This window comes from Scyliorhinus canicula, chromosome 2 (assembly GCF_902713615.1).
Source record: "Scyliorhinus canicula chromosome 2, sScyCan1.1, whole genome shotgun sequence".
NCBI lineage: Eukaryota > Metazoa > Chordata > Chondrichthyes > Carcharhiniformes > Scyliorhinidae > Scyliorhinus > Scyliorhinus canicula.
In genome coordinates, this window is record NC_052147.1 from 166,761,892 (window position 1) to 166,833,980 (window position 72,089).

At 47.3% G+C, this 72,089-nt stretch overlaps 3 protein-coding genes across 3 annotated transcripts; all 3 read left to right on the plus strand.

Annotated features, from left to right (window-relative positions):
* Positions 1-8,262: 8,262 nt before the first annotated feature.
* On the plus strand, positions 8,263-9,914 carry LOC119961565 (gamma-crystallin S-1-like). The gene is made up of 3 exons (XM_038788896.1): positions 8,263-8,345; positions 8,440-8,682; positions 9,564-9,914. The coding sequence occupies exons 1-3, from the start codon at positions 8,337-8,339 to the stop codon at positions 9,837-9,839; spliced, it is 528 nt and encodes a 175-aa protein (XP_038644824.1). The 5' UTR covers positions 8,263-8,336; the 3' UTR covers positions 9,840-9,914.
* A 14,514-nt stretch (positions 9,915-24,428) lies between these two features.
* Positions 24,429-25,640, plus strand: LOC119961478 (gamma-crystallin S-1-like). The gene is made up of 3 exons (XM_038788845.1): positions 24,429-24,468; positions 24,563-24,805; positions 25,290-25,640. Exons 1-3 carry the CDS (start codon positions 24,460-24,462, stop codon positions 25,563-25,565), a joined length of 528 nt encoding a protein of 175 aa, XP_038644773.1. The 5' UTR covers positions 24,429-24,459; the 3' UTR covers positions 25,566-25,640.
* A 25,132-nt stretch (positions 25,641-50,772) lies between these two features.
* On the plus strand, positions 50,773-51,869 carry LOC119961529 (gamma-crystallin S-1-like). The gene is made up of 3 exons (XM_038788860.1): positions 50,773-50,903; positions 50,998-51,240; positions 51,519-51,869. The coding sequence occupies exons 1-3, from the start codon at positions 50,895-50,897 to the stop codon at positions 51,792-51,794; spliced, it is 528 nt and encodes a 175-aa protein (XP_038644788.1). The 5' UTR covers positions 50,773-50,894; the 3' UTR covers positions 51,795-51,869.
* The last annotated feature ends 20,220 nt before the right edge of the window (positions 51,870-72,089 follow it).

The window sequence follows — 72,089 nt, forward strand, 5'->3', positions numbered from 1 at the left end:
ATCTCATCTTCAGGAGGCCAAGGCAGCGCTCCACCACACCCCTGGTTGCTGCATGGGCCTCGTTGTATCGTGTTTCCGCATTGGTCTGAGGCCTCCGTATAGGCGTCATCAGCCAAGACCTCAGCGGATAACCCCTGTCACCTAGCAACCAGCCCCTCAGCCGGGGGGGACGTCCCTCAAACATCGCAGGGATGAACGACTGCGCTAGTATGTAGGAGTCATGCACACTCCCTGGGAACCTTGCAGAGACGTTCATGAACCTCATGTGGGGGTCGCATACCACCTGGACATTAATGGAGTATGTCCCCCTCCTGTTTGTGAACACGTCCCTGTCCACAGCAGGCGGGCGCATGGGGACGTGAACACAGTCGATTGACCCCTGAACCCTCGGTATCCCGGCCACACTGGCAAATCCACGGACTCGTGAGTCTTGACTTGCTCGTTCCTCGGGAAAGATGATGTAGCGGTCGGCGATGGCGTAGAGGGCGTCGGTCACATCCCGGATGCACCTGTGCACCGATGACTGGGAGATCCCAGAGACGTCCCCGCTCGGAGACTGGAAGGAGCCGGTAGCATAGAAGTTCAGAGCGACCGTCACCTTGATGGCTACCGGGATCGCGTGTCCTCCCCCCGTTCCACGTGGGGCGAGGTGCGACAGGAGTTCGCAGATATGTATCACCGTCTGCCTACTCAGCCGGAGTCTTCTCCTGCAGGTGATGTCCGGCATTGTTAGGAAAGAGACCCGGACACGGTACACCCTCGGCTTTGGTCGTCGCCTCTGACGCCGTGGCTGCACCCTCACTCTCTCCTCTTCCTCTTCCTCCTCCCCCTCCCCCTCCTCCTCCTCCCCCCCCCCCCCCCCCCCCCCCCCCCCCCCATGCTGCTCGACGACTGGCAACTCCTCGGCCCTTCCCTCTGCTGCTGCAGCTGGCCCTGCAGCCACTGCGGGTTGTGGGTGTGGATGCTGCTGCATCTCCAAATCCAGTAGAGCTGCCCCAACCACTGCGCAGAACATAGCCGTTCTGTTCCCATGCATCGTGCTAACCTACAGAAGGGTGGTGGGGGGCAGAGAACGGGACATGTTAGACGGACGTTAGTCGACACCTCGGCAGCCGCCAGCCATGGGATACCAGTGTGTCCCGGTGGCCTGGTCGCGCTGCTGACACGCGGTCAGCCTAACCCCTGGTCACTTTCTGCATCCAACGGCCAGTAAACTATGGCCTCCTCACGGGTGCGTCAGTGGCCTGTGGCCGGAAGCCACAGGGGAACCAGCGGCCGTGTCCTCGTCACCTGCACACCATGGCATGGTGGCAGACATTTTATTACGGGGTTGGACGGCTCACTCTCTACCTAACCCCCCCCCCTCCATCGCCCCCCACTGCCCCCTCCGTCTCCCCCACTGCCACCTCCGTCTCCCCCACTGCCCCCTCCGTCTCCCCCACTGCCCCCTCCGTCTCCCCCACTGCCCCCTCCGTCTCCCCCACTGCCCCTCCGTCTCCCCCACTGCCCCCTCCGTCTCCCCCACTGCCCCCTCCGTCTCCCCCACTGCCCCCTCCGTCTCCCCCACTGCCCCCCTCCGTCTCCCCCACTGCCACCTCCGTCTCCCCCACTGCCCCCTCCGTCTCCCCCACTGCCACCTCCGTCTCCCCCACTGCCCCCTCCGTCTCCCCCACTGCCCCCTCCGTCTCCCCCACTGCCTCCCCCGTCTCCCCCCCACTGCCCCCGCTCTGGACCCCCTCCCGTTCCCAGGGATGCCTTCCCCGTTGTGGCCAGACTCGAGCGGTGCGCTGAACGGTGCGCTGAGCGGTGCGCAGAGTGGTGCCCTGACCTCCTCCAAGCAGTTGTCAGCCAGGCCGACTGGTTGACGAATTTAAAAAGCAGGTGTGTTTCACGACGTCCAAACAGGGCGCCATGACGTCGGGACTTCGGCCCATCCGGGCCGGTGAATAGCGGGGGGGCTCTCAGTGGCGATTCTGGTCGTGTCAGGGGCGGGAAGGAGGCGTTTGTCGGGAAACGCGACTCCGACAATTTGCGGGGTTCGGAGAATAGCGGGAGGGCGTCGGAACAGCGTCGCCGTAAAAATTTCCGACGCCCGCTATTCTCCGACCCGTCGTGAGTCCGGAGAATCTCGCCCATGATTTTTCCTCATCTTGACTTACATCAGACAATTTCAAAGAAAGTTGAACAACAACTACATTCTAATCTGACAATCAACAAGGACATCAAAACTTCTTTATCACCTATGAGATTAAGAAGATCACGCCCCTGGTCGCTGCATAGCCATTGTTGCAGCGGGCCTCCGGATAGGCATCATCAGCCACGAGCGCAGCGAATAATCCCTGTTACCCGGGAGCCAGCCCCCCAGCCTGGGGGTGGGGGGGGCGGGGGGCACCTAGAAGAGGCCTGGATCATCTAGTGTGCAAGGAAGAAGGCATTGTGCACACTGTCCGAGTATTGGGCAGGTCAGCTGCATGTTCATTGAGTGAAACCCGTTTTGTATAAAGCGACCTGTTATCTGAAAGTGCCCGTAGGGGGACATACATCCCATCGATCACTCCTGGATCCGGGGCATGCCAGCGACGGCAGCAAACCCAACTGCTCAGGCATCCTGGTTGGCTCGGTCCACATTGGAATGGATGTATTGTGTTGACTGGGCATGTAAAGCCTCCCTGATGGTGTGGATTCACCTGTGCACCTACTTGGCACCTGGTAGGACCCCATGGCATAAACGTTCAGGGCAATTATCACTATGACCCCATGGCGCCAGGTGCGCCATGATCTGGCAGATATGTCCCACTGCCCCTGCTCAACCAGATTCTTCGACAGCATTCCTGGTCCAACAGGTCCTCGAACGACAGGCCCTGTTGGTACACACGAGGCCTCATGTGGCGCTTCCTTTGCACCTTCTCCTCCTCATTTTCAAGATAAAGATAGATAGTTTTTTGAAGAATAAAGGAATAAAGGGTTATGGTGTTCGGGCAGGAAAGTGAAGCTGAGTCCTCAAAAGGTCAAGATCAGCCATGATCTCATTGAATGGCAGAGCAGGCTTGAGAGGCCAGATGGCCTACTCCTGCTCCTAGTTCTTATGTTCTTATGTTCATTGGCTTGCCGAGCAGCCAGCTCTGCATCCTTACCAGCTGCCTCCTGTCCCCCTGTGGCACACCTGACTGCTGCACGTTCCGCTGCTGCAGCTTCCCCCTCCTCAAGCAGCTCCAGCTCGTACAGCCGCAGGGCATCCCCCAAGGTTGCGGCGACTAGCAGGAAGGCCACCATTCCAATATCCATTGTCTGCAGGGGGTGAATGGTTGACATGTTGCATGGTGGAATGGTGTGTCCAACCCGTTCCAACGGGCTACATGGTGCCCCAGTTGGCACCGCGGACTCTGCCCTGTATGTACCCCCCCCCCCCCCCCCACCATCCCCACACCCCGGCCCGTTGGTGCCTCGAACCATGGGGGCCTCTGTCCCTGACGCCCATCCCTCTGTCCCTGACGCCCGTCCCTGCAGCCACGGGAGCCGTCAGCTGACACTTCCCATGCTAATGGTATGTTCTGCGGCACCCATCTGGTGCCCCCGTAGGGGTTTCAATGGCCGTTGCCCTTGGGTGGGCCACCTGATGCCCCGCCGGCAGGTGGGTATGGCGGAGGGTGTGGCGCGGAGGGCCTGGAGAATACTGGGTTGGGCCTGCTGATGTTGTGAGAATGGTTTCCCAGTAGGAGTACAAATCAGTTCCAATACACCTCCGGCGAGAGAACATGGGGTGGGAGTCTGCATGCTGCCACACCAGTTTTCTGGTCAATGGGATTTTGCATTGTCGGCAGCCCCATGCCATCGTGAAATCCCCGGGTGTGGGTGCGCTGCCAGTGCAATGGAGAATCCAGCTCATACTCACCCAAATAGAGAATCCTGGCCACTGTACAGGATGTTGAGGAAAATAATGGTGGAAATCGCAATGGTGCTGGCCATATTCTTCCAATCTTCCTTAGATATGGGAATGGTGTCAGGAGTCTGAAGAATTCCGCAACAAATAAAGGTTTAAAGCTCACAACTATAAGCTAGTCAGTTTACTCTCAATAGTGTGCAAACTGAGGGCGGCACGTGGCACACTGGTTAGCACTGGGACTACGGCGCTGAGGACCCAGGTTCGAATCACTGCCCATGTGGAGTTTGCACATGCTCCCTGTGTCTGTGTGGGTTCCACCCCCACAACCCAAAGATGTGCAGGTTAGGTGGATTGGCCACGCTAAATTGCCCCTTAATTGGGAAAAAAAACAATTGGGCACTCTAAATTTATAAAACAAAATAGTACGCAAACTTTTAGAAACAATAATCTGGAACAAACATTACAATGACTTGGAGAAATATGGATTCATTAAGGAAAGACACCCAAAATTTGTTGAAGGAAAATCGTGTTTATCTATCTTGTACCAGCATAGAATTATAGAATCTACAGTGCAGAATGAGGCTAGTAGGCCCATCGAGTCTGTACTCGCCCTTGGAAAGAGTGCCCCACTTAAGCCCACACCTCCACCCCATCCCTGTAATCCAGTAACCCCACCTATTGGACACTAAGGGCAATTTATCATGGCCAATCCACCTAACCTGCACCTCTTTGGACTATGGGAGGAAACCGGAGCATCCGGAGGAAACCAACGCAGACGCCGGGAGAACGTGCAAGCTCCGCACAGAAAGTGACCCAAGCCGGGAATCGAACCTGTGACCCAGCAGCTGTGAAGCAACAGTGCTAACCAATGCGCTACCATGCTGCCCACACCAGTGTGCTACCATGCCGCCCACCTTTTGTCCTCTGAAGTAACGGAGATGATTGCTGAGAGTAATGTGGTTGATGTTGTCCAGAAGAACTTTCAACGGGTGATTGATAAACTGCCACATGTTAAACTGCCAGTAAAATTGAAACTGATGGAATTATTGGGAAAGTGATATAATTATTGATATAATGTTTTGTTTTCTTTAAATTTAGAGTACCCAATTATATTTGTTTCCAATTAAGGGGCAATGTAGAATGGCCAATCCACCTAACCTGCACATCTTTGTGTTGTGTGGGTGAAACCCACACAGACACGGGGAGAATGTGCAAACTCCACATGGACAGTGACCCAGGGCCAGGATTCAAACCCAGGTCCTCAGCGCCGTAGGCAGCAATGCTAACCACTGTGCCACGTGCCGCCCCTACATTGATATAATGTTGACTGAGTGACAGGAAACAGAGTAATTGTAAATTCTTTTTTATACCTACTATCTGAAAGTATTCCCGAAAAATATAGTGAGGGCCAATTACGATGTTGAAGTTTTGATCAGGCCACAGGTGAGCCACGAGGGGGAAAAGAGTTGTGAGAAGGAGTGAGAGGCAAAAGTGGGGGAACAGTGGTTTTCCCCACAATTACGTTGCAAACTCTGCTGGGGCCTTGGTGCTTATTCTCTGAGGCCACACTTTCGGAACTACAGCATGAAAAGAAAATGTGCATGAGCACACCATGGAGACTCAAGCTGACCCCAGCATTGCCCCACCAGTGTCTCTGCTTCACATTCAGCACTGCCGTCTCAGAGGAGGAGGAACTCCCGAATCCAATTGATTGTAGTATCACAGCCAACAGTTTGGGGACCCCTGCATAGGCTGTCAATTCATCAACATAATACAATGCAATAAAGGGCCCAGGGAGACATAGTAAGGAGGGTCTCAGAAAACACATATTCGCCATTTAGCAAATACGAACATTGTAGTGAAATCTTAGCTTTCCTTGTTGGGCTTGGAGGAATACTCATGCTCCATTAGCTGAGGCTGAATGCCTGGTTATCTGACATTTTCTTCTCTCTCCCTCTAAACTACTGCCTGGCTCCCAATCATGTAATGTTTCTGATTGTTCTTGAACTTGTTGCATGAAACCTTCCTGCTGCTGGCTCCTGTATAGTTATTCCCTAACCTCACACTAGCTACTTCTGCAATCTCTCCAAGATACACAGGCAATGGGTCTGAACAGAACAGTTGTTTCTTGCTCTTATATCCATTAAATCATAAACGGCTGATCTATTCTCTGTTGCTCCCTGCCCCAAATCAGGCCTGACTACCTATATCCATCACAAATCAGTACTTCAATGGTGCAGTTGCCTAGAAAGGCACTGAACAATGCTAGTGAGATTGGGAAAGTCACAGAGCTTTACATATACATCTTACCACATCCTTGGTACTGCACATTCAGAGTTTCTAACTGCATGAAGCTGATCAACTCTGGACTTCTGATGGAATTGAAGTGATAAACCTTCATTCTTTTGGTGCATTGGCTGAGTCTCATTCTGTAAGAAACAAAATATGATGATATGTTGTTTTCTCATGCATTTCAACAACTGAAAGGGCGGTGGAAGCAGATTGAATGGTAACCTTCAGCAGGGAATTACACAGAGAACTTATCGGGCAGAGTGGGGTGGATTTTCCAGGCGTTCTCGCCACTGGAATCTTCTGGTCCTGTCGGGTGCCACCAGCAAGTTCAGCATTTGTTGCCCATCCCTAATTGCAATGGCCTTGCCTACTTCTTTTAAATCCTAGCCCTGAGGATTTGTCAGGTTTTAGTATCATCATTTTCTTCATTCCTATTATTTTGCTCCAGTTAATTTGAGTGAGTCCTTGTCAATGGTTCAATATTATTTCCTTGGTATATCTGGCACATGGTGACCTCTTCCTCTTCTGTAAAAGCATCAATATTTAGCTGCCACCTCTTCCTTATTATCATTGACAACATCAATAATCAGGTTGCAAGGGTTCACTGTGCTCTTGAACAATATCTTTTCCCCTAAAATAATTGTAAAACATTTTAATTTTGAACTTGCTAACCTTTGCAAATTATTTGTCATAATTATTTATTTTGTAACTCATCTGCTTTGTCACCTTTGCTTTTCCTTGTATCTTTCCCAGTCACCTGTATCATTGCTTTGATTCTAGTTTTGTACATAATTTCTTTATTTTAATATTGTCTCTTATCTTCTTTTTAATCACTGGATTTCTTTTATTGACTTATAGATGAAAAGGAAAAAGTTGGAATTTCTGGAAAAATGCAGAGGATTGTGCCTAATTGGATAACTCATTCAAAGAACACAGCAGGTGGAGTGGGATGAACCATGATCTCCATTTTGTGATTCAATAACTCTCGGTCACATTGCTGTTTCTGAGCTGGAGGATGTCACATCTGGGAACGGAATTTACCATTATGTCAAAATTATGTTCTGTTTCAGTCACCCAGAGCCTCTTTCCTCCTTCACTGATTATTGTTTGGTTAAGAATCCAGCTCCTCGCTTCCCACTTTAGAACAAACTTTCTAAAAATGCCTTCGATCACACTACCACCTGACTTTCTATTGTTTTGTTTATTGTTCTAATGTGGCTTGAGGTAAACTGAACTTGTCAAAATGTGAAAATGAGTCTGGACTGTAACAAACAACACCCCACAATATTGCTGAATATGCTCTGTAAGAAACTACACCCCTCAGCACTGCAACCATAATATCATGCACCAATAGATTCAGAAACAGCTTCTTTATCGCTGTTACCAGATTCCTGAATGCCCCCCTTATGGACTGAGTTGATATTTCTAAATCTCTTCACTACAGTTGCAGCACGATACTCTGTATGCACAAATGAAGTTGGTTGTGGTGGTTGGAGGTCAATCATCTCAGCTCCAGGACATCAGTGCAGTAGTTCCTCAAGGTAGTGCCCTAGCCCCAACCATCTTCAACTGAATCATCAATGACCTCCTTTCTATGCACTTTTCACTGTGCCACGGTACACGTGGCAATAAATCTGTATCTAATGTAAATCTATTCGCCATACAATTACATGTATTGCTAAAAGTTCTATAGCCTTTGAAGTACAATCTGGAAGCAAAGCACACAGGCAATTACGCATCAGCCATTATGTAGAGTGCTGTAAAAAAAGCACATTGTTCTGAAAATGTCAGCTTCAACACTTATGCTGAACTTTTGGAAACATACCTGGTTGAATGTGTAATGCCAGCTCTTCAGGAATGTCAGTGAAAATGCTGTACAGTATCGGAAACACAATGATTCCAATGCATTGTTGCCATCTTTATACAACAATTAAAATGCGACAGAGGCAAAACACATTCAGTGATACTCAGGTGCGTTAAAATGGTTCTCTTTAGTTTATGTGTCATGTGTTTTGCTGTTTTTGTGCTGAGTTGAAACTATTGCAATCATTAAAATAACAAAAGTACAGTCCAGGGAGGCAATTCTGTCCAACATATAAATGCCAAGCTGTGTGAAGTGGTGAAACATAGTCAGTTACTCAGCTGAAACTCTGAGCTCAAAATGGGGAAGGCAAGGATAAATCAGAATTTATATATTGAATTGGAATTCTTCGTAGCCTAATTTGACAAGTTATTAATTTAAAAACCTGTGACTTTTTCCACAGATTATCTTTTACGAGGACAGGAACTTCCAGGGTCGGCACTATGAGTGCAGCAGTGACTGTGCTGACCTGTCCTCTTACTTCAGCCGCTGTAACTCCGTCCGTGTTGACAGTGACTGGTGGGTGATGTATGAGAAACCCAATTACATGGGATACCAGTACGTTATGAGCAGGGGAGAATATCCTGACTACCAGCGCTGGATGGGATTCAATGACAACATCAGGTCATGTCGCTCCTACCCATATGTAAGTTGCTTTTGGTGATTTTTATTTTGTATCCAAGCTAAGCCTTAGATAATGATCAGTGTGCTGAACATTTGAAGAGCCATCAGCTGTTTTCACAGGTCTGATTTTAACTTTGGCCTGTGGTGGTTAACAGGTAGTTAATTGTCTCCCTGTCAAACATCCAGCCTGATTTACCAATCCACTGGCATGTCTTTCGGTCACTGCCTGAAGTTAATTTTGTAATTTTTCAGACGCTGTTAAGTTGTGCGAGATGGACCTTAATGTATTGGTTGTGCAAGCTGGGGCTACGTCTGGGTGTCATGTCGACACTCTATTGCAAAATCTGGTGTAATTAGATACATTTATTGTCGATTCATTAAATATTTAGAACTGAAATCCACATTGATGCATTGACATTGCTGAAAGTAATTAAATCATCTACAGATAGACTGAGACATGATTGGAAATATGGTGACAGACATGTGCATACTCACTCCATTCACCTTATTGTAAATGTTTAATACTTTTGAGGAAAGAGAAAGTTGTTCCCATACAGAGAAACAGAAACAAGCTGATCACAATAGGAAACAGAAATATATACAGATTATTACTGATATTGATAAACCTCTGTCTGTGTGCACGAACTAATATCAGCCCTGTGCACTCTTACACACACATCACTGATTAACTGTTTAAAATTAGATAGGAGCTGCTTGTTGGTAACAAGTCTAAAAGATAACCTATTGAATCGATGTTCATAAATTATCTCAGCTTTGTTCTCATTGTTGATCTCATCATCTGGGCTCCATTATATTCCTTCCTTCACAATGTTTCTCTTTTACTGCATATAACAAATGTATATTTATTATTTAATCATTAATATAATCTGATTTGTCTTACAGTACCGAGGTGGAAACTACAAAATGAGGATTTACGAGAGGCCTGACTTTGGAGGACAGATGATGGAATTCATGGATGACTGTCCATCTGTCTACGATCGTTTCCGTTACCGTGACATCCACTCCTCCCATGTGATGGACGGTTACTGGACCTTCTATGAACATCCCAACTACAGAGGCCGACAGTACTTCATGCGACCCGGTGAATACAAGAGATACAGTGACTGGGGCGGCTACAACTCAACTATCGGATCTTTCAGACGCATGAGAGATTTCTAGTTTTTCATTGTAAAATATGATCTTAATTTATTGAATTAGTTGTCAACATAATAAATACTCTCTATTACTCTGTCATCTTATTTAAATCACTTATTTTGAATTCTTGACAGAAACTGCTCAAAGCAGTGTGACTTATCCGGTGGGCACCTGCACAATATCTCACCACAGTGATCTCAGGTTTGTGATTATCAGTAAAATGAAAAAATAGAGAAGCAGCAAATGTGTGGACTGATCCTGCCAGAAAAACTGGGTCGGTGCCAATCCTCTGCTGATCTTACTAAAGTTTGTGCAGTCAACAGGAGATTATCTAATTTCTCTGGGTAACTCAGGCATTTTATTGTGAGATATAGTGATCTGTTGGGACAGATAGAAGTGATGAGGAGTGGGTTTGGGAATTTGAGAGGTAGCATGTGGACCTGATGCCAGGAAATAGGTGGTAACTTATCCTCGCAGCTCAGTGGAGGGTGACATTGGATGGAGGTTCTCCTTGTCCTGCTGCTGAACTAACAGTTCAGTGCCAGGCAGCACTGGTGACCCTGCGGCTGGTACTCCAACCTCCTCGGGAGAACTGGATGTCAAGCCTCTCATTCACAGCGTTGAGAAGCTTGGCCTGGTCGGCATCACAAAAGTGAGGAGCAGGTCTGTACCCTGCCATGTTTGTTTGTTAACTGGAGTAGGTTGTGAGGGAGCACTTAAAAATAGCTTCTCCTTGTTAGTGACGAGGAGCTGAGGCAGAAAATACAACTGGTTAACTATTATCAAGTTCCTGAATTCCCACTTTAACTTGCCTCTGTAGTTTTAGCAATACTAACACCCCCCCCCCCCCCCCCCCCCCCCCTCCTTGCACCACCGCCACCTACCTTCTCAAACACGCACACAGGCTTTCTGGACAGAGAGATAGTGCATAATGCAGCATTTTGGAGATAACTAGCTGGATCTTTTCTCTTTTCTGACAAAATCAAAACTGAACATTTGAGGCTGGGACTCTGAAATGCATACCAGTGGGATAATATCTAATCACCACCTGTAACCATGCAGAGCACAGCCCTTTGGATCAATTCATTGGCCACCAGCAAAGCAATCAAACCAAACCCTAACCCCCATCTCTCACTGGTGCCCAAATGTCTGCAGCTCCAGTTTAAACCAGCAAGTGATCTCTCCTTAAACGTCTGCATTCTACTGAACTAAAGACACAGGCTGCTTGCCTTAAAGATGCATGTCGATTAATCATCTGTGGATCAAAATATCAATGGCAAAATAAAGGAAAGGGGGAATAAAGGCAATAAGCATGATGCTTCCTTATAACCTCAATTGGAACCCAAAAAGTGGAAGTGAAGTGACTAGGATGTTAATGATTTCAAACTTCCACTCCAGGTGATGGGCTGTCAGTGTCTTTAAATGATGGCATTCATGTGGTTACTTCCACTCTTCTACACTTCTGTCATTATCCATCCTCATTACATAAAAATATTTATTTTCTTGGCTTCCTACACATAAACAAAAACATTGCCAGAATACTTGCTGAGTCTTTCTTCACACATGTCTGCGAGATAGGTTGCAGGGTGTCCATTTCACTGATACGTACAAACAATGTACATTTATATTTTATATCTCTCTGAATTACTTTTTCAACAATTGCAATATGGTTGTTACAAAATGTTAACTGCCAAGACTGAATTGGTTCTGAATGTGGACAACAACATGCTGGTATGTCATAAACCCAACGTGATTCGTTCACTTTAGAAATAAGTTTGAAATACAAACGGGATCACGAGTCAGCCACTTGTACACCCAATTCCGTCTTTAACCCAGGATTCCGACTTCAACATGCAGTGCTCATATTTTACGAGCTCATTCAGGTGTGATGTGACTGGACAATCTTCTTACTTCACTACATTACCTAAGTGTTTATAGATTGACGATAGCACAGGTTAGATAGAGAATGAAGCTCCTTCCACTAATATACTTATCGCATTTTCCACCAGCTTTTCTTTGACCTCTTAATTTGTGCCAAATTTCAGGCCCTCTGAGTGCAGGTGAAGATAATAAAGGAGAATCAAAAAAGTGTTAAAAACTTTTTCTGAGATTGGCATATGCTGTTTGCATCTGTTTCTAATTCACCTTAAAATTCTCTCACTTAGGGCAGCATGGTGGCACAGTGGTTAGCATTGCTGCCTACGGCGCTGAGGACCCGGGTTCGAATCCCGGCCCTGGGTCACTGTCTGTGTGGAGTTTGCATGTTCTCCCCGTGTTTGCGTGGGTTTCACCCCCACAACCCCCCAAAGATGTGCAGGATAGGTGGATTGGCCATGCTAAATTGCCCCTTAATTGGAAAAAATAATTGGGTACTCTAAATTTATTTAAAAAAAAACAAATCTCTCATTTAAATCTATTTCCCTGTTCTCACGGATAATTGTGCATCGAAAATGGCTCAACTGCATTTGAGTTTAAATCTGCAGGTGTGTCTGTAAAAAAGCTGAGTCGGTGAACACAGTCCAGCACAGTGAAGCATTGTATCAATTTGATACATATTATTGCTTTTGGAGCCATGAGATTATTGAATAGTGGCACAGGCTGGGTGGGCCAAATAGACTAATCCTGCTCCTGATAACGTGGCTGGCACTGAGGACTTTGGTGGAATTAATGACATTGGGATTAGTGCCAGGATATTGAGCATTAACCTGCATGGTTCATTCCCTATGGTCAAATAGTAACTGCCTATGAGTGAGTGGAAGCGTTTTGGTTCAAGTAGGGTATGTCCCAGAAGCCCCTTTCCCCTTTGAGGGGGAGAGCAGATTGGTGGGGATTTAACCTGAGAATCACCACACCTCAGGCAAGGGGCAAGGCTGAGAAGGCGGGGCTTCATGGATAACCTCAGAGGGTACGGGAATTGCACCCGTGCTGTTGGCCTCACTCTGCATCACAATCCAACTGTCCAGCCAACTGAGCTACACCGACCCCAGTATTTGACAGAGTTAAGATCAGATGCACACAGAGATATGTGCATACACTCAATGGCACCCTGCATTATGGAAAAATCCCAAATCCTTAAAAATCCTTGTTCTCACTCTACCTGCTTATCTCTGGTATGCCAAAAGGAGATGAATTTGCATAGAGAGCCTCATAATGTAAACTCTGAGATGTTGATAGCATTTCCAGGAGCTCCATTACAGGAGCATGATGCATTAAAATTCATAATTCTAGTCACCTTGATAACCACAGACAATGTGATCCTTGACCTGCCATGAGGTTACAAAGGAAATCAGAGGAGGTTGGCTATTCAACCCCTCAACTCTGCTCCGCCATTCATCTAGTGACTAGATTCTAGTCCATGGTTGATCTTCTATATCATCGGTATTTTCCTGCACTTTCCCCATACCTCTGATATCTTTAATATCTAGACATTATCAATCTCTGTCTTGAACATAGTCAATGATGAGACTTCACAGCCCTCAGAGGGTAGTGAATTCCAGAGACACATCACCCTCTGAGTGAAGGAAATCATCTTAATCTCAATTCTAAATGTTCTACCCCTTATTCTGGAATTATCTCCGCTGGTTATAGATACCCCACCTTCCTACCCCAGCCAGAGCAAACATCCATCCTCCATCTACCCTGGCAATCCCCCAAAGAATTTTGTAAGTTTTATGAAATCGCCTCTCATTCTTTTGAGCCTTGGAGAATACAGACCCAGTCTCCTCAATCTCTCCTCATAGGACAATCCCACCTACCCAGGAATCCGTGCAGAGAATCTCCACTGCCTCGCTTTATGGCAGGTTTGTCCTTCTTTACGTAAGAAGACTAAAACTGAGAGCCACTTAATTGGCGGACCTTCTCTAAAAAAGGCAATGTGGGGCTCCACTGGTTCTCCAGCTAATTGGTGAGTCCCTGCTTCAATCCATTAAACTCAACCAAGAATCAAACTCTGGCGGAGAATTGGGCATCTGACCGAAATTGAGGTTTGAGTCGGGCGGTGAACCGACAGCTATGGTCTCGCCCTTCTGCTGGTGGTGGAATCAGGCTTCACGCCCACCAGTAGATGCACATGGGTCCTATTGATCCATTCTAAGCGGCCATTTTGAGTGGGCAGCCGGATAGCGGAATTCCCTCAAGTATCCCTTGTATTCCTGGCACATATAAATTTGCAAGGCGATGGATCATTTATTACACTCCTGTATTATCTTGATATACTTTGGAGTGTAATATGTGCAACTCAAACCTTGGTTAATGATGAGGTCTTCTGAATCTCGATGAAGAAGACTCAAACTCGTCCAGTAGTAACAAAAGGTTTATTGAGTAACTATAACAATAATTGCAGAGTTCTTTACTTTAACATTGATACTAGTGATAAGGTGGATGTGGGTTTGAGTAGGGTGATCATGGCTCGGCACAACATTGAGGGCCGAAGGGCCTGTTCTGTGCTGTACTGTTCTATGTTCTATTTAGCTGCCACCTCTTCCTTATTATCATTGACAACATCAATAATCAGTTTGCAAGGGGTTTGCAATGTTCCTGAACAATGGGCTAGATTCTCCCTTTGCCAACGCCAAAATCGTGAAATGCAATTGGGCGGAGAATAGCTTTGGACACCAAATTCGTGGTAGACGCTGGTTAAATCAGGATGCTCCGGCACCCCAAAAATGGCATAAATGTGGCGCTTGCTACGCGGGCAGGAAATACAGTAGGCATATTATTAGCGGGCCTGACACCCGATACTCTGGGGCCTCAGCAATTCACCGCCTGCGATGAATAGAGTTAAGGAATCGCAAAGATAAAAAGACCCTGATGGGAGTTATGTACAGTCTGACTAGCAGTAGCCAGGATGTGGGGCAGAAAATAAATCAAGAGATAGAGAAAGCTGTAAAAAAGGCTACATTACAATAATCATGGGGGACTTCAATATGCAGGTGGACAGGGAAAATTAACTTGGTTGTGGATCCCAAGAAAAAGAATTTGTGGAATGTTTAAGAGATTTTTTTTGGAGCAGCTTGTGGTAGAGCCCACAGGGGAACAGGTAATTTTGGATTTGGTGATGTGTAATGAGGCAAACCCTGCAGTTTGAGAGGGAGAAGATGCAATCAGATGTAGCAGTATTACAATTAAATAAGGGTAACTCCTGTAATAATATACATCTATGTATATAATGGAGTGCAGACAGGCAGTGATTGACACACAGGATGACCAGTAAGCACACAGAACACAGCAGCCAATCACCAGACAGGATACGACCACTATAAAGCCAGAGGGCACCAGTTTTCCCGCTCTCTCGGCCTCCAGCCTCTGAGACAGTCCGAACTCGTGAGCATAGCCAGTGAAAACACCATATGGTAGTCAGTTAGTCTGGTTAGGCTAGCCTCAGGTCTCCAGTCAAGTCAACTTAGTGTCAACCCATAGTTGATCATGTAAAATAGTTAGATGTTAAATAAAATCATGTTGCATCTCATTAAGTGTTGGAGTCTGTCTCTCGCTACACTGCATCAAACGCAGTCCACATAGACCCAGCCTGCCCAACACATCAACTACAAAGACATGAAGGAGGAGCTGGCCAAAGTTGATTGGAAAAGGAGCCGAGCAGGGATAGCTGAACAGCAATGGCAGGAGGTTTTGGGGGTTATTTGGGAGGCACAGCAAAAATTCATTCCAAAGAGGAGGAAACATGCTAAGGGGAGGACAAGGCATCCATGGTTGACGAGGGAGGTCAAGAACAGCATAAAAGCAAAAGAAAAAGCATAGAAAGTGGCGAGGATTAGTGAGAAGCCACAGGATTGGGAAGCCTTTAAAAGCGAGCAGAGGACAACTAAAAATTTAATTAGGAGAGAGAAGATGAAATATGAGTTCCAGCTAGCTAGTAATATAAAAGAAGATAGGAAGAGATTTTTTCAATATATTAAAGGTAAGAGAGAGGCAGAAACAGAACTGGACTACTGGAAAATGAGGCTGGATCAGTAGTAACAGGAAACAAAGAAATGGCAGAGGAACTGTACAATTACTTTCTATCAATCTTCAAGGTGGAAGACACCAGTGGGATGCCAGAGCTCCCGGAGAATCAGGGGGCAGAGGTGAGTGCAGTGGCCATCACTAAGGAGAAGGTTCAAGGAAACTGAAAGATCTGAAGGTGGATAAATCACTAGACTGGACACACTACATCCCAGGGTCCTAAAAGAGATAGCTGAGGAGATTGTGGAGGTATTGGTGATGATCGTTCAAGAATCACTGGAAGCAGGAAGGGTCCCAGAAAGTGGCTAATGTAACACCACTGTTTAAGAAGGGAGGGAGGCAGAAAACTGGAAATTATAGGCTGGTTAGCCTGACTTTGGTCATTGGTAAGATTTTAGAATCCATTATTAAAGATGAGATTAGGGCAGCACGGATGTCTAGTGGTTAGCACAACCGCCTCACGGCGCTGAGGTCCCAGGTTCGATCTCGGCTCTGGGTCACTGTCCGTGTGGAGTTTGCACGTTCTCCCCGTGTCTGCGTGGGTTTCGCCCCCACAACCCAAAAATGTGCAGAGTAGGTGGATTGGCCACGCTAAATTGCCCCTTAATTGGAAAAAATGAATTGGATACTCCAAATGCATTTTTAAAAAATTAAAAGATGAGATCGGCGAGTACTTGGAAGTGCATGATAAAATAGGACTGAGTCAGCACGGCTTTGTCAAAGGGAGGACATTTCTGACAAATCTGTTAGAGTTCTTTGAGGAGGTAACAAGGAAGTTAGACAAAGGAGAACCAGTGGACGTGATGTATTTAGATTTCCAGAAGGCCTTTGACAAGGTGCCACATGGGAGACTGTTAAATAAGTTAAGAGCCCATGGTATTAAGGATACGATCCTGCTATGGATAGAGGATTGGCTGACTGGCAGAAGGCAGAGCGTGGGGAAAAGGGGTCTTTTTCAGGATGGCAGCCGGTGACTAGTGGTGTGCCTCAGAGGTCTGTGCTGGGACCATAACTTTTCACAATATACATTAATGGTCTGGAGGAAGGAACTGAAGGCATGTTTCTAAGTCTGCAGATGATACAAAGATATGTAGAGGGACAGGTAGTATTGAGGAAGACAGGGGGCTGCAAGAGGATTTGGACAGGCTAGGGGAGTGGCAAAGAAGTGGCAGATGGAATACAATATGGAAAATTGTGAGGTTATGCACTTTGGAAGGAGGAATTCAGGCTTAGACTATTTTCCAAATGGGGAAATGCTCAGGAAATCAGAAGCACAAAGGGACTTGGAAGTCCTTGTTCATGATTCCTCTAAGGTTAACGTGCAGGTTCAATCGGCAGTTAGGAAGGCAAATGCAGTGTTAGCATTCATGTCAAAAGTGCGAGAATGCCTGACCAGGGATGTACTCCTGAGGCTGTATAAAGATCTGGTCAGACCCCATTTGGAGTATTGTGAGCCATTTTGGACCCCGTATTTCAGGAAAGCTGTGCTGGATTTGGAAAGGGTCCAGATGCGGTTCACAAGAATGATCCGTGTAATGAACAGCTTGTCGTATGAGGAACGGTTGAGGACTCTGGGTCTGCAGTCGTTGGAGTTTAGAAGGATGAGGGGGGATCTTGTTAAAACATATTGGATACTGCCAGGCCTGGATAGAGTGGATGTGGAGAGGATGTTTCCACTTGTAGGTAAAACTAGAAGCAACGGACACAATCTCAGACTAAAGGGACAATTCTTTAAAACAGAGATGAGGAGGAATTTCTTCAGACAGAGGGAGGTGAATCTATGGAACTCTGCCGCAGAAGGCTGTGGAAACCACATCACTGAGTGTCTTTAAGACAGAGATAGATAGGTTCTTGATTAATAAGGTGATATGGGGTTATGGGGAAAAGGCAGGAGAATGGGGATGAGAAAAATATCAGCCATGATTGAATGGTTGAACAGACTTTATGGGCCTAGTGGCCTCATTCTACTTCTATATCTTATGGTCTGATGGCCGAGTTCCTGACAGCGTCGTTCACTTGAGGTTATAAAAATCGTGAACCTGGAATTCTGGCTGCTGAGAGAGAGGAGGTAGGAAATGGTGGGGCGTGACTGCGGGCTGCTGGCCCGGACACCGGCCGTGCTGGCTGTGGCAGTGGGGCCCCTGCCAGGGCCGGGGGAGGGAAAGGGAGGAACAGGCCGAGCAGCCGGGGTGCCCCCCACAGGACTAAGGCGGTGCCCAGGCACCGACCGCCCTTACGGTGGCCATCTTGCTGACCACCCATGCTGGCCACTGGTTCTACACAGTGACACCGTCCGTATTGGTGCGACCACTCCCGTGCCTCACCCCCCGCCACAGCGTGCACCCCTTCCCCCGAACACCCCACCGAACCAGCACCCACCCACCGAGTACCACCCAGGGCCACACACACGCAGCCCCCAGTGAGGGCAGTGCCAGCCAACGCCAGCAGGAACGGGCGCCAGGACCGGGGCGCCAGATGACGCCTGATACCAACGGGGCAGGTGTGGGGGGGTGGGTCATGTGTGGGTGGGGCCCGCAGTGCTAACGGGGGCCACAATGTTGTCCATGGAACCTGGATGGGTACGGGAGTATGTGCCATTCCAACATGTTGGCCTTTCACCCCCTGCAGCGAATGGCTTTCGGGCATCAACCTGCGTGCTGACTGCCTTGGCTACGGCCGCAGCTCTGCAAGATGCCCTGCGGCAGTGTGAGCGGAGGCCACTCAGAGAGGAGGCGGAGACTGCAGCAGAGGAGCAGGCTGCAGAGGGGCAGGTGGCAGTCACACAGGATGGAGGGCCGCCTGCTCGACAGGCCGAAGAAGAGGAGGAGGTGCCAAGGAGGCACATCATGAGGCCCCGCGTGTACCACAGCCGCATGACGTTTGAGCACCTTCTGGAACGGGCATGCAGATGGAGACTGCAGATGAGCAGAGGGACAGTGCAACATATATGCCAGATGATGGCACACCTGGCACCGCAGGGGTATGGGGGAGGACACCTGCTCTTGGTGGCCTTGAAGATGATGGTCATGCTGAAATTCTATGCCATGGGGTCATTCTATTCGCAGAGTAGGGACCTGCCCAGGATTTCACATACATCAGTTAAGGAGGCCCTATAAGGCAATAGGATCAGTACATCCAGTACCATGTGGACCGCATCCACCAGGATGCCCGGGCAATGGGGTTCGCTGCCGTCGCCGGGATGCCCCGGGTCCAGGGGATGGTCGACGGGATGTAGGTCGCCCTACGGCCACCTGCGGATAACATGACACTATATACATACAAACAGGAAGGGCTACCACTCCATGAACATAAAGCAGGTCTGCGACCAACAGATGCGCATCATGCACATCTGCGCCCCATTCCCGGGGAGCGTGCATGACTCCTTCATACCGACACACTCAGTCATCCCCAACCCCCCCTGCCCCCCCCCCCCCCCAACCCAGTTGCGGGGCTGGCATTGCTGGGCGACAGGGGTTACCCATTGCCGTTGTGGCTGGTGACATCTATCCGGAGGCCATTGACCGACGTGGAGACCCGCTACAACGATGTCCATACAGCGACCAGGGGTGTGGTCAAGCGGTGCTTCGGAGTCCTGAAAATGCGCTTCAGGTGGTAGATAGCTCTGGAGGGCCCCTCCATTTCGTGTCTGGGAGGATCGCCTGCATCGTGGTCGCCTGTTGTGTCCTCCAGAATCTAGCTCAGCAGAGGGGGCGATATGCTGGAGAAGGATGAGGAGGAAGGGCAGGCCTCATCCGAAGAGGCGGATGTGGGGGAGGGGAACAATGAGCGGGACATAGGACCCGGGCAGGCACAGGAGGCCGCACCACGCCTTCACAGAGCACATGAGATACCCTCGTCGCATCATGTTTAACCAACTAGAGGGAGGGGACGGTTGCTGGCCAGGGGCACGGACACCACCATCCCAGCCCCACACCCCCTCATCTCCCACACCAACAATCCATCCGCATGCACACCCCCTCAAAGACACATACCTGGGTTGGCGGTGACAGGAGGTCTGGTCCATGGGATGGAGGATGATGACAGCCCACTCTGCGATGAGCTCTGTGATCCACATCGTATGACAGTGTCTGAATCATGCCCACAGAAGCATCTTCCAACTGGGTGATCCCTGCATGTGAGCTGGCCAGCCCATCACACGGTCCCGTCGAATCCCTGGGGAGGGGGTGCTGGGCATGTTTGAGGCAGTGGGGGAGGGGAGGGAGGGAGGGTGGGGAGCATGGCCCACCCATGGGGCCTGCACTGGTCCCCCACACCCCCTAACCAGGACTGACCGGCCCACCCCCATACCCATCAGACAGAGCACTGAGGCAGGTTTCAAAGGTGTTAACAGGCGTTTATTGTGAACAAATATACACAGTATGTGCCCTAGACCCCCTATAACTAAACTGTGCCCTGCACCCATGCCAACTTAACTGATGTCTAGTTTTCTGGCCTTACGGGCCCTTACACTATGCCTAGGTGGTACCCCAGATGGTACAGCAGGAGTGAAGGTGGACTGCTGTGAATCCTGCCCTGCGTAAAGGTCCCCTTTGGCGCAAGTCTTCTGGGGCGACCTGGCCTGGTGGGGCTCGGCTGCTGCTCGGACATCCCGAGTGGCATGGTGCTGCCCTGTTCTGCCCGTTGCCCACCAGATGCACCATGGATGGGGAAGAGGGAGTAGAGTCCAAGGTGCTGCGCTGTTCTGGCACCTCCCCTGCAGGGGTCTCCTTCTCCCTCGGGGTGCCCAATGGCTCCCGGGCTACTCCATGGGACGGGGGAGCGAGCGGAACCACCCCTGAGGTCCCCCTTCCAGCTGGCACTGCCAGTCCTGAAAGCCCTCTCTGGTCTCTAACAGGATCTGCACGTTTGGGGCCATGGAGCACAGGGAGTGGACCATTTCCACCTGGGACTGTACCACCACCCTGCAGGTCCGTGCCACATCAGCCAGTTACTGGCCCACATGCCTCTGGGACTGGGCCACTTCCCTCTGGGACTTGGACATCCCGCCCAGTGTTTGCGCCACGCCGACCAGGGCCTTGGCAATGCTGCTGATGCTCACAGCCTAGGCCTGCTGTAACTGGGTCACGTTGAGGAGCGTCGCTGCGATGTCCAGGTGGCTCTGGCACATGGCTGCCTGTGAGGGGGCAACACAGTCCTGGGTCTCGGCTAGCGCCTGCACAGAATGCCCCAGGCTTTGCACAATCTGACCCATATCCGATACTGTCACCACCATTGCCTCCACCGCGGACACAACCCGTACGGTGTCGGCCTGGGTGGCATGCATGACCGACACCACCCCCTGCTCCTGCACGTGGATGGACTCCTCCACCTGCGCCTGCTGTCATCCCCTCCTGGAGTTCCTGGGTCCCTGACTGTATTTCAACTGTGGCTGGGACTGGACGTTCCAGGAGCCTGCGACCCGTCTGTGCGGCAGCTGGTTCCTCGTGCTGACCTGCTCTCCGACTGTCCGGCTCCTCGGTGGCTCCACCGCCACCTGCTGTACCGGATAGTATGTGTGGTAAGCACCAGATTATGTTCCAGGAGCCCCTCCAGGAAATTGCCCAACCGAGGTGATGGTCTCTGAGATGGTGGAGTATGTCCTGTGTGTCACAAGGCGGCATGTATGGTTAGGGAGCGATACGGGGGGTCATGGGGGGGGGGGGGTGGGGGGCGGGGTTATGTGGATTGCGGGGGTGAATGGGTTGTGAGGAGGGGGGCGGGGTTGAGGGGGGTGCGGGTTGGGGGGGTGGAGTTGAGGAAGGTGACGAGTTATAGGGGGGGGGGGTCCACACATGTGTTCTGGGGATCCGCAACTAAGTTGGGTCTCATTTATTCGCCCGCTGCCGACCTCCGCCTTGGTGACCTCCCTTTCCTCTGGGCCGCTGACCACGCCCAGTGGCCTCTGCACGGACATGGTGAGGGGCCGAGGTCTGGTGGTCCCCCTCCCAGCGGTTGTGCATGGCCTTCTCCTGGGGGTGGGTGGGCAAACACAAACACCGACACTGTTATACGTTCCGACGCATGCAGCCCAGGGGTTGGCGAGATGATGGCAGCAGTGACCAGGCCATTGCGGCTGGCATGGGTGCTTGTATGTGGGGCAGGGTGGGGGGTTTGGATGTCCTCGTGGGAAAGGGGCCAGGTTGCGGGTGTGTGGGGGGTGCAGGGCTAGTGCCAGGGGCACAGCACTGCCTACTCACCCTGGCCGCCCTAAGAAGGTTGTGCTGTTTCTTCCTGCATTGGATGCCAGTCCGCACAGCATTGCCCACAGCGCTGACCGTGTCTGCCACCTGCGCCCTGGCATGGTGAATGGCAGCTTCTGGTGGCCTTCCTCCCGGACCGGGGTACAGGATCATCTGCCTGTCCTCCGCGGCGTCCATGAGGGTGTCCAGCTCAGCGTTCCTGAACCATCGCACAGCTCTAATTCCTGCCACCTTGTTGAGTGGGACGGTGGGTGTGGGGGATGGATCGTTTAAGTGCAACTACAGCGTATGATTCTCGTGTGTGGCAATCACGGACCCGACTAACACGATGCCATTTTGCTTGGAACCGGTTGCGTTCCACGTGGCGATGGTGCTAGCCTATTTAGAGTTGCTGAATCGGTGCACCTGTTGATGTGTTTTTGCTGTCATAAAAGACCACTGTTCCCACGCCGGCGTCAGCACTTAGTCTCAAAATCAGGGAATCCAGCCCAATATCTTTTCTCCCAAACTAATCATCTGTTTGTCACCTTTGCTTTTCCTCGTATCTTTCCAAGTCACCAGTATCATTGCTTTGATTCTAGTTTTGTACGTAATTTCTTCAATTTAATATTGTCACTTAACTCTTTATTTATCATTGGATTTCTTTTATTGACTTATAGATGAAAAGGAAAAAGTTGGAATCTATGGGAAAGTTGTGGAGGATTGTGCCTAATTGGATAACTCATTCAAAGAACACAGCAGGTGGAGTGGGATGAACCATGATCTCCATTTTGTGATTCAATAACTCTCGGTCACATTGCTGTTTCTGAGCTGGAGGATGTCATCTCTGGTAACGGAATTTGCCATTATGTCAAAATTATGTTCTGTTTCAGTCACCCAGCGCCTCTTTCCTCCTTCACTGACTTTTGTTTGGTTAAGGATCCAGCTCCTCGCTTCCCACTTTAGAACAAACATTCTAAAAATGACTTTGATCACTCTGTCACCTGACTTTCTATTGTTCTGTTTATTGTTCTAATGCGGCTTCAGGTCAACAGAACTTGTTAAAATATGAAACTGAGTCTGGACTGTAACAACACCCCACAAGATTGCTGAGTATGCACTGTAAGAAACAACACCCCTCAGCACTGCAGCCATAATATCATGCACCAAAGATTCAGAAACAGCTTCTTTCCTGCTGTTACCAGACTCCTGAATGGCCCCATTATGGACTGAGTTGACCTTCGCTACAGTCATAGTACTATACTCCGTATGCACAAATTAAGTTGGTTGTGGTGATTGGAAGACAATCATCTCAGTTCCAGGACATCAGTGCAGTAGTTCCTCAGGGTAATGTCCTAGGCCCAACCATCTTCAACTGATTCATCAATGACCTCCCTTCCATATAAGGTCAGAAATGGGGATGATTGCGGATGCCTGCACAATGTTCAGCACCATTCGCGACTCCTCAGATAATGAAGCAGTCCATGTCCAACTGCAGCAAGACCTGGACAATATCCAGGCAAGTTACATTCACGCCACACAAGGGTCAGGCAATGACCATCTCCTACAAGAGAGGATCTAACCACCGTATCTTGACATTCAATGGCATTACTATCCACCAGAATCAACATACAGGGGGTTACCATTGATCAGAAAATGAACTGGACTAGTCACAGTAATAATACTGTGGCTACCCCAAGGACTGCAGCAGTTCAAGGAGGCAACTCACCACCAGCTTCTGTGGGCCAACTAGGGATGGGCAATAAATGCTGGCTTGGACAGCAACTCCCACATCACAAAAATGAATTTAAAAATTGCAAGACCCGATGTCCATGTTTATGTATTTACATCATGCATTTAACATGTGTTCTATGTTTTCATGGATGGAGCAATGTGCCTGAACTGAACGCAGACCAATACTTTTCACTGCATTTCGGTACATGTGACAATAAATCTAAATCAAATGTACATCTAATCGCCATACAATTACGTGTATTGCTAAAATTTCGATAGCGTTTGGAGTACAATCTGGAAGCAAAACACACAGGCATTTATGCATCAGCCATTATGTAGAGTGCTGAAAAAAAGCACATTGTTCTGAAAAGGTACATCTGCATTTTAACCGGTTTTGCAGTCAGCTTCAGCACTGAGGCTGAACTATTGGGAACATACATGGTTGAATGTGTAATGCCAATTCTTCAGTAATGTCAGTGAAAGCACTGTACAGTATCAGAACACAATGGATTCCAATACATTGTTGCCTTCTTCACACAATTAAAATGAGACGGAGGCAATACACATTCAGTGATACTCAGGTGCGTTAAATGGTTCTATTTAGTGTATGTGACATGTATTTTGCTGCTTTTGTGCTGAGTTGAAACTATTGCAATCATTAAAATAACAAAAGTACAGTCCAGGGAGGCAATTCTGTCCAACATATAAATACCAAACTGTGTGAAGTGGTGAAACATAGTCAGTTACTCGGCTAAACCACTGAGCTCAATATGGGGAAGGCAAGGATAAATCAGAGTTTATATATTGAATTGGAATTCTTCATAGCCTAATTTGACAAGTTATTAATTTACAAACCTGTGACTTTTTCCACAGATTATCTTTTACGAGGACAGGAACTTCCAGGGTCGGCACTATGAGTGCAGCAGTGACTGTGCTGACCTGTCCCCTTACTTCAGCCGCTGTAACTCCGTCCGTGTTGAGAGTGACTGGTGGGTGATGTATGAGAAACCCAATTACATGGGATACCAGTATGTTCTGAGCAGGGGAGAATATCCTGACTACCAGCGCTGGATGGGATTCAATGACAACATCAGATCATGTCGCTCCTACCCACATGTAAGTTACTTCTGGTGATTTTTATTTTGTATCCTAACTAAGCCTTAAAAATGATCAGTGTGCTGAACATTTGACTTTATGCACATCAGCTCTGAAGAGTCATCAGCTGTTTTGGCAGGACTGATTTTAACTTTGGTCAGTGGTGGTTAACAGGTAGTTAATTGTCTGCCTGTCAAACATCCAGCCTGATTTACCAATCCACTGACAAGTCTATCTGTCAATCCCTGAAGTTAATTTTGTAATTTTTCAGACACTGTTAAGTTGTGCGAGATGGACCTTAATGTATTGGTTGTGCAAGCTGGGGCTACGTCTGGGTGTCATGTCGACACTCTGTTGCAAAATCTACTATAATTACATACATATATTGTCGATTAATCAAATATTTAGAATTGAAATCCATATTGATGCATTGACATTGCCGAACTACATGAAACAAATGTATTTTTATTATTTAATCATTAATATAATCTTATTTCTATTACAGTACCGAGGTGGAAACTACAGAATGAGGATTTACGAGAGGCCTGACTTTGGAGGACAGATGATGGAATTCATGGATGACTGTCCATCTGTCTACGATCGTTTCCGTTACCGTGACATCCACTCCTGCCATGTGATGGACGGTTACTGGAACTTCTATGAACATCCCAACTACAGAGGCCGACAGTACTTCATGAGACCCGGTGAATACAAGAGATACAGTGACTGGGGCGGCTACAACTCAACTATCGGATCTTTCAGACGCATGAGGGATTTCTAGTTTTTCATTGTAAAATATGATCTTATTTTATTGAATCAGTTGTTAACATAATAAATACTCTCTATTACACTGTCATCTTGTTTAAATCACATATTTTTAGTCCTTGACAGAAACTGTTCAAAGCAGTGTGACTTATCCGTGGGAACCTGCACAATATCTCACCACAGTGATCTCAAGTTTGCGATCAGCATTAAAATATAAAAGTAGAGAAGCAGCAAATGTGTGGACTGATCCTGCAGAAAAACTGGGTCACTGCCAATCCTTTGCTGATCTTATTCCCGTATCAGCCTCCCCGAACAGACGCCGGGATGTGGCGACGAGGGGCTTTTCACAGTAACTTCATTTGAAGCCTACTTGTGACAATAAGCAATTTTCATAAAGTTTGTGCGGTCAACAGGGAATGATCTCATTTATCTGGGTACTTCAGGCACCTTTTTGCTAGATATAGTGATCTGTTGGTGGTGGCCAGTGGGTTTGGGAATTTGAGGGTGGCAGGTGGAACCTGATGCCAGGAGAGAAGTGTTAATTTTTCCTTGCAGATCGTTGGGGGTCGTTGGTTTTCTTCTGACATTGGATGGAGCTCCTCCTTGTTCTGCTGCCTGAACCTCACAGCAGCTGCCACTGCCTCCCAGGCAGCATTGGTGACCCTGCTGCTAGTCCTCCAACCTCCTCGGGAGAACAGGATGTCAAGTCTCTCATTCACAGCATTGAGAAGCTTGGCCAGGTCGTCATCACCAAAGCCAGGAGCAGGTCTGCGCACTGCCATGTTTGTACATTGACTGGATTGAGTGGTGAGGGAGGACTTAAAAACAGATCCCTCTTGTTAGCGACGAGGATCTGAGGCAGAAAATACAACTGGTTAACTATTAGCTTGTTCCTGAATTCCCATTTTAACTTGCCTCTATAGTTTGAGCAATACAGCCTCCCACCCCCGACCCCACAGGCTTCCTGGACAGAGAGATAGTGCAATCACCACCTCTTACCATGCAGAGCACAGCCCTTTGGATCAATTCATTGGCCACCAGCAAAGCAATCAAACCAAATCCCAACCCCCATCTCTCACTGGTGCCTAAATGTCTGCATCTCCAGTTTAAACCAGCAAGTGATCTCACCTTAAACTTCTGGATTCTTCAACTAAACTTAAGACAGGCTACTTGCCTTAAAGATGCATGTCCATTAATCATCTGTGGATCAAAATATGAAAGGCAAAATAAAAGAAAGGGGGAATAAAGGCAATAAGCATGAAGGTTCCTTCCAACTTCAATTGGAACCCAAAAAGTGGAAGTGATGTGACTAGGGTGTTAATGATTTCAAACTTCCACTCCAGGTGATGGGCTGTCAGTGTCTTTAAAATGATGGTTTCATGTGGTTACTTCCACTCCTTCACACTTCTGTCGTAAACCATCCTCATTACATCAAAATATTTATTTTCCTGGCTTTCTAAACATAAACAAAAACATTGCCCGAATACTTGCTGAATCTTTGTCTGTGAGATAGGTTGCAGAGTGTCAATTTCACTGGTACATACAAACAATGTACATTTATATTTTATATCTCTCTGAATTACTTTTTCAACAATTGCAATGTGGTTGTTACAAAATGTTAACTGCCAAGAATGAATTGGTTCAAATTGTGCATACATGCTGGTGTGTCATAATCCCAACATGATTCGTTCACTTCCGAAATATGTTGAAATCCAAACGGGATGCCGAGACATCCACTTATATATCCAATTCTGTCTTTAACCCAAGATTCTGATTTCAACATGCAGTACACATATTTTCCGAGCTCATTCAGGTGTGATGTGGCTGGACAATCTTCTTACTTCACTACATTACCTGAACATTTATGGATGAATTATAGCACAGTTTAGATAGAGAACGAACTCCTTCCTCTGATACACTGATAACATTTTCAACCAGCTTTTCTTTGGCCTCTTACTTTGTGCCAAATTTCAGGCCCTCTGGGTGCAAGTGAAGATACGAAAGAATAATCAAAAAAATGTTAGAAACTTTTTTCTGAGATTGGTACATGCTGTTTTCAGCTGTTTCTAATTCACCTTAAAATTCTCTCACTTAAAAACTATTTCCCTGTTCTCACGGATAATAGTGCATAGAGGATGTCTCAACTGCCTTTGACTTTAACACTGCAGATATGTCTGGAAAAAAGTTGAGTCGATAAACACAGTCCAGCATAGTGAAGCATGTTACCACTTTGATACATATTATTGCTTTTGGAGCCATGCGATTATTGAATAGTGGCACAGGCTGGGTGGGCCAAATAGACTAATCCTGCTCCTGATAACGTGGCTGGCACTGAGGACTTTGGTTGAATTAATGACATTGGGATTACTGCCAGGATATTGAGCATTAACCTGCATGGTTCACTACTTATAGTCAAATACTAACTTCGTATGAGGGAGTTGAAACGTTTTGGTTCAAGTAGGTAATGTCCCAGATGACCATCGACCCCTTTCCCCTTTGAGGGGGAGAGCAGAGTACTGGTGATTTAACCTGAGAATCACCACACCTCAGGCAAGGGGCAAGGCTGAGAAAGCGGGGCTTCATGGATAACCTCAGCCAGGAATTGAACCCGTGCTGTTGGCCTCACTCTGCATCACAATCCAGCCGTCCAGCCAACTGATCTACACCGACTCCAGTACATAAGAGAGTTGAGGTCAGATGTACACAAAGATATGTGCTGACACTCAATGGCACCCGGCATTATGGAAAAGTCCAGAATCCTGAAAAAACCTTGTTCTCACTCGACCTGCTTATCTTTGCTATGTCAGAAGGAGATGAATTTGTATAGAGAGCCTCATCATGCAAACTCCATAATGTTGCTTGCATATCCAGGAACCCCATTAAAGGAACCTGATGCATAAAAGTTCATAATTCCCGTCATTTTGACAACCACAGACAATGTGATCCTTGACCTGCCGTGAGGTTACAAAGGAAGTAGAAGCAGAAGTCGGCCATTCAAACTCTCAACCCTGCTCCGCCAATCATCTTGTCGATGACTGATCTTCTATCTCAACGCTATTTTCCCGCACTTTCCCCATTGTGGTGAATGACATTCACACGGTATTATAATCTGTATATATGTATCAATATTGTAAGTGCAGTTGCACTACCTGACCACCAGGGGGAGTAGCTCTAGGAATACTCAAGAGTTTGTACTGGGCTCCTCCCTTGGCTCCGCGCAGTACTCCTCCCCCTGGAGCTGCTGTATAAAGATCTGTGCCACAGGGTTAGCCAGCCAGTTCACCGAAAGTTCAACGGCTAACAGGCTGGCTCTGTTGTAAGTATATTAAAACCGCTATTCTAATCCTACAGCACGTGTCCGTCGAATTGTTGGTTCCAACACCCATATCTCTGATATCTTAAATATCTAGACATTACCAATCTCTGTCTTGAACATAGTCAATGATGAGACTTCACAGCCCTCAGAGGGTAGTGAATTCCAAAGATCCATCACTCTCTGAGTGAAGGAAATCATCTTAATCTCAATTCTAAATGTTCCACCCCTTATTCTTGAACTATCCCCACAGGTTATAGATACCCCACCTCCCCACGCCAGCAAGGGCAAACATCCATCCTCCATCTACCCTGGTGATCCCCCAAAGAATTTTGTAAGTTTCATGAAATCGCCTCTCATTCTTCTGAGCCTTGGAAAATACAGACCCATTCTCTTCAATCTATCCTTTTAGGACAATCCCGCCAACCCAGGAATCAGTCCAGAGAATCTCCACTGCACTCACTTTATGGCAGGTTTGCCCTTCTTTACGTAAGGAGACTAAAACTATAAAGGACGAAGAGCCATTTAAATTGGCGGACCTTCCCTAAAAAAGGCACTGTGGGGCTCCACTGGTTCTCCAGCCAATTGGTGAGTCCCTGCTTATTTCCATTAAATTCAACCAAAAATCAACTCCGGCGGGCAATGGTATCTGGCCGAAATCGAGGTCCGAGTCGGGTGGTGAAACAACAGCTATGCTCTGGCCCTTCTGCTGGCGGTGGGATCAGGCTTCACGCCCACCAGTGGATACGCCTGGGTCCTAAACATCTATTTTAAGCTGCCAATTTGGGTGGGCGGCCCGATAGTGGAATTCCCCCAACTATCCCTCGTATTCTTCGCACATCAATTTGCATTGTGATGGATACAAAATTCCTTCCTGAGTTGCGCTCCCAGTGGGAGCACTAATCCGTTCCAATTCACCCCCAGCGGGAGAACATGGTGCTGGATTCTCCGTGCTGCCACACTAGTTTTGTGGGCAGCCCCACACCGTCGTGAAATCCCGGGGCTTGGGTGCATTGCCAGTGCAACGGAGAATCCTGACAGCGGAGAAAAATAGTTTTCCAAACGGAGAATCCTGGCCGCTGTAAAGGACTTTGGGGGAAGTGATGGTGGAAATTGCAATGGGACTGGTCATATTCTTCCAATCTCCCTTAGATATGGAAATGTTGTCAGAAGTCTGGAGAATTCCAAATATTACATCCTTATCAAATAAATATGAAAACTCAACAACTACAAGCTAGTCAGTTTACTCTCAATAGTGCGCCATCTTTTTGAAACATTAATCTGGGACAAACTGTACGTGACTGGGAGAAATATGGATTACTTAAGGAAAGACACCCAAAATTTGTTAAATGCAAATTGTGTTTATCGCTCTTGATGAAACTTTTTGTTTTCTGAAGTAACGGAGACAATTGATGAGAGTAATGTGATTGATGTTGTCCAGTAGTATTTCCAAATGTGATTGATAAACTGCCGCCTGTTCAGCTGCTCGTAAGATTGAAAATCATGGAATTATTGGGAAAGTGGCCACATTGATATAAAGTTGACTGAGTGACAGGAAACAGATTAACTGTGAATGTTTATTATTCCTATTCGCTGAAGGTGTTCCTGAAAAATATAGTGAGGGCCAATTGTGATGTTGAAAGTTTTGATCGGGCCACATGTGAGCGGGGAGGGGGGTCAGAGTTGTGAGAAGGGGTGAGAGGGGAACGATGGTTTTCCCCACAATTATATTGCAAACCCTGACGGGCTGTTCTCGCCAGTGGAATCTTCTGGTCCTGTCGGGTGCCACCAGCAAGGTCAGCATTTGTTGCCCATCCCTAATTGCGATGGCCTTTCCTACTTCTTTTAAGTAAGAAGTCTTACAACACTAGGTTAATCTCCAACATGTTTGTTTCAAACACTAGCTTTCAGAGCACTGCTCCTTCCTCAGGTGAATGAAGAGGTATGTTCTAGAATCATCTATATAGACAAATTAAAAGATGGCAGACAATGCTTAGAATGCAAGCATTAGCAGGTGATTAAGTCACTACAGATCCAGAGATAGGGGTAACCCCAGGTTAAAAAGGTGTGAATTGTCTCAAGCCAGGAGAGTTGGTAGGATTTTGCAAGCCAAGGCCAGATGAGTCAACGATACGATGCCACCTATATGCACACCAAGAACAGGAAGCTTGAGAAACTCGGCATCACCACCAGCAGCAACCAAGCCACCCCCGGTACCACAGTAGAAAACAATACAGGGAAATCTATTGTCAACTTGTCGTCTACACCCTTCAACCGGACGAAATCGAAGTCCTCAGCAGAGGGCTCAATTTCTGCACCACCACCAAAATGGACCCCATCAGTCTCGCGGCAGACACAGAGGAATTCATCAGGCGAATGAGGCTCCGGGAATTCTTCCACAGACCCCAAGAGGCCAACAGCAAACCCAAGGAGACTACCAATGAACTGGAACAGCAGACCGAGAGATCTGTGGTGCGGCAACCGAAGAGGAAAGAGTCGAATTAGACCCCTCCGGAAGGCCGCTGCCCTGGACTCAACATGTATGCTCAAGCCGTCAGGAGTCCCGTCAATGCCAGATTCATCAGTCGCATTCACAAGACAGCCCCGAACATCACCCAAGCACAACGCAATGCCATCCATGCTCTCAAGACCAACCACAAAATCGTCATCAAACCAGCAGACAAAGGAGGGGCCACCGCCATACTGAACAGAACGGACTACTGCAAAGAAGTGTACCGACAACTCAACACCCAGGAACACTATAGACAGTTAATCGCAGATCCGACCAAGAAACACATCCGCCAACTCTACAGACTGATAAAGACCTTGGATCCGGACCTTCAGAGCACCCTCCGTGCTCTCATCCCACGTACTCCCCGCATTGGAGATCTCTACTGCCTCCCGAAAATACACCAGGCCAACACACCAGGCCATCCCATCGTTTCAGGCAATGGGACCCTGTGTGAGAACCTCTCTGGCTACATCGAGGGCATCTTGAAACCCATCGTACAAGGTACGCCCAGCTTCTGTCGCGACACGACGGACTTCCTGTAGAAACTCAGCACCCATGGACCAGTTGAACCAGGAACATTCCTCGTCACAATGGATGTCTCGGCACTCTACACCAGCATCCCCCATGACGACGGCATTGCTGCAACAGCCTCAGTCCTCAACACCGACAACTGCCAATCTCCAGACGCAATTCTGCAACTAATCCGCTTCATTCTGGATCACAACGTCTTCACCTTCGACAAAAAATTCTTCATCCAGACGCACGGAACAGCCATGGGGACCAAATTCACACCTCAATATGCCAACATCTTCATGCACAAGTTTGAACAAGACCTCCTCACCACACAGGACCTTCAACTGACGTTATACACCAGATACATCGATGACATTGTTTCCTTTGGACCCACAGCGAACAATCACTGAAACGACTACACGATGACATCAATAAGTTCCATGCCACCATCAGACTCACCATGGACTACTCTCCAAAATCAGTTGCATTCTTGGACACACTCGTCTCCATCAAGGACGGTCAACTCAGCACTTTGCTTTACCGCAAGCCCACGGATAACCTCATGATGCTCCGCTTCTTCAGCTTCCACCCTAAACACATTAAAGAAGCCATCCCCTATGGACAAGCCCTCTGTACACACAGGATCTGCTCAGACGAGGAGGAGCATAACAGACATCTATAGACACTGAAAGATGCCCTCGTACGAACGGGATATGGCGCTCGACGCATCGATCGACAGTTCCAACGCGCCACAGCAAAAAACCGCACCGACCTCCTCAGAAGACAAACACGGGACAAAACCAACAGAGTACCCTTCGTCGTCCAGTACTTTCCCGGAGCGGAGAAACTATGACATCTTCTTTGCAACCTTCAATACGTCATCGATGAAGATGAACATCTTGCCAAGGTCATCCCCACACCCCCACTACTTGCCTTCAAACAACCGCGCAACCTCAAACAAACCATTGTTTGCAGCAAACTACCCAGCCTTCAGAGAACAGTTGACCATGACACCACAAAACCCTGCCATGGCAATCTCTGCAAGACGTGCCAGATCATCGACATGGATACCACCATTACATGTGAGAACACCACCCACTAGGTACGCGGTACATACTCGTGCAACTCGGCCAACGTTGTCTACCTCATACGTTGCAGGAAAGGATGTCCCGAAGTGTGGTACATTGGCGAGACCATGCAGACGCTGCGAAAACGAATGAACGGACATTGCGCGACAATCACAGGCAGGAATGTTCCCTTCCAGTCGGGGAACACTTCAGCAGTCAAGGGCATTCAGCCTCTGATCTCTGGGTAAGCGATCTCCAAAGCAGCCTTCAGGACTCGCGACAACGCAGAATCGCTGAACAGAAACTTATAGCCAAGTTGTGCACACATGAGTACGGCCTCAACCGGGGGGATTCATGTTGCATTACATTCATCCCCACCATCTGGCCTGGGCTTGCGAAATCCTACCAACTGTCCTGGCGTGAGACAATTCACACCCCTTTAACCTGGGGTTACCCCTATCTGGATCTGTAAAGATTCAATTACCTGCAAATGCTTGCATTCAAAGCATTGACTGGCATCTTTGAATTTGTCGATATAGATGTTTCTGGAACATACCTCTTCATTCACCTGAGGAAGGAGCAGTGCTCCGAAAGCTAGTGTTTGAAACAAACATATTGGACTTTAACCTGGTGTTGTAAGACTTCTTATTGTGCTCACCCCAGTCCAACGCCGGCATCTCCACATCATACTTCTTTTAAATCCTAGCCCTGAGGATTTGTCAGGTTTTAGTATCATCATTTTCTTCATCCCTATTATTTTGCTTCAGTTAATTTGAGTGAGTCCTTGTCAATGGTTCAATATTATTTCCTTGGGATATCTGGCATGTTGACCTCTTCTTCTTCCATAAAAGCATCAATATTTAGCTTCCACCTTGTGATTATTATCATTGACAACATCAGTAATCAGTTTGCAAGGGGTTCACAATGCTCTTGAACTATGAGCCAGATTCTCCGTTTGCCAACGCCAAAATCGTGAAACGTGATTGGGTGGAGAATAGCTTCCGAAGCCGAATTTGCGGTAGACGCTGGTTTGACGTCAAATCAGGATGCTCCAGCATCGGCTAAATGTACAGTAGGCATATTTTTATGGGTCAGAGTTTAGAGAACCCTAAAGTGTATCATGGAGTTCACCTGACCCATAACCTTTAATAGATTGTGGTTATCGGGAGCACACTCTGCAGGTGTGATGCAAAATAATTCTACTGCACTTTTAAAAGGAAACAATGTTTATTTATTAAACTAGTTAACATTTTATTAACCCACAGTAAAAATCTTGACAACTATCAACACGAATGCTCCCCACAGATGCAATATTCTACAAGTAAACCTTAATCTTTTCTTATTAACATCCATTTGACAAAGGACACTTTTTAACACAGACATCAGGTTTAAATTCTCTACTGAGAGCAGTCAGCACTTTGAAATCACCCAATTGATCTGGAGAAAGTCTTTAGATTGCAGAGAGTGATCCTTATTCAGCTTCTTGTTTTGCCTGCAGCTATCCAGCTCCCAAAACAAAACTAAAACACATCCTGTAGCAAACAGCCCAAAGCAAAAGTAAATGCAGACAGACAACCTTGCTTCACCCACTCTCTGACATCATTGCAGCTATCGAATAAACACCCATTTCTTAAAGATACTCTCACATGACACCTCCCCCCAAGAAAAAATAAATAAACCATCAACTTCAAGATGGTTTCATTTTTCACCTTTTCACTTACCATTAAGAAATCTGGACAATGAATATATGTTTTTTTAACAAAACAAAACACGCAAACATTTAATGATAACATAGTCCATTTTTGCTCTTCTTCCTCCAACTTGTCTCCTTCTTGATTGACAGTCTCTTTGAACAAGAAGGTCTCTGCATGATACATCCATTTTTCTATGCCTCAGCATTTCTCTATAAAGTGAGATACTTTAGTTCAATCTGATCACAGAGTCCCTTGTAATTCTCCAACACAGGAGCATTAGTTCACAACTTTCAGACAGTTAAATGCCTGTTGAAACTTCTCTGTCCACTGAGATTTTTGACGTTTCTTCAGCAAGTCCATCAGTGGAGCAACCAGGCTACAAACATTTGGCACAAATATGCGATCAAATCCACTCATGCCAAGAAATTGCATTATTTCCCTTCGTCTCGAGGGTATTGAAAACTCCTCAAGAACTTTTTTCTTCGCATCCCATGCGACCATTCGACCCTGCCCAATTGTATGGCCAAGGAAAGTGACTCGGGCTTTTCCGAAACAACTTTGTTAGTTAACCGTTGAAATGTGGCTGGGGCGTTTTTCATGCCAAATGGCATAACTTTGAACTGGTATACACCATCTGGAGTCACAAAAGCTGAGATCTCTTTCGCCCTTTTGGATAAAGTTACCTGCTAGTAAACGTTAAGTAAATCCAGTTTGGAAATAAAAGCTGATTGTTCCACTTTCTCAATGCAATCCTCCAAACGTGAGATAGGATAAGAGTCCGTTCAAGTAACTGCATTAACCTTTCTATAATCCACACACAACCATTGGATACCATCTGGTTTTGGTACCATCACTATGGGTGAGCTCCATTGGCTGCAACCCACTTCAATTATACAATTTTTAAGCATACTCTCAATTTCTTTGTTAACCTGTGCCAATTTTAAAGGATATTGTTTGATAAAGGATATATGGATGTTGTTTGATTGGAACAGCTTTTCCCACATCTACATCATGTATAGCCATTTTAGTGCTTCCCAACTTATCTCCACAAACATGCCCATGTGACATCAATAACTCTTTCTGGTCAGTCCATTTTTCCTCTGGAAGCTAACTCAACAATTTATCCCAATTTTTAAGGACAGCCTCGTTTTCCAATTTAATTTGAGGTATGTCAAATTCAAAATCATCTGGATTTGGTTCGTCACATTGAGTTAGAAGCATTAAACCTCCCCTTTTTGCTCTCCTTCCCTTTCAAAGTACCTTTTAAGCATAGTCACATGACACACTCGGTTCAGCTCACATAATTTCCTTTCAATATGATAACGTCCACAAAACCTTGCTTTTAAAGGCTCACCTGCCACTGGGAACAATATTAAAACGTTATCTCCACTAGCAAAACTATGAACTTTGGATTTCTTGTCCGCTACCCATTTAATAACATTTTGTGCAACTTTTAAATGTTGTCTAGCCAATTTGCCTGCTCTATTTAATTGTTCCCTAAAATTTGACACGTAATCCAATAATGTAAGTTCTGATTTCTCACTCACCAATTTTTCCTTAATCAATTTAAGTGGCCCTTTTACCTCATGACCAAAAATTAGTTCAAAAGGACTGAATTTGGTTGACTCATTAGGTGCATCCCTAATTGCAAACAATATGAATGGAATTCCTTTATCCCAATCCTCTGGATAATCTTGATAATAAGCCCTCAACATTGTCTTTAATGTCTGATGCCACCTTGCTAACACTCCCTGCGATTCTGGATGGCACGCAGTTGATTTAAATTGTTTTATTCCTAAATTATCCATAACTTCTTTGAATAACCTTGAGGTAAAATTTGATCCCTGATCCATTGTATTTCTGTGGGTAGTCCATATCGAGTAAAGAATTTAAGTAACTCCTCCACAATCCTTTTAGCTGTAATATTACGTACTGGAATGGCCTCTGGAAACCTAGTAGACACATCCATTATAGTAAAAAGATATTGATTCCCACTTTTTGTTTTAGGAAGCGGTCCAACTCAATCAATTAAGACCCTTGTAAAAGGTTCCTTAAATTCTGGAATGGGTATTAAGGGCACTGGTTTTATGACTGTTTGAGGGTTCCCTATCACATGACATGTGACATGATCGACAAAATTTAACTACATCTTGATGTAGTCCAGGCTAATAAAAATGTTTTTGTATTGTAGCTTGAATTTTCCTTACTACCAAATGACCTCCCACTGGTACCTCATGTGAAGCTCGCAACACCTCCTTTCTCTACCCTGCAGGAAATACCACTTGAAGAACTTCTACCCACTTGAAGAACTTCTACCCACTTGAAGAACTTCTGCCCACTTTTCATCCACCTGCATATGCAAAGTTCTCCATTTTGTGTATGCTTTCTGATATAGAAATAATCTTTCTGTTGTAACTCCGCCAATTTTCCTGAACTAAAAATATCCGCCTCATCCTCCACCTGTTCTTGTTCTTTTTCAACCATCTGATCAAAAATAATTTATGATAATTGCACTTCAACTTTATCTTTACTCTTTGATTTGTCCTCTTGTCTTAACCTGTGACTTTGTGACCTTGACACAATCCGGAAAAATCCAGGATACCTGTCCTTCAACACTTCAGTTGTCTGATTTTCCACTGGCTTATCAACCACTCTAGGCATCACTCCCACCTGCGATCCAGCTTATTACCCAAGATAAACTGTATTCCTGGATAAGACAGTTTGTCTATTACTCCTGGTACCACTTCACCACTCTTCACTGAACTTTCCAACCTTACTTTATATAATGGAACACTACTTTTCTCACCCTGAATTCCACATATCACCACCTTTTCTGGCAACATTATTCCCAAACTACATCACTTCTCATCTCTTACCATTAAAGATTGACTAGATCACGTCTCTCTTAACATTGTGACTTCTTTACCTGCTCCTTCTGATACACATGAGTAAACTTTACCCACACAAGTAAATTCTTTAAAGCCACCTGGCATCTTCTTATCAATCACCTCTTGATCAGGCTGGACAATCTTTTGCACCTCCTTCGCTTCCCTTGGGCTTTCCATTACCACTTTAACAAACCCCACTGTCTTATCCTGTTTTACCACATCAGCCTTCCCAGTGCTTTTCTTCAACCACCAACACTGTGACTTTACATGGCCGAGTTTATTACAGTGAAACTATTTGAAACTTTTCATGTCTCCTCCACCCTCATGCATTTCCTTTTTAGTCTGAGGTACACTCTCTTTATTATCTCCGATCAGATCTCCTTTACCTTCACCACTTGAGTATTTCTCATGACCCCAGTTTCTATCCCTCACAGGCTGAAACTAATGTCAGAAACCAAACTTTGATTTCTGAACGAATTCATAATCATCTGCCATTTCTGCTGCTGACCTTGCAGTTTTAACCCTCTGCTCTTCCACACGACATCAGGAATTGAATTTTTAAACTCCTCCAAAAGTATAATTTCTCTGAGAGCTTCATACGTTTGGTTTATATTCAAACACCTTATCCACCTATCAAAATTACTCTGTTTGATCTTTTCAAACTCCATGTATGTTTGACCAAATTCTTTCCTTAAATTTTGAAACCTTTGTCTGTAGGCTTCAGGCATAGTTCATATGCACCTAAGATGGAACTTTTCACCTCCTCATACGACCCAGATACCTCCTAGTGGTAGTGGTGCAAACACTTCACTAGCCCTACCTACCAGCTTAGTTTGAATCAGTAATACCCACATGTCCGGTGGCCATTTATGTCTGCCAATTTTTACTGACTGTCATGTTTCATGGCCATTTTCTGAAGTTTAAACTCTCTCCCTTTATCTTTTTCCCTGACCTGTATCTCACTTTCCTTTCCATTTTGTTCTGCTGGGGCTATTCTTCCTGTTTTCCTTTCTTCTCTCTCTTTTTCCTCGCTATCTCTTTTGTATTCAAGCTGCTTTAATTCTTTCTCGTGTACCATTTGTTTAATTTGTAACTGAATTTTTTGCCATTTCCAATGAGTCAGACTGTATCTCAGGCAATTTTAAATGCTTAGCCACTGCCATAATTACCTCACCTTTTTGCATTTTGTCAGGTAATGTTAACTGCAAAGTTTTTGCCAACTCTAAAAGTCTGTTTTTAGTCACTGCCTGTGACCATCTCCACCCACAAAAACGTCAGAGCCTCTGGAAGAGCCATTGTCCACAAGACACTCCCCACTTACACTGAAATACCACACCTGAAATGCACCCACAATGTGCTCACTATCTTTAAGTTCTCAAAGCCAACCCAATAAATAGACTTTTAATGTGGACGAGCCCCAAATTTGTTATGGGTAGGGTTTAGAGAACCCCAAAGTGTATCATGGAGTTCACCTGACCCACAACTTTTAATAGATTGTGGTTATGGGGAGCACACGGCCCACTCTGCAGGTGTGATGCAAACAGAAATCTACAGGACTTTAAAATTAGAACAATGTTTATTTATCAAACCAGTTAACACTTTATAAACTCACAGTAAACTTCTTAATAATCATCAACACCAATCCTCTCCACAGATACAATATTCTATCAGTAAACCTGAATCTTGCCATGCATCATCCATAAGACAAAAGACCCTTTTTAACACAGAGAGCAGGTTTAAATTCACGACTGAGAGCAGTCAGCCCTTTGAAATTGCCCAATTGATCAGGAGGCAGTCTTTCGATTGCAGAGAGAGATCCTTATTCAGCTCCTTGCTTTGCCTGCAGCTATCCAGCTCTCAAAACGAAACTAAAACACTCTGTAGCAAACAGTCCAAAGCGAAAGTAAATGCAGACATACAGCCTAGCTCAACTCACTCACAGACATCACTGCAGCTATCTAATAAACACCCATTTCTTAAAGGTACTCTCGCACAACAATATAATTAGCGAGCCTGACACCCGATGCTCTGGGGCCTCAGCGATTCACCGCCTCCGATGAGTAGAGTTGAGGAATCGTAATGGTAAAAAGATCCTGTTGGGAGCTAGGTACAGGCCCTCTAGCAGTAGCCAGGAAGTTGGGGCAGAAAATAAATCAGCAGATAGTGAAAGCTGTAAAAAAGGCTATATCACAATAATCATGGAGGACTTCAATATGCAGGTGGGCTGGGAAAATCAAGTTGGTAGTGTATCCCAAGAAAAATAATTTGTGGAATGTTTAAGGGATGTTTGTTTGGAGCAGCTTGCGGTAGAGCCCAATGGGGAACAGGCAATTCTGGATTTGCTGATGTGTAATGAGGCAGGCCCTGCAGTTTGAGAGGGAGAAGATGCAATCAGATGAAACAGTATTACAATTAAATAAGGGTAACTACAAAGATATGAAGGAGGAGTTGCCAGAGTTGATTGGAAAAGGACCCGAGCAGGGAATATAGTGGAACAACAATGGCAGGAGTTTTTGGGGTGATGTGGGAGGCACAACAAAAATTCATTCCACGGAGGAGAAAACATGCTAAGGAGAGGAGAAGGCATCCATGTTGACGAGGGAAGTCAAGGGAAGCATAAAAGCAACAGAAAAAGATTAGAAAGTGGCAAGGATTAGTGAGAAGCCGCAGGATTGGGAAGCCTTTTAAAGCAAGTCGAGGACAAATAAAAATGTAATTAGGGAAGATAAGATGAAATATGAGCGCAAGCTAACTAGTAATATAAAAGAAGATAGTAAGAGTTTTGTTCAATATATAAAAGGTAAGAGAGAGGCAAAGATAGACATTGTACCACTGGAAAATGAAGCTGGATCAGTAATAATAGGAACAAGAAAATGGCATAGGAGCTGCATAATGACTTTGCATCAATCTTCACGGTGGACGACATCAGTGGGATACCAGAGCTCCCGGAGAATCAGGGAGCAGAGGTGAGTGCAGTGACCATTACTAAGGAGAACGTTCTGGGGAAACGGAAAGGTCTGAAGGTTGTTAAATCACCTGGACCGGATGGACTACACCCCGTGGTTCTAAAAGAGTAAGCTGAGGAGATTGTGGAGGCATTGGTGATGATCTTTCAGGAATCATTGGAGGCAGGAAGGGTCCCAGAGGAATGGAAAGTGGCTAATGTAACACCACTGTTTAAGAAGGGAGGGAGGCAGAAGACGGGAAAAAATAAACCGGTTAGCCTGACTTCAGTAATTGGTAAGATTTTAGAATCGGTTATTAAAGATGAGATCATGGAGTACGTGGAAGTGCATGATAAAATAGGACTGACTCAGCACGGCTTTGTCAAAGATAGGTCATGTCTGACAAATCTGTTAGAGTTCTTTGAGGAGGTAACAAGGAAGTTAAACAAAGGAGAACCAGTGGACGTGATTTATTTAGGTTTCCCGAAGGCCTTTGACAAGGTTTCGCACAGGAGACTGAAATAAGTTAAGAGCCCATGGTGTTAAAGGTAAGATCCTGCTATGGATAGAGGATTGGCTGACTGGTAGAAGGCAGAGAGTGGGGATAAAGGGGTCTTTTTCAGGATGGCAGCCGGTGACTAATGGTGTGCCTCAGAGTTCTGTGCTGGGACCACAACTTTTCACAATATACATTAATGATCTGGAAGAAGGAACTGAAGGCACTGTTTGCAGATGATATAAAGATCTGTAGAAGGACAGGTAGTATTGAGGAAGCAAGGGGGCTGCAGAAGTATTTGGACCGACCAGGAAAGTAGGCGTGAAGTGGCAAATGAAATACAATGTGGAAAAATGTGAGATTATGCACTTTGGAAGGAGGAATTTAGGCAAACACTATTTTCCAATTGGGGAAATGCTTAGGGATCACAAGTACAAAGGGACTTGATAACGATTCCGCTAAGGTTAATGTGCAGGTTCAGTCAGCAGTTAGGAAGGCAAATGCGATGTTAGCATTCATGCCAAGAGGACTAGAATACAATAGCAGGGATGTACCTCTGAGGCTGTATAAGGCTCTGATCAGACCCCATTTGGAGTTTTGTGAGTGGTTTTGGGCCCCGTAACTCAGGAATGGCCTTGGAAAGGATCCAGAGGAGGTTCACAAGAACGATCGCTGGAATGAAGAGCTTGTTGTATGAAGAACGGTTGAGGAGTCTGTGCCTCATGACCCACCACGGCATGCACCCCCGCCCCCGAACACCCCACCGAACCAGCAGCCACCCACAAGGGACCACCCAGGGCCATACCCACGGCAGCCCCCAGTGAGGGCAGTGCCAGCCAACCGGCAGCCGGGACGGGTGCCAGGACCGGGAGGCATTCATAGAGCCTGAAACCAACGGGGCAGGTGTGGGGAGGGTGGGACATGCGTGGGTGGGAGCCACAGTGCTAATGGGGGCCACCATGTCACCCATGGAACCTGGATGGGTACGGGAGTATCAAACATTCCAACATGTTGGCCTTTCACCCCCTGCAGCGAATGGCTTTTGGGCATCAACCTGCGATGCTGACTGCCTTGTCTTCGGCCGCAGCTCTGCAAGATGCCCTGTGGCAGCGTGAACGGAGGCCGCTCAGAGAGGAGGCGGAGACTGCAGCAGAGGATCAGGCTGCAGAGGGGCAGGTGGCAGTCGCACAGGCTGGAGGACCGCCTGCCCGACAGGCCGAAGAGGAGGTGCCAAGGGGGCACATCATGAGGCCCCGCATGAACTGCAACCGCATGACGTTTGAAGACCTTCCGGAACCGGCATGCAGATGGACCGTCCCTATGAGCAGAGGGACAGTGCGACACATATGCCAGATGATGGCACACCTGGCAATGCCGGGGTATGCGGGAGGACACCCACTTCCAATGGGTGTCAACGTGACGGTTGTGCTGAACTTCGATGCCATGGGGTTGTAGAGTGGGGGGGGGGGGCTCTCCAGGATTTTGCAGATATCGGTGCACAGGAACGTCCGCGCCATTAATGAGGTCCTATATGGCAATATGATCAGTACATCCAGTACCATGTGGACCGCGCCCACCAGGATGCCCAGGCAGCGGGGTTCGCTGTTGTCGCCGATTTGCCCCGGGTCCAAGGGGTGGTCAACGGATAACATGGCCGGGATTCTCCGACTCCCCCGCCGGGTCGGAGAATCTCCGGAGGGGGGGGGGGGGGGGGGGGGGGGGGGGGGGGGGGGTCGCGAACCCCGCCCCCGGTTGCTGCCGAATTCTCCGGCACCAGAGATTTTGCGGGGGCGGGAATCGCACTGCGTCGGTCGGAGGCCTCCCCCCAGCGATTCTCCGGCCATCAATGGGCCGAAATCCCGCCTGTTCTATGCCGGTCCCACTGGCGAAAATTGGAGTTGGTCCTTTACCGGCAGGACCTGGCGGCAGGGACGGGCTCCGGGGTCCTTGGGGGGGGGGGGCGCAGGGCAATCTGGCTCCCGGGGGTGCCCCCACGGTGGCCTGGCCCGCGGTCGGCGCCCACCGATCCGCGGGCGGGCCTGTGCCGTGAGGGCACTCTATTCCTATGCGACGGCCGTGTAAGCCTCCACAATGGCATGCGCGGGGATGACGTTAGCATGGTACTGGATGTACTGATCATATTGCCATATAGGGCCTCATTAACAGTGCGGACGCACCGGTGCCAAAGGCTTTCCATGCCGGCCGGCGGAGCGCAAACCACTCCAGCGCCGTCCTAGCCCCTGAAGGTGCGGAGGATTTCTGCCCGCCCCGCCAATTCCCAGAGAATCCATGTCTCTACACAAACGGGAAGAGCTACCACTCTATGAATATGCAGCAGATGTGCGACCACCAGATGCGCATCATGCACATCTGCGCCTGATATCCGAGCAGTGTGCACAAATCCTTAATACTGGAACACTCGGTGATCCCCGACATGTTTGAGGGGAACCCCCCCACATCCCCCCCACCCCCAGTTGTAGGTGACAGGGGTTACCCGTTGCGATCATGGCTGATGATGTCTATCCAGAGGTCACTGACTAACGTGGAGACCCGCTACAACGACGCCCATACAGCGACCAAGGGTGTGGTCAAGCGGTGCTTCGGAGTCCTGAAGATGCGTTTCATGTGCGTAGTCAGCTCTGGAGGGCCCCTCCAGTACTAGGAGTCTAGGAGGATTGCCTGCATCATGGTGGCCTGCTGCATCCTCCACAATATAGTCCAGCAGAGGGGGCGATGTGCTGAAGGAGGATGAGGAAGAAGGGCAGGCCTAATCCAAAGAGGAGGATGTGGGGGAGGCGAATATTGAGCAGGACATGGGACCCGGGCAGGCACGGGAGGCCGCACAATGCCATTGCCAGGGCCAGAGCGCACGGGACACCCTTGTCGCCTCATGCTTGACCGACTAGGAGTGGGAGGGGGGTTGCTGGGCAGGGGCACGGACACCACCATCCCAGCCCCACACCCCCTCACCTCGCACACCAACAATCCACCCGTATGCACATCCCCTCCATGACATATACCTGCGGCACGACGAGTTGGGGGCATTGGGTTGGCAGTGACAGCAGGTCTGGTCCATTTGTTGGAGAATGATGACAGCCCGCTCTGCGATGAGCTCCATGCTCCATATCGTATGACAACGTCTGACTCCTGCCCACAGTAGCACCTTCCACCTGGGTGATCCCTGCATGCGAGCTGGCCAGTCCATAACACGTTCCCGTCGAATCCCTGGGATGGGGGTGCTGAGGATGGTCGGGGCAGTGGGGGAGGGAAGGGAGGGAGGGGGGAGCATGGTCCACCCACAGGCCTGCACTGGCTCCCACCCCCCACTCCCCTAGCCAGCACTGACTGGCCCACCCCCACACCCATCAGACAGAGCAGCGAGGCAGGTTTGTGAACAAATATACACAGTCTGTGCCCTAGCCCCCTATAACTAAACTCTGCCCTGCACCTGTGCCAACTTTGCTGGTGTCTAGGTGGTTCCCCAGACGGTACAGCAGGAGTGGAGGTGGCCTGCTGTAACTCCTGCCCTGCGACAAGGGTCCCCGCTGGTACAAATCTCATGGGACAACCCGGTCTGGTTGGGCCCGGCTACTGCTTGGGTGTCCCGGGTGGCGTGGTGCTGCCCTGTTCTGCCCGCTGCCCACCGGATGCACCAGGGACAGGAGGGGGGCAGTCCGAGGTGCTGCGCTGTTCCAGCACCTCCCCTGAGGGGGTCTTTTCTCCCTCGCGGTGCCCGATGACCCCCGGGCTACTCCATTGGACGTAGCTGCAAGCGGAGCCATCCCCTGAGGCCTACGCCTGCAGGTGCTGGAAGCCGCCATCATCCCCTCCTGTAGTCCCTGGGTCTCTGACTGCATCTGCACTGTGGCTGGGACTGGATGTTCCAGGAGCCTGGGACCCGTCTGGGCGGCAGCTGGTTCCTGGGGCCGGGCTGCCCTCCGACCATCCGGCCCCTCAGCTGCTCCTACCTCCACCTGCTGTACCGGATGCAATGTGTGGTGCTCACCAGTGAGTGTCCCAAGAACCTCTCCACTAAATTGCCAAACCGAGGTGATGATCTCTGAGATGGGGAGGGTGCTGGAGACAGCTGTGACGGAAAGTCAATGTCCTCATCCAGGGCCGGCTCAAGGCACCGGCAACTCGGGCAGTCGCCCGGGGTGCCATGTGCTAGGGGGCGCCAGAGACTCGGGTCCCGCGCATGCGCAGTTGGGCCGGTGCCAACCAGCGCATGCGCGGTGGCCGCCCTCTCCCGCAGTCCGTCCCCTCGGTCCGCTCCCCCCCTCGGTCCGCTCCCCCCGCCCCACCTCGGGTCCCCCGCCGCCCCCCTCTCGGGTCCGCACCCCCCTCGGCCCCGCCCCCCCCTCGCCCCCCCCCTCGCCCCCCCCACCTCGGCCCCCCTCCGCCCCCCCACCCCCCTCCGCCCCCCTCCGCCCCCCCACCCCCCTCGGCCCCCCCCTCGGCCCCGCCCCCTCCCTCGGCAGCGCCCCCCCCCCTCCTTCGGCCCCCCCCCTTCCCTCGCCCCCCCCCTCGGCCCCGCGCCCCCCCTCGGCTCGGCCCCCCCCTCGGCCCCCCCCTCGCCCCCCCCCCTCGCCCCCCCCTTGGCCCCGCCCCCCCCCCCAAGGGCGCCGAAGTTCAGCTTGCCCGGGGCGCCAGCAACCCTAGGGCCGGCGCTGTCCTCATCCGACCTGAACCCCGGAGTCTCCTGAGTCTTGGGCAGAGGGCTTGTGTTCAGGCTGCTCGTCCCATCAGTGCTCTGCCATTGGTGGGGCACCGGCTCTGGCACTGGTCAGGGGCAGGGGGCAACGGATCGACCGGCCCCATCTCCGGCAGGTCCTGTAAGACACAGGATGGCATGTCTGCTGAGAGAGCGAGACGGGGGTGTCGTGGGGGGGAAGGGTATTTTTGGGTGGTGAGGGGGTGTGGGTTGTGGCGGGTGAGGGGGGTGTGGGTTGCGGGGGGTGAGGGGAGTGTGGGTTGCGGGGGGTGAGGGGAGTGTGGGTTGTGGGTGGTGAGGGGGTGTGCGTTGCGGGGGGTGAGTTGGTTGTGGATTACGGAGGATTGGGGGGTGTGGGTTGCGGGGGGGTGAGGGGAGTGTGTGGGGGGAGGGGTTGGTGTCACACATGTGTCATGGGGATCCGCAACTAAGCAGGGTCTCACTTGTTTGCCCGTCACCGACCTCCGCCTCGGCGACCTCCCTTTCCTCCGTGCCAGCGACCATGTCTAGTGCCCTCTGCTCAGGTAATGGTGATGGGCCGAGGTGTGGTGGCCCCCCTTCTCCACCTCCCGGCGGTTTTGCATGGCCTTCTCCTGGGGGCAGGGGTCAAACTCAAGCACAACATTGTTAGACGGTCCGACACATGCAACCCAGGAGTTGGGTAGATGATGGCATCGATGACCAGGGCACCCGGCCATTGCAGCTGGCATGGATGCTGGTATGTGGGGCAGGGTGGGGGTTAGGTTGTCCCTGAGAGGGAAGGGGCCGAGTTACGGGTGTGTAGGGGGGGCAGGGTTAGTGCCAGGGGCACAGCGCTGCCTACTCACCCTGGCCGCCCTGAGAGGGGTCGTGCAGGTTCTTCCTGCACTTGAGGCCAGTTTGGATCATGTTGCCCATGGCGCTGACAGTGTCTGCCACCTGCGCCCAGGCACGGTGAACGGCGGCGCCTGGTGGCCTTCCTCCCGGGACAGGATACAGGGTCATCCGCCTCTCCTCGACGGCGTCCATGAGGGTGTCCAGCTCAGCGTTCCTGAACCGTGGAGCTGCTCTCCTTCCAGCCACCTTGTTGAGTTGGACGGTGTGTGTGGGGCGATGGATCGTTTAAGTGCAGCTACAGCGTATGAGTCTCATGTGCGCCAATCACGGACCCGATGAAACCGGCTCCGTTTCACTTTGAACCGGTTGCGTTCCACGTGGCGATGGTGCTAGCCCATTGAGAGTTGCTGAATCGTACACCTGTTGCATTGTTTTTGCTGTCATAAAACACCACTGTTCCCATGCCGGCATCCGCACTTAGTCTCAAAATCAGAGAATCCAGCCCAATATCTTTTCTCTAAAATAATTGTAATACATCGGGTTTCATCGGGTCCGTGATTGGCGCACATGAGACCCATACGCTGTAGCTGCACTTTAACGATCCATCGCCCCACACACACCGTCCAACTCAACAAGGTGGCTGGAAGGAGAGCAGCTCCACGGTTCAGGAACGCTGAGCTGGACACCCTCATGGACGCCGTGGAGGAGAGGCGGATGACCCTGTATCCTGTCCCGGGAGGAAGGCCACCAGGCACCGCCGTTCACCGTGCCTGGGCGCAGGTGGCAGACACTGTCAGCACCATGGGCAACATGATCCAAACTGGCCTCAAGTGCAGGAAGAACCTGCACGACCCCTCTCAGGGCGGCCAGGGTGAGTAGGCAGCGCTGTGCCCCTGGCACTAACCCTGCCCCCCCTACACACCCGTAATACATTTTTGTTTTGAACTTGAAAATTATTTTTCGCACTTATTTTTTTGAACTCATCTGTTTGTCACCTTTGCTTTTCCTTGTATCTTTCCCAGTCACCCGTATCATTGCTTTGATTCTAGTTTTGTACGTAATTTCATCATATTAATATTGTCACTTATCTCTTTATTTATCATTGGATTTCTTTTATTGACTTACAGATGAAAAGGAAAAAGTTGGAATCTTGGGGAATGTTGTGGAGGATTGTGCCTAATTGGATAACTCATTCAAAGAACACAGCAGGTGGAGTGGGATGAACCATGATCTCCATTTTGTGATTCAATAACTCTCGGTCACATTGCTGTTTCTGAGCTTGAGGATGTCACATCTGGGAAAGGAATTTGCCATTATGTCAAAATTATGTTCTGTTTCAGTCACCCAGAGCCTCTTTCCTCCTTCACTGATTCTTGTTTGGTTCAGAATCCAGCTCCTCGCTTCCCACTTTAGAACAAACATTCTAAAAATGACTTTGATCACTCTGTCACCTGACTTTCTACTGTTCTGTTTATTGTTCTAATGTGGCTTCAGGTAAACTGAACTTGTTAAAATATGAAACTGAGTCTGGACTGTAACAACAGCCCACAACATTGCTGAGTATGCACTGTAAGAAACAACACCCCTCAGCACTGCAGCCATAATATCATGCACCAGTAGATTCAGAAACAACTTCTTTCCCGCTGTTACCAGGCTCCTGAATGGCCCCCTTATGTACTGAACTGATCTTTCTAAATCTGTATTTGCTACAGTTGTAGCACTATGCTCCGTATAGTGAGTATCACTGCAGTAATTCCTCAGGGTAGTGTCCTAGCCCCAACCATCTTCAGCTGCTTCATCAATGACCTCCCTTTCATTATAAGGGGCAGAATTCTCCGAACCCCCGCAGGGTCGGGGAATCGCCCGGGGCCTTCGTAAATCCCGCCCCCGCCGTGGCCGGTATTCTCCGCCACCCGGGAATCGGCGGGGGCGGGAATCGCACCCCGCCAGTCGGCGGGCACCCCGTGGCGATTCTCCGGCCCGCGATTGGCCGAAGTTCCGCCGCTGTCAGTCCTCTCCCGCTGACGTGGTTTAAACCAACTCTGGTGCCGGAGGGAGCAGGCGGTGCGAGCGGGCCCCGGGGTCCTGGGGGGGGGGGGGGGCGCGGGTGATCGGACCCCGGCGGGGTGCACCCACGGTGGCCTGGCCCGCGATCGGAGCTCTCCGATTGGCGGGCGGGCCTGTGCTGTGGGGGAACTCTTTTTCTTCCACCGCCGCCACGGCCTCCACCATGGCGGAGACGGTAGAGACCCCCTCCACCGCGCATGCGCCGGTGGTGACGTCAGCGGCCACAGATGCTCCGGCGCATGCGCGGACTCACGCTGAACGGTGAAGGCCGAACGGTGAAGGCCTTTTGGCCAGCCCTAACGCTGTGGCGCCAAAGACCGTTGGCTCCAGTCGGCGGAGCGGGAGCCAATCCGGCGTGGGCCTAGCCCCTAAAGGTGCAGAGAATTCCGCACCTTTGGGGAGGCCCGATGCCGGAGTGGTTCTCGCCACTACGGTACTCCGGTACGCCGGGACCCCCCGCCCCACCGGGTGGTGGATAATCCCGGCCAAGGTGAGAAGTGGGGATGTTTGCGGATCACTGCACAATGTTCAGCACCATTCGAGACGCCTCTGATAACGAAGCAGGCCATGTTCAAGTGCAGCAAGACCTGGATAATATGCAGGTTTGGGTTAACAAGTCAAGTGGCAAGTTACATTCGCACCACACAAGTGCCAGGCAATGAACATCTACTACAAAAGAGGATATAACCATCACCCCATAACATTCAATGCCATTACCATCGCTGCATCCCCCTCAATCAACATCCTGGGGGTTACCATTGATCAGAAACTGAACTGGACTAGCCATATGAATACTGTGGCAACCAGAGCAGATCAAAGGCTAGGAATCCTACGGCGGACAACTTGCCTACTGAACCCCCCTCCCCAAAGCCTGTCCACCATCTACAAGGCACAAGTCAGGAGTGTGATGGAATATTCTCCAATTGCCTGGGTGAGTGAAGATCCAGCATAACGCAAGAAGCTCAACACCATCCAGGACAAAGCAGCCCGCTTGATTGCTCCCCCTTCCACCACAGCCAAACCCTCCACCACAGACTAACAGTGGCAGCCCTGTGAACCATCTTCAAGATGCACTGCAATAACTCACTGGGGTTCCTTAAAGAGCAACTTCGAAACCCACGACTAATACTATCTAGAAGGACAAGAGCAGCAGATACCTGGGAACACCACCACCTGGAAGTTCCCCTTCAAGTAACTCACCACCTGACTTGGAATTCCTTCACTTTCGCTGGGGCAAAATCCTGGAGCTCCCTCCCGAACAACACAGTGGGTGTACCGCAGCGGTTCAAGAAGGCAACTCCCCACCAGCAACTAAGGATGGGCAATAAATGCTGGCCTAACCAGCGATTCCCACATCCCATAGATGAATAAAAAAATTGCATCACCCGATGTCTGTGTTTATGTATTTACATCATGCATTTATCGTATGTTTTATGTTTTAATTAAAAAAAATAAATTTAGAGTACCCAATTAATTTTTTCCAATTAAGGGGCAATTTCACGTGGTCAAACCACCTATCCTGCATATCTTTGGGTTGTGGGGTTAAAACCACGCCATCACGGGGAGAATGTGCAAACTCCACACAGACAGTGACCCAGGACCGGGATCGAATCTGGAACCTCGGCACCGTGAGACATCTGTGCTAATTCCTGCGCCAACGTGATGCCTGTTCTATGTTTTCATGTATGGAGCGATGTGCCTGGACTGTACTCAGAACAATACTTTTCACTGTACCTCTATACACGTGGCAATAAATCTAAATCTAATGTAAATCTAATTGCCATACAATTAAAATGTATTGCTGAAGGTTCTATCGCCTTTGGAATACAATCTGGAAGCAAAACACACAGGCATTTATGTATCAGCCATTATGTCGAGTGCTGATAATAAGTGCTGGAAATAAAGCACATTATTCTGAAAATGTACATCTGCATTGTAATCGGTTTTGCAGTCAGCTTCAGCACTTACGCTGAACTGTTGGAAACATACCTGTTGAATGTGTAATGCCAATTCTTCAGTAATGTCCATGAAAGCACTGTACAGTATCGGAAACACAATGATTCCAATGCATTGTTGCCTTCTTCACACAATTAAAATGCGACAGAGGCAAAACACATTCAGTGATACTCAGGTGCGTTAAATGGTTCTATTTAGTGTATGTGACATGTGTTTTGCTGCTTTTGTGCTGAGTTGAAACCATTGCAATCATTAAAATAACAAAAGTACAGCCCAGGGAGGCAATTCTGTCCAACATATAAATACCAAACTGTGTGAAGTGGTGAAACATAGTCAGTTACTCAGCTCAAACTCTGAGCTCAAAATGGGGAAGGCAAGGATCAATCAGAGTTTATAAATTGAATTGGAATTCTTCATAGCCTAATGTGACACGTTATTAATTTAAAAACCTGTGACTTTTTCCACAGATTATCTTTTACGAGGACAGGAACTTCCAGGGTCGGCACTATGAGTGCAGCAGTGACTGTGCTGACCTGTCCTCTTACTTCAGCCGCTGTAACTCCATCCGTGTTGAGAGTGACTGGTGGGTGGCCTATGAGAAACCCAATTACATGGGATACCAGTATGTTCTGAGCAGGGGAGAATATCCTGACTACCAGCGCTGGATGGGATTCAATGACAACATCAGATCATGCCGCACCTACCCATATGTAAGTTTCTTTTGGTGATTTTTATTTTCTGTCCAATTTTTAAGCCTAAGAAAATGATCAGTGTGCTCAACATTTGATAGGAGCTACTTCTTTGTAACAAGATTCAAAGATAATCAACCTATTGAATCAATGTTAATAAACTATCTCAGCTTTGCTCTCATTGTTGATGCATCATCTGGGCTCCGTTAAATCCTTCTTTCATAATGTTTCTCTTTTTCTATGTATAACAAATGTATATTTATTATTTAATCATTAATCTAATCTTATTTTTATTACAGAACCGAGGTGGAAACTACAAGATGAGGATTTACGAGAGGCCTGACTTTGGAGGACAGATGATGGAATTCATGGATGACTGTCCATCTGTCTACGATCGTTTCCGTTACCGTGACATCCACTCCAGCCATGTGATGGACGGTTACTGGACCTTCTATGAACATCCCAACTACAGAGGCCGACAGTACTTCATGAGACCCGGTGAATACAGGAGATACAGTGACTGGGGCGGCTACAACTCAACTATCGGATCTTTCAGACGCATGAGGGATTTCTAGTTTTTCATTGTAATGTATGATTTAACTTTATTGAATGAGCTGTCAACATAATAAATACTCTCCATTACACTGTCACCTTGTTTAAAACAGTTATTTTTAGTTCTTGGCAGAAACTGTTCAAAGTAGTACAACGTATCCAGTGGGCAGAGCAAATGTGTGGACTGATCCTCCAGAAAAACTGGGCCAGTGCCAATCATCTGCTGATCTTACTATAGTTTGTGCAGTCAACAGGAGATTATCTAATTTCTCTGGGCACTTCAGGCACATTTCTGCGAGACATAGTGCTCTGTTTGGGGGATGGGGCGGTGGGGAGTGGGTTTCAGAATTTGATGGGAGGCAGGTGGACCTGATGCCAGGAGAGAGGTGGTAACGGATCTTTGCAGCTCGGTGGATCTCGTTGGCCTTCTTCTGACATTAGAAGGAGAATGTCCTGCTGTCCTGCTGCCTGAACTAACAGCAGCTCGCACTGCCCCCCAGGCAGCATTGGTGACCCAGCCACTGATCCTCCAACCTCCTCGGAAGAACAGAATGTCAAGCCTCTCATTCACAGCATTGAGAAGCTTGGTCCGGACGACATCGCCAAAGCCACGAGCAAGTCAGCGTGCTGCCATGCTTGTATGTTGACTGGAGTGAGTGGTGAGGAAACACTTAAAAACAGCTCACCCTTGTTAGTGACAAGGAGCTGAGGCAGAAAATATAACTGGTTAACCATTAGCTAGTTCCTGAATTCCCATTTTAACTTGCCCCCACCCTCTACACTGACACACAAGACAGACATACACAGAGGGGTGGAACGGGGTGAAAATCAGAAGTGAATGGAAAATGGTCTTTGTTTAGGATGATGGGTTACACTCACATTTCCTCACAGTAAACCTGCAGATTAACATCTTTGGTTTGCAGCCTGTAATGGTCTTTTCAGTAGATCCATTCATTCAGGTTCTCTGTGGTTTAGAAATGCAGCACTCACAACTTTCCTGGGGAAGCACCTTACATCCATTCAAACATTGCTTTCAAATTGTGGTTTGTACTCAGGCCTCTAGTTTCAGCAATTCACTCCCCCTTCCTCCCCCACAGGATTTCTGGACAGAGAAATAATGCTACAGAAGTGCTTTGGAGTTAGCTAGCTGGATCTTTTCTCTGTGCTGCCAAATTCAAAACTGAAATCTTGGCATTGGGACTCTGAACTGCATACCAGTAGGATAATATCCAATCACCACCTGTAACCATGCAGAGCACAGCCCTTTAGAGCAATTCATTGGCCACCAGCAAAGCAATCAAAACGAATCCTAACCCACATCTCTCACTGGTGCCTAAATGTCTGCAGCTCCAGTTGAACCAAGCAAATGATCTCTCCTTAAACCTCTAGATTCTTCTACTGAACTAAAGACACATGTTGCTTGCCTTAAAGATAAATGTCCATTAATCTTCTGTCAAAATATGAACGGCAAAATGAAAGAAAGAGGGAATAAAGGGAATAAGCATGAAGGTTCCTTACCACCACAATTGGAACCCAAAAAGTGGAAGTGAAGTGACTAAGATGTAAATGATTTAAAACTTCCACTCCAGGTGATGGGCTGTCAGTGTCTTTGAAATGATGGCATTCATGTGATTTCTTCCACTCCTCTACACCTCTGTCGTAAACCATCCTCATTACATCAAAATATTTATTTTCTTGGCTTCCTAAACATAAACAAAAACATTGCCCGAATACTTGCTGAATCTTTTATCACATATGTCTGTGAGATAGGTTGCAGAGTGTCCGTTTCACTGGTACATACAAACAATGTACATTTATATTTTATATCTCTCGGAATTACTTTTTCAACAATTGCATTGTGGTTGTTACATAATGTTATCTGGCAAGACTGAATTGTTTCAAAATGTGGACAGCAACATGCTGATGTCTTGCTGATAAAAAGAGATCCAATTAATATTCTCTACAATGATCAGTGACAGTTATGGAAGGAAGAATTTATTCTCATTCAGGTGAGACGTGACTGGACAATCTTCTTACTTAACTGCATTACCTCAGCATTTATAGATTGACTATAGCACAATTTAGATAGAGAATGAAGCTCCTTCCTCTGATACACTTGTCGCATTTTCAACCAGCTTTTCTTTGGCCTCTTAATTTGTGCCAAATTTCAGGCCCTCTGAGTGCAGGTGGAGGTACTGAAGGAGAATCAAGAAAGTGTTAGAAACTATTTTATGAGATTGGTATTTGCAGCTGTTCTAATTCACCTTGCAGTTCTCTCACTATTCTCTTTCTCTAAAAACTATTTCCCTGTTCTCACGGATAAATGCATAGAGAATGGCTCAACTGCCTTTGAGTTTAACACTGCAGGTGCGCCTGGACAAAAGCTGAGTCCGTGAACACAGTACAGCACAGTGAAGCATGTTATCACTCTGATACATATTATTGTTTTGCCATGAGTTTATTGACTAGTGGCACAGGCTGAGTGGGCCAAATAGACAACCCCTATTCCTTATAACATGGCTGGCATTGAGATGGCTGGCACTCAGGACTTCAGCAGAATAACAACATTGGGATTACTGCCAGGATATTGAGCTTAACCCTGCATGGTTCATTCCCTATGCCTCTGAGGGAGTTTAAGAGTTTTGGATCAAGTAGGTAAACTCATCAGAGTCCCAGGTGACCATAGGCCACTTTCCCCTTTGAGGGGGAGAGCAGTCTGGTGGTGATTTAAGCTGAGAATCACCAAACCTTAGGCAAGGGGCAAGGCAGAGAAGGTAACCTCTGGGTAACCTCAGAGGGTACTGGAATTGAACCCGTGCTGTTGGCCTCACTCTGCATCACAAACCATCCGTCCAGCCAACTGAACTAAACCGACCCCAGTACATAAGAGAGTTGAGGTCAGATGTACACAAAGATATGTGCTGACACTCAATGGCACCCGGCATTATGGAAAAGTCCAGAATCCTGAAAAAACCTTGCTCTCACTCAACCTGCTTATCTTTGGTTTGTCAGAAGGAGATGAATTTGTATAGAGAGCCTCATCATGCAAACTCTGAGGTGTTGCTTGCATATCCAGGAGCTCCATTAAATGAACCTATAACTCCAGCCATCTTGACAACCACAGACAATGTGATCCTTGACCTAACAGGAGGTTACAAAGGAAATCGGAGCAGAAGTTGGCCATTTAACCCCTCAAGCATGCACCGCCATTCATCCAGTCCATGGTTGATCCTCTATTTCAATGCTATTTTCCTGTATTTTCCCCATATCTCTGATATCTTTAATATCTAGATATTATCAATCACTGTCTTGAACACATTCAATGACTGAGACTTCACAGCCCTCGGAAGTAGTAAATTCCAAAGAGTGAAAGAAATCATCTTAATCTCAATTCTAAATTGCCTACCATTTATTCTGCCTCCTCAATCTCCCTTCATCGGGCAATCCCATTAATCCAGAACTCATTCCAGAGAACCTCCACTGAACTTGTTTTGTGGCAAGTATGTCCTTCTATAGGTAAGGAGACCAACACTATAAATGCTGAAGAGCCATTTAAATTGACGGATCTGCCCTAAAAATGGCAATGTAGGACTCCATTGGTTCTCCAGCCAATTAGTGAGATCATGCTTATTTCCATTAAATTCAACCCCGAATCAAACTCAAGCGGAGAATTGGGCGTCTGGCCGAAATCGAGGTTCGAGGTGAGTGGTGAACTGACTGCTATGCTCTGCCCTGCTGGTGGCAGATTTCACGCCCACTATTGGATGCAAATGAGTCCTATTGACCCATTTTGAGCCGATATTTTGAGTAGGTGGCCCGACAGCGGAATTTCCTGAGGAATGCCTCGTATTCCTCGGTATCCATAAATCTGCATGGTGAGGGATACCAAAATGCTTCCTGATTTTGGAGCACAAATCAGTTCCAATTCACCTCCGGTGAGAGAACATGGTGCTGGTTTCTCCGTGCTACCGCACCAGTTTTTTGGTCAATGGTATTTCCCATTGTGGGCAGCCCCACACCGTCATGAAATCCCTGGGCGTGGGTGCGCTGCAGGTGCAACGGAGAATCCCGATAGCAGAGAATCCAGCCCATAGTCTCACAAACGGAAAATGCCGGCCACTGTAAAGGATGTTGAGGGAAGTAATGGTGGAAATTGCAATGGTACTGGCCATATTCTTCCATTCTTCCTTAGATATGGGAATGGTGTCAGAAGTCTGGAGAATTCCAAACACTACATCCTTATCAAATAAAGGATGAAAACTCAACAACTACAGGCTAGTCAGTTTACTCTCAACAGTGCACAAACGTTTATAAACAATAATCTGGGACAAACTTCACGTGACTTGGAGAAATATGGATTACTTAATGAAAGACACTCAAACTTTGTTCAAAGCAAATTGGGTTCGTGTATCTTGATGGCCGCTCATCAGTGCGCATCCCTGAGCCCAGAGAGAAACATTGCATCCTCCTGAGTTTTAAAAGATTCACAATACCTTAAGTTAAATTATTTCTCCTCATCTATGACTAAAATCGTCACACTGTAATTTGCAGACTATATCCTCAGGCTGTAAACCACCCATCTAAGGAAAACTTACATTCTGCATCTAGACTGTAGAGTCCCGAGAAAATAATGCCTGTTTCAATGAGGTAATTGCTCATTCTTCGCTACTCTAGACTACAGAATATATGCCCAGGTTTACTTCTCGCATTAAGGTAATAGAAAATGGTGGGTCGTGAATGTTGGCTAGCCTGGGTCGCAAAGGTCCGTCGGCATGGGATGCGAAGGTCGGTCAGCGTGGGTAATGAAAGTTGGCCGGCATGGGTCCGAAGGATGGCCGATTGGTAAAAATGGATCCCGTGCAAAAATGTTTGAAAAACACTGGCCCAGAAGGATTTCTCAAGGGTGATTGATAAACTGCCGCATGTTAAGCTGCCAGTAAAATTGACACTCATGGAATCATTGGGAAAGTGGCCACATTGATTGAGTGACAGGAAACAGAGTAATTGTGAATGTTTTTTTATTCCTACTAGCTGAAGGTATTCTCGAAAAATATTGTGAGGGCCAATTGTGATGTTGAAAGTTTTGATCGGGGAGAGGGGAAAGAGTTGTGAGAAGGGGTGAGTGACAAAAGCGGGGAGCGATGGTTTTCCCCACAATTATGTTGCAAACCCTGATGGCCGTTTTCGCCAGTGGAATCTTCTGATCCTGTTGCCCATCCCCAATTGCAATGGCCTTGCCTACTTCTTTTAAATCCTAGCCCTGAGGATTTGTCAGGCTTTAGTATCATCATTTTTTTCATGACTATTATTTTGCTTCAGTTAATTTGAGCGAGTCCTTGCAATTGGTTCATAGAACATAGAACATACAGTGCAGAAGGAGGCAATTTGGCCCACTGAGTCTGCACCGACCCACTTAAGCCCTCACCCACCCTATCCCGGTAACCCACTAATCCTTCCTAACCTTTTTTGGTCACTAAGGGCAATTTATCATGACCAATCCACCTAACCTGCGCGTCTTTCGGCTGTGGGAGGAAACCAGAGCAGCCGGAGGAAACCCACGCAGACACGGGGAGAACGTGCAGACTCTGCACAGTGACCAGGCAGGGAATCGAACCTGGGACCCTGGCGCTGTGAAGCCACCGTGCTAATCACTTGAGCTACCTTGTCGCCTCAATATTATTTCCTTGAGATATCTGGCATGTTGACCTCTTCCTCTTCTGTAAAAGCGTCAATATTTAGTTGCCACCTGTTCCTTATTATCATTGACAACATCAGTAATCAGTTTTCAAGGAGTTCACGATGCTCTTGAACAATATAATTTCCCCTAAAATCAATATCGCCTTTTTGTTTTGAACTCTCTATCCTTTGCAAATTATTTTTCAGAATTATTTTTTTGTAGCTTATCTGTATTGTCACATTTACTTTTCCTTGTATCTTTCTGTAGTGATCTGCATTTCTGTATGTATATAAGGGGTTAATGTTTTGAAGAAACAGCTAAGTAATCACTAGATGGCAGCACTAGAGATGGTTATAAAAGACAGACTCAAACCGAGTTCCCACCTCTTTGTGGATGTAGTGACGAGTAACCAGAGGTAGACCAAGATAGCTCAGAGTGCAGGTGTTGTTAATCATAGTTAATATATATCTAATCTTGTTTATTTAATCTCTAGTTTAGTTGTTGAAGAGAGAACAAACTCAGTATATTTGTTAGCGCTACTTTATAAATAATTTGCTTGAACTGGAAGAGTTCGAGTGTTAATGAACATCGAAGCCAGGATCATCCTGGTAAGAAGCAAATGAATAACATATATTACACACGGTAATATAACATGGTACCAGGTTATTGACTTCAAGAAAATTTACTAGATTAGATTGGAATCAGCAAGAGAAAAAAAATTGTATGGACTATTGGAATGGGAAGGCTTCGCAGCATTCAGGTCCCTCAAAGACAAATCATCTCGACGGACCACGTTCAAGCTCCATGTCAACTGAAAACTACCGGTAATCTAAACTCAAATTGGAAACTATCCAAACAGCAATTCCAAATCTATCTAGAAGCACATGATTTGACCACTGCTACTGAGGCTAGGAAAATAGCCCTGCATTTGTCCACGGCAGGACAGCAGGCTACAGAAATATATAACTCTTTCATTTACTCGAAAGGGGTTGGAAAAAAGCAAATTTAATTTGATAATCGCCAAATTTGACGACCATTGCAAAACACAGACAAATGAAATCTTTGAGAGACATTTTAACAAACATTTGCAAAAACATGAGGAATTGTTCACCAGCTTTGTTACTGATTTAAAATTACTAGCACAAACTTGTAACTCCGCAGATTGCATGAGCCGCTGATCCGGGATCAGATAGTGTATGGAATATGCGATGAGAGTCTAAGGGAAGCATTGTTATGTCAGCAAGATTTAACGCTGAAAATTGCAATATAAAAGTGTTTATTTCCTGAACAGAGTAAAAATCAATATCTTGAATTTTATCAGCGTGAAAAAGCTGCGAAAGACAACCACGAGGTCAAGAGTGTTAAAATGGTGTCGCAGGCAGTAAAGAAGCACGTTTCGGATGGCAGCTAGCTTGCGCGCACACACTCCAACCCAGGACATACGCACTTCGCTCAAAAATGCGAGACTGAAGAAAAGAAGTCTGCGCATGTGCGAATGTATCTCATGCATCAGAGAGACAATGTCATCACGTGTTACCGACGTGGCAACGCCCACTTAAAAAGGAAATGTCCGGCTCATGGCAAAAAATGTTTAAAGTGTGGAAAACTCAATCACTATGCTTCACAATGCAGATCTACAGCGAAATATCAACCTCCGAAAGCAAACCAAAAGAACGTCAACGTTCGCAGTGTGGATTCATTGGAGCAGAACAAATCTGAACAAAATTATTCATCCGAAGAGGATAATCTTTCCTTAGAAAACACGTTTTTCATGGGAATAATTGAAAAGAGTGAAGAACCTCAAGCAATAACCAACCCTCCTCAACAGGTCAACATTGAATTGGATTGGATTGGATTTGTTTATTGTCACGTGTACCAAGGTACAGTGAAAAGTATTTTTCTGCAAGCAGCTCAACAGATCATTCAGTACATTGAAGAAAAGGGAATTAAACAAAATTCAAGAAAATACATGAGAATAGATAATAGGGCAACACAAGATATACAATATAACGACATAAGCATTGGTATCGGTTGAAGCATACAGGGTGTAGTGTTAATGAGGTCAGTCAATAAGAGGGTCATTTAGGAGTCTGGTGACAGTGGGGAAGAAGCTGTGATCAACATGATCAACTCCAACAGTGAATGGACTTCAACAGTGCAAGTTAACAATTTTCCAATATTGGCCAAGCTTGACACTGGGGCTTCAGCCAATCTACTGTCAAACACAGATCTCAATATGATTCCAGGAGAACATGAGATGCTACCTGCTGCATGTAGGCTGAAACACTACAATGGCAACCAGATCGCTTCAAGAGGATCGTGCCATCTTAAAGTCACAAACAAGAAGACACTACGATTTGAGATAGTGGAGAACGAGAAATTATCACTGTCAGGCGCTCAGACTTGTGGAGACTTGCGGCTTGTTCAATGAATCTATATGAATACTCAGGATACTTCACACGTGGAAGCTGAAATCCAGCAGATACTTCAAAAATACCCTGATATATTTAAAGGTATGGCTACTTTACCTTATCAGTACAAGGTTTTTCTGAAAAAAGACGTAAAACATGTAATTCATCTACCTGGATGGGTTCCTGCTCCTTTGCGAGAGAGGTTGAAACTCGAACTTGACTGACTACAATCACAAGGAATCATCTCTCGAGTCACACCACTGACTGACTGGGTCAGCTCTCTAGTATGTGTCAAGAAATCATCTGGAGATCTTCGAAACTGCATAGATCCAAAGAATCTGAACAAAAATATTCGTAGGGAACCCATTATCCCATCCCTAAGTGTGAAGAGATCACATGTGACAAGCCAATGCTCGAACCTTCGCTGAACTCAAAACTTCTCAGGGAATCTGGAAGATGCAGCTTGACGACTCATACAGGTTATGTGCACTTCCAATACTCCATTTGGATGCTTCTGCTTTAACCGCATGTCCTTTGGGATAATATCTGCTTCAGAGATTTTCCATAGGATAATGGAGCAGATGACAGAGGGTATCAATGGTGTAACAGTCTACGTCAAAGACATAATCATCTGATCCCACGACTGAAGAACACATTTGTCATTTGAACATGGTGTTTCAAAGAGTCCATAAGTTTGGATTGAAACTAAACCAATCAAAGTGTACATTTGCACAAGCATTGTTAAACTTCTTGGGAGGTACCATATCCAGTCAAGGTGTCAGGCCAGATGATGCCAAGATTTCTGCAATCCAGAATATGAAAACGCCCCAGGATAAAAAGGCTGTGCGAAGATTTCTGGGCTTTGTAAACTTCTAGGGCAAGTTTATCTTGAACCTGTCCACGAGGACGTCAGCTTTACACAATTTGATAAGGATGACCACCAACTTTAAATGGACACAAAGTCACCATATTATTAATGGGTGGATCTCAAGCATCAACTAATGACTGCACCAATTCTTGCTTTTTCAACCCAACTAGAGCAACCAAGATGCCCACTGATGAAAGTCAGGGTGGAATAGGAGCAGTTCTTTTACAGCAGGATGACCAATCTGATTGGGTTCCTGCTGCATATGCTTCAAGGGCTATGACTGCAACAGAGTGCAGATATACACAGGTAGAAAAGGAATGTCTCGGGTTACTCACGGGAATACTGAAATTCCAGGACTATGTGTATGGGCTTCCAACCTTTATAGTGGAAGCGGATCACAGGCCGTTGGTCCACATCACTGAGAAGAATTTAAATGACATGACTCCTCGCCTACAGTGCATCATGATGAAGTTAAGGATTTCAACTTGGTATACACTGCGGGAAAAGATCTCATCATTGCTAATACGTTATCCAGATCAATTGACACAGAAAGTTCACCACCAGAATTTATTAGAGACATCGAAGCTCAAACGCAGTTATGCGCGGAGAATCTTCCGGCATCTGAAGAGACGCGACAACTGATTGGTCAAGAAACAAAGAAAGATGCAACCTTGCTAAGGGTGATGCACTATTTCCAGCATAGTTGGCCAAAGGGACGATGTCTACAATATCAAAACATTCAGACCGAGTTAAAAGTAGTTGATGGGCTATTGTTACGCAATGACAAAATAGTAATTCCACTGAGTCTGTGCTCTGAGATGCTACACAAGATTTACAAGGGACATCTCGGAATCGAGAAATGTAAGAGGAGAGCATGACAGACAGTTTACTGGCCTGGCATCAACAAAAAGATAACTGACACGGTCATGACATGTGATACCTGTCGGAAGCATCAACCTGTACAGTGTAAAGAGACACTTCAGCAACATGAGTTACCAACGTCACTACGGACAAAAGTAGGCATCGATCTGTTCCAGGCTACGTTCTCATCATGGACTACTACTCAAACTTTCCGGAAGTTATGAACCTTCCTGATCTTACTTCTTCATCTGTCATAAAGGCTTTTTTCACGACATGGGATTCCGCACACTGTAATGTTCGATGTTTCGCGAATTGGGAATTGACAGAGGTTTCAAATAACTACAACTTTTGTCATGTGACATCTAGTCCACACTACTCCCAACCCAATGGGAAAGCTGGAAACTGTTTTCACATCATCAAACAACTTATCAGTAAAGTGAATGATTAACAATCTGACATACACTTGGCTTTGTTATCGTACCGAGCAACTCCATTACGCTCAGGACTGTCACCAGCTCAGATGCTTTTTAACAGAGACTGCCGAACAACTTTACCTGCAATACAACTCAAAGATCCTGATCACTTGTATGTTCTCAACAAAATCAAAGAACAATGTTCTAAACAGTGACAATGCTATGATCAGCACACAATCAAGCTCAAACCCACTGACAAAAGATGAGACTGTCAGACTAAGAAATCCAGAGGGAGGATGGTCTGCTCTAGCCACTGTACTCAGGCAAACAGCACTGCCATCCTACATCGCCAAATCAGCTGAGGGCGCGATTTTATGACGCAACCGGCAAGATCTACTAAAGATTCGACTTCAATCACCAGATTTCCTACATTGAATCTAAATGAGCCACTCATTCGACAAAATTTACTTCACAGCAAGACGACAGACGACGTTCACAATGGCATTAAAATATCCACATCACCACTTCAACAGTTATAAAAGTCTAATAGAAGAAAGAAACCCAACCGACTCAATTTATAAATATTGGACTCTAAAATGATACTTAACTTTGTATAATTATCAATATTGTCATACCTTGTACAGTTATACACATCCTTATTTATATTTTCCTGTTGTACAATTTTCTTTAACCAGTTCAGAAAATGTGTTAAGAAAAAGCGGATGTAGTAATCTGCACACCTGTATGTATATAAGGGGTAATGTTTAGAAGTAACAACTACCGTATATACTCGCGTGTCATGCGACTTTTGAAGACCTAAATTGTAACCTAAATTTGAGGGGTCGCGCATGATACGCAAGATACAAAATTCGCGGGTGTTTTACTTGCTGTTTTTTCCGACGAGGAAAGAAATCTATAGAACATGTGGGAACCTGCACCTTTTATTGTTAATGACACTCTACCTGCTGGTTAAACAAATACAGCTTAGTAAGCAGAATAAGGATTGCACTACTGATAAATCAAGACATTCATTTAATCCTTCCAGTTTGGTAATGTATATGTAAGTCCGCTTACTCGATTCATAAAGCAAATAACGCAACCCATAGTTAAGCAGATGCAGTAAAAGGCAATCATGATCTAAGGGGGCATTGTTCAGATGCTGACTACTATTATTAAAGTTATCCAAATAAAATGTCTGATTATTGCTAGCTAGCGACTGTAACTCTAACAGTAAGAACATATATGCTGTTTACTGGGAGCTAAGACTTTATGGTGGAACAGTTGAGGAACAGTGGAGAACCTTCCAAGCGATTTTTCACAGTGCTCAGCAAAGGTTTATACCAACAAAAAGGAAGGACGGAAGAAAGAGGGAAAATCGACCGTGGATATCTAAGGAAATAAGGGAGAGTATCAAATTGAAGGAAAAAGCATATAAAGTGGCAAAGATTGCTGGGAGATTAGAGGACTGGGAAATCTTTAGGGGGCAACAGAAAGCTACTAAAAAAGCTATAAAGAAGAGTAAGATAGAGTATGAGAGTAAACTTGCTCAGAATATAAAAACAGACAGTAAAAGTTTTTACAAATATATAAGACAAAAAAGAGTGGCTAAGGTAAATATTGGTCCTTTAGAGGATGAGAAGGGAGTTTTAATAATGGGAAATGAGGAAATGGCTGAGGAACTGAATAGGTTTTTTGGGTCGGTCTTCACAGTGGAAGACACAAATAACATGCCAGCGACTGATAGAAATTAGGCTATGACAGGTGAGGACCTTGAGAGGATTGTTATCACTAAGGAGGGAGTGATGGGCAAGCTAATGGGGCTAAAGGTAGACAAGTCTCCTGGCCCTGATGGAATGCATCCCAGAGTGCTAAAAGAGATGGCTAGGGAGATGGTCTCCTTACTTGAGAAAGGACGTACTGGCGTGGAGGGTGTGCAGAGGAGATTCACTAGGTTAATCCCAGAGCTGAAGGGGTTGGATTATGAGGAGAGGTTGAGTAGACTGGGACTGTACTCGTTGGAATTTAGAAGGATGAGGGGGGATCTTATAGAAACATTTAAAATTATGAAGGGAATAGATAGGATAGATGCGGGCAGGTTGTTTCCACTGGCGGGTGACAGCAGAACTAGGGGGCAGAGCCTCAAAATAAGGGGAAGTAGATTTAGACTGAGTTTAGGAGGAACTTCTTCACCCAAAGGGTTGTGAATCTATGGAATTCCTTGCCCAGTGAAGCAGTTGAGGCTCCTTCATTACATGTTTTTAAGGTAAAGATAGATAGTTTTTTGAAGAATAAAGGGATTAAGGGTTATGGTGTTCGGGCCGGAAAGTGGAGCTGAGTCCACAAAAGATCAGTCATGATCTAATTGAATGGCGGAGCAGGCTCGAGGGGCCAGATGGCCTACTCCTGCTCCTAGTTCTTATGTTCTTATGTTCTTACTACCGGATGCTTGTTTCGCTGTATTTAAAAGATTCAAAGGCTGCGTCCTGCTGTCATTGATAATGTGTTATGTTAAATCCAATAGTATCTGCTGAACATGGTTTTTTGCTTTGACTTCGGTTTTTTTTTGCATTGACTAGAGTGCATCCAATTGCAGCCCCTTGCTCCTCCCCAAGGCTCATTATATAATATGACATCATCTTATCGAACCTGGACCTGTGCATTTTTTTTTAACTGTAGGGTTGAAGTCTATGCCCACGCTCTCTCCGACCATGGGGGCAACGTGCACATCTGTTACTTTGTGGTCATTGTTAATGGTCCGCGTCCATGCTTACACGAAAATGTCCCCCTGAATCATAAGAATTCTCCGAGACACCGTTCGGCCCATCGTACTCGTGCCTCCTCTTTGCAATTTCAACCCTGGAGAAAAGATGATACTTTCACAGTTTTTGAAATCTGCGCGTTTCCATAATAAATACATTTTAAAAAATGTACTACTGACCATCATAGGGTGTATATAATTCTTCGTTACACTATTCAATACATGGCCGTCTTTTTCCGATACAGAATTCGCGGGTGTTTTACTTGCTGTTTTTTCTGATGGGAAGATGTTCAGCCACTTGACGTTTCCATTCATAAAAACATGAATGGAAACGTCAAATGGCTGAACATCTTCCCATCAGAATGCTGTGGTCAAAATCTGAAGAGTAGTATTCCTGATCATACGTGTAGTTTATTCAATACATGGCCGTCTTTTTCCGATACAGAATTCGCGGGTGTTTTACTTGCCATTTTTATGAATGGAAACGTCAAGTGGCAGAACGACGCTAGTAAAGACAGCTGGAAAGCTGTTCGATTCGCGAACAGCTTTCACAACAGAATCCACTCTGCAGAATCCACAGACAATGATACCATTTGGAAGTTTTAGTTTGGGCATTAATTTCCAAAAAAGTGACTCGCATGATACATGAGATATAGCATAGAATCATGTTTTGGGGACGAAAATTTAGGGGTCGCATGATACGCGAGATCGCATGATACGCGAGTATATACGGTAAGTAATCCCTAGATGGCAGCATGAGAGATAGAACATAGAACATAGAACATTACGGCGCAGATGGTTAGAAAAGACAGACTTGACACTTCCGGTGGCGGCCATGAAGTAGGAGATCGCACATTTGGTAGCACCCGCTTGCGACGGAGCTTTTGCACCTTTCCTCCCGATTTGTCAGAACTGTATTGGAATAATCGGTGGAGAGTGAGACAGTGGGGAAAAATTCCCAACCAGTATATGGAGCAGTGGACTAGCAGTGGCCTTACAAGGAGACATAGTCGAGCAAAGAAGGCATGTGCAGAAACGGCACCACAGGAAAGCATGGCGGGGGCGCAGGATCCTGGTGCGGTGGCACAGTGGTCAATGGTACAGCTGGTGAAGTTCTTTGAGGAGAGCTTCGCTAAAGTAGGATACGCTAGACCCGATTAAGGCATCGATGGATCGGGTGAAACAGGGGCCACGGATGGGCGATCAGAAGGTGGAGGAAAAGGCATCCAAGCACGAAGACTACCTAACTGTGTAGGAGGCTGAGGTGGGGCTGATGAAGGACCATCTGTAAAGACTGCAGGAGATAGAACATAGAACATAGAACAGTACAGCACAGAACAGGCCCTTCGGCCCTCGATGTTGTGCCGAACAATGATCACCCTACTTAAACCCACGTAACCCGTATACCCATAACCCAACAATCCCCCCATTAACCTTACACTACGGGCAATTTAGCATGGCCAATCCACCTAACCCGCACATCTTTGGACTGTGGGAGGAAACCGGAGCACCCGGAGGAAACCCACGCACACACGGGGAGGACGTGCAGACTCCACACAGACAGTGACCCAGCCGGGAATCGAACCTGGGACCCTGGAGCTGTGAAGCATTGATGCTAACCACCATGCTACCGTGAGGCCCCAAATGTTGGAGGATGTTGGAGGATTTTGAGAACAGATCCAGGAGATAGAACCTGAGGATCATATGCCTCCTGGAGGGTAGTGAGGGATCGGACACAAGGGAATATGTGGCAAAGTAGGCTCCAAATAGTGATGTGAGAGGGGACATTTACTCGACCCTTGGAGGTGGACAGAATGCATAGAGCGCTTGTGAGGAATCCGCGAGCGAACCGCCAAGGGCGATGGTGATATGGATGCACCGGTTCCTGCACAAGGAACAGATTTGCGGTGGGCCAAGAAGAGATAGAGCTGCAAGTGGGAGAATTGTGAGTTGCGCATCTACCAGGACCTGGGCGTGGAACTGGCCAAAAGGCGAGCCGGATTTAACAGGGCAAAATCGGCCCTCTTCAAGAAGGGGGTGAAGTTCGGGATGTTATATCCAACGTGTCTGTAGGTCACTTTTGTGGGCCAGAAACTTTACTTTGAATCGCCAGACAAAGCAATAAACTTCATCAAGGACAAAAGGCTGGCAGGGGTCGAAGGAGACTGAATCTTGGGGGAGGGCATTGCAGGATCGATTTGGTTTAAAGTTATTTATGTAAGGTTCTGGATGTGCAATGCTCTCTGCAACAAGGGATTATCTTGTTTTTTTGCCCCTTCCTTTTGCTTTGGTTTTCGTTTTGTTAAGGTGTTTGAGCAGTTGCTCAGAAATGTAATTTAAATCTGTTCTGGTGTGTGATGGGTGGGGGGATTTTTTCTGCTGTTTGTTTACTGGGGACTGTGATGCTTTGAATATGTATGTCTGAGCAGGGGGGAAGGAGGGAGAACAGTAGGGAGATGGGGTGTCTGATGTCATGGGCGGGAGCTACCAGGTTAGCTAGGTGAGCTAGTTCACGGAAGCGCAGTGGGGGGTGAGCAGGTGATAAGCTTGGTATGGGGGGGTTGGCATTGTGATGCTGCTAATAGGGGTGGGGTGAGCTGCTCTGCTGACAGGGGAGGAACTGTTGCTTGGGGACAAAAGGGAGGTCAAGGACGGCAGATGCCCGAGAGAAGGCCCGAGGAAGCGAGGGACATGAGCTGGAGGCTGACCTATAAAGGGTGATGGCTGATCGGCACGAGGAGGGGGCAGGAAGCCCCTCGACTAGGCTGATCACTTGGAACGTCAGAGGGCTAAATGGGCCAGTTAAGAGGGCTCATGTGTTCACGCATCTGAGGGGACTGAAGGTGGACGTGACAATGTTACAAGAGACACACCTGAACGTTATAGACCAGACCAGACTGAGGAAGGGGTGGATTGGCCAAGCATTTAATTCAGGGCTGGACTTTAAGACCGGGGGGGTCACGATCCTGATCAACAAACAGGTGGCATTTGAGGCAGGGAGCATTGTGTCGTATGTGGGGGGGGGGGGGGGGGGAGGTACATCATGGGAAGCTTGAAGGGATGCGGGTGGTACTTGTGAATATATATGCAACAAATTGGGACGATGTGGAATTTATGAGGCGGGTGTTCAGTAACATCCTGGACCTAGAGTCACATAAGTTGATCATGGGAGGAGATTTTAATACGGTCATTGACCCAGGGTTGGACCGGTCAAAATCTAGGACATGGAGGGTGCCGGCCGTAGCGAAGGAACTAAAGGGGTTCATGGAGCAGTTTGGGGGGGTTGATCCATTGAGGTTTGGACGGCCAAGAGTGAAGGAGCTTTCTTTTTTCTTCCTATGTGCACAAAGTATATTCTAGGATCAACCTTTTTATCCTGATCAGGGTGTTAGTGCTGGGGGTGGTTGATACCGAGTATTCAGCGCTCACTGTGTCGGACCATGCCCCACATTGGATGAATTTACGGGTGAGTAAGGAGAGAGGGCAGTGCCCGCTATGGAGGTTGGATGTGGGACTATTAGCAGATGAGGGGGTGTGCGGGCGGGTGAGCAAGTCCATCCAGAACTATTTGGAAATAAATGATACAGGGGAAGTCTTGGCAGCAACGGTGTGGGAAGCTCTGAAGGCAGTGGTTAGAGGGGAGTTAATCTCGATTTGGCCCATGGAGAAACCATGGAACAAGCAGAAATGGATAGGTTGGTTGGGGAGATACTCCAGGTGGATAGGAGATATTTGGAGGTCCTGGAGGCGGGGTTACTGTAGGAGCGGCGGAGGCTCCAGTTGGAGTTGGGGCTGTTATCTGCGGGAAGGCGGTGGAGCAATTGAGGAAGGCGAGTGGGGCAGTATATGAATATGGGGAGAAGGCCAATAGGATGCTAGCACATCAACTGGGGAAAAGGGAGGTGGTTGGGGAGATAGAGAGAGTAAAGGACAGAAGTGGAAATGCGGTCTTGGACCCAGTAGGGGTGAATGGGGTGTTTAAGGAGTTATATAACAAGCTGTATGAGTCGGAACCCCGGGGTGGGATAGAACATAGAACACAGAACATTACAGCGCAGAACAGGCCCTTCGGCCCTCAATGTTGCGCCAACCTGTGAAACCCCTCTAAAGCCTATCTACAGTATTCCCTTATCGTCCATATGCCTATCCAATGACCATTTGAATGCGTTTAGTGTTGGCGAGTCCACTACTGTTGCAGGCAGGGCATTCCACGCCCTTACTACTCTCTGAGTAAAGAACCTACCTCTGACATCTGTCCTATATCTTTCTCCCCTCAATTTAAAGCTATGTCCCCGCGTCCTGGATATCACCATCCGAGGAAAAAGGCTCTCAATGTCCACCCTATCTAATCCTCTGATCATCTTGTATGCCTCAATTAAGTCACCTCTTAACCTTCTTCTCTCTAACGAAAACAGCCTCAAGTCCTTCAGTCTTTCCTCATAAGGTCTTCCCTCCATACCAGGCAACATCCTTGTAAATCTCCTCTGTACCCTTTCCAATGCTTCCACATCCTTCCTATAATGCGGCAACCAGAACTACACGCAATACTCCAAATGTGGCCGCACGAGAGTTTTGTACAACTGCAACATGACCTCAGGGCTCCGAAACTCAATTCCTCTACCAATAAAAGCTAACACACCGTACGCCTTCTTAACAACCCTCTCAACCTGGGTGGCAACTTTCAGGGATCTATGGACATGGACACCGAAATCTCTCTGCTCATCCACACTACCAAGAATCTTACCATTAGCCCAGTACTCTGTTGTCCTGTTATTCCTTCCAAAATGAATCACCTCACACTTTTCTGCATTAAATTCCATTTGCCACCTGTCAGCCCAGCTCTGCAGCTTATCTATGTCCCTCTGTAACTTGTAACATCCTTCTGCAGTGTCCACAACACCACCGACTTTAGTGTCATCTGCAAATTTACTCACCCATCCTTCTACGCCCTCCTCCAGGTCATTTATAAAAATGACAAACACCAGCGGCCCCAAAACAGATCCTTGTGGTACACCACTAGTAACTGGACACCAGTCTGAACATTTCCCATCAACCACCACCCTTTGTCTCCTTCCAGCTAGCCAATTTCTGATCCAAACTGCTAAATCACCCTGAATCCCATGCCTCCATATTTCCTGCAATAGCCTACCGTGGGGAACCTTATCAAACGCTTTACTGAAATCCATGTACACCACATCAACTGCTTTACCCACATCCACCTGTTTGGTCACCTTCTCGAAGAACTCAATAAGGTGTGTGAGGCACGACCTACCCTTCACAAAACCATGTTGACTATCTCTAATCAAATTATTCCTTTCCAGATGATTATACACCCTATCTCTTATAAACCATTCCAAGACTTTGCCCACAACAGAAGTAAGGCTCAGTGGTCTATAGTTACCGGGGTTTTCTCTACTCCCCTTCTTGAACAAGGAGTTTTCCTCTCCAGCCGATGCATCCTAAGTCTTGCCTCATCGCATCATAATTGCCTTTTCCCCAGATATGACTCTTGTCTTGCGATATATACCTATTGGATGGAGGGGATGAGGCAGTACCTGCTTCAGTTGAAGTTCCCGAAGGTGGAGGAAGGACTGGTGGAAGGGTTGAGGGCCCCAATTGAAATTGAGGAAATAATGGAGGGGCTGGAGGCCATGCAGTCGGGTAAGGCCCCGAGACTGGACGGCTTCCCAGTGGAATTTTACAAGATGTTCTCGCAGATGTTGGGCCCGCTGCTGGTGAGGGCATTTAATGAGGCAAGGGAGCGGGGTGTCCTTCCTCCAACAATGTCACAGGCCTCGATCTCATTGAATCTGAAGAGGGAGAAGGACCCTGAGCTATGCGGGTCATACAGGCCAATCTCCCTATTGAATGTGGACGCCAAACTGCTGGCTAAAATTTTGACCACAAGGATAGAGGACTGAGTTCCGGAGGTGATAGGGGAAGACCAGGCGGGCTTTGTGAGGGGCATGCAGCTTACGGCCAATGTTCGAAGGCTCCTAAACGTAATCATGACTCTCTCAGAGAGCGGGGAGGTGGAGGTGGTGGTTGCGATGGAGGCAGAGAAGGCCTTTGAATGGGTGGAGTGGAATTATTTGTGGGAGGTTTTAAGAAGGGTCGGTTTTGGACAGGGCTTCATTGATTGGGTGCGGTTGCTCTATCAAGCACCAGTAGCAAGCGTGCGAACGAATCGGCTGATGTCGGGTTACTTTAAGCTGCACCGGGGGACAAGGCAAGGGTGTCTCCTCTCCCTGCTATTGTTAGGTCTGGCTATGGAGCCATTGGCTATGGAGTTAAGAGCTTCTAGAAACTGGAAATGGCTGGTCCGGGGGTGGAACACTGGGTCTCGCTTTACGCGGACGACCTGCTCCTGCATATTTCTGACCCATTAGGGGGCTGGATTATGCGGATCCTAGGGGAATTCGGTCAGTTTTCGGGTATAAATTGAATATGCGCTAAAGTAAGATGTTTGCGATCCAGTTGAGGGGGCAGGACAGGAGACTTCGAGAGCTGGCGTTTAGAATGGTGGGAAGGAGCTTTTGCTATCTGGGAATACAGGTGGCATAGGAATGGGAGACATTGCACAAGCTAAACTTGTCCCTGTTTATAGAGCAAATGAAGGAGGACTTTAGGAGATGGGACAAGCTCCCACTGTCACTGGCGGGGAGAGTATAGACCGTGAAAATGACGGTCTTCCCCAGATTTCTGTTTGTTTTTCAGTGCCTCCCCATTTTATCCCGAGGGCCATTTTTAAACGGGTAAATAGGCTGATTTTTGGGCTTTGTGTGGGTGGGCAAAACCCCGCGAGTGAAGAAAGTGTTGTCGAAGCGTAGCTGGGGGGAGGGTGGGTTGGCACTGCCTCCCCAAGTTTAGAGGATTTTTGGCAAGGTTTCGCTGATGTCATCTCCATGGTACATGAATCAAAGGTGGTGCTGGGTCCGGAGGTGGCGATCTTTGGAGTGTCATAAGAGGCGGGAGACAAGGGGGCGGGAGAGGCTGACATTTTGGCCTTTGCCTCCCTGGTAGCCCGGAGATGGATACTGATAATGTGGAGTGACACAAAGCCCCCAAAATCAGAGACCTGGGTTAGCGACATGGCTGGGTTTCTCAGTCTTGAGAAAATAAAGTTTGCCCTTAGAGGGTCAATGTTAGGGTTCGTCCGGAGGTGGCAGCCGTTTGTCGACTTTTTCGAGGAAAATTAAATGTCAGCAGAGGCAGAAATCTAGGGGCAGGGATGGTTTAAACTATTGTTTAATTGATTGGGGGCTTGAGGATCGTGTCAGGGATGGAAATGTCTTACATACTATGTTCATGTCGTTGTTATTGTTATTAC

Bases quoted from the DNA above. Each gene is read 5' to 3' on its own strand.
- LOC119961565 (XM_038788896.1), top strand. The intron at 8,683-9,563 runs GTAAGTTGCTTT...TTTGTCTTACAG, and splicing joins CATGTCGCTCCTACCCATAT to TACCGAGGTGGAAACTACAA.
- LOC119961529 (XM_038788860.1), top strand. The intron at 51,241-51,518 runs GTAAGTTTCTTT...TTTTTATTACAG, and splicing joins CATGCCGCACCTACCCATAT to AACCGAGGTGGAAACTACAA.
- LOC119961478 (XM_038788845.1), top strand. The intron at 24,806-25,289 runs GTAAGTTACTTC...TTTCTATTACAG, and splicing joins CATGTCGCTCCTACCCACAT to TACCGAGGTGGAAACTACAG.